This window comes from Epinephelus moara, chromosome 16, assembly GCF_006386435.1.
Source record: "Epinephelus moara isolate mb chromosome 16, YSFRI_EMoa_1.0, whole genome shotgun sequence".
Lineage (NCBI taxonomy): Eukaryota > Metazoa > Chordata > Actinopteri > Perciformes > Serranidae > Epinephelus > Epinephelus moara.
The window spans coordinates 41,162,413-41,234,501 of NC_065521.1; the positions used below are offsets into that span (position 1 = coordinate 41,162,413).

General features: G+C 40.6%; 1 protein-coding gene across 1 annotated transcript; it reads right to left on the bottom strand.

Annotated features, from left to right (window-relative positions):
• Positions 1–4,587: 4,587 nt before the first annotated feature.
• On the bottom strand, positions 4,588–56,179 carry LOC126403483 (teashirt homolog 2). Its single transcript, XM_050066175.1, has 2 exons — positions 55,569–56,179; positions 4,588–8,337 (listed from the first exon to the last, which is right to left on the bottom strand). Exons 1-2 carry the CDS (start codon positions 55,606–55,608, stop codon positions 5,297–5,299), a joined length of 3,081 nt encoding a protein of 1,026 aa, XP_049922132.1. The 5' UTR covers positions 55,609–56,179; the 3' UTR covers positions 4,588–5,296.
• Positions 56,180–72,089: the final 15,910 nt, after the last annotated feature.

The window sequence follows — 72,089 nt, forward strand, 5'->3', positions numbered from 1 at the left end:
GGAATCGGTGCGCCTCTACTGCAGTTCAGCATGTATCTTTTAAGTGACATTGCCGTAGCCCAGAAGAAGTTGTTACCTGACTGATGTGGGTACAATCATTATCAAACACTGTCCTGTCTATTTCATTACTCTCAAATGTGATAAGAAGTGGAAAAATAAAATGTAATATGAGTGTTACATAGGCTAAAGTTTGGATCCGTTAATGTTTACATCAGTTGTTGATAGGAAACATTCTATTGTAACGCTGTACCAATGATAACATTTTACTTCAGTCAGGACATGGACGAAAAGGTAACGTCAACACGTCATTTTACGCTGGAACTGTAGAATTATATTTTGCTAAAAAATGCGAGTAACTACGTGGAGTGGAAACAAATGTTTTTGACTAAAACGGGACGATGTTAGCTATAATAGCTAATTTACCTGAAGTTATTAAGCCACACATTCATCCAACGACTAATTCAACTAGCGCTAATATATTTATTATGTGAAGTCTTAGTAAAGTGTCACTAATGTATGATGCGCTGCATGTTTATGTAGATCAGTGGTTCCCAACTGGTGGGTCACAGTCCAAAAGGGGGTTGCGGGTCCATTCTGAATTGACCATATAATTCTGGAATGTTTGGAGTTTGTGATAAACACACTATATTTTGAATTACAGTTAATATCTGGCACAAAGCTTTTATTTTGAAGTGCCGTTTCCTGCTGTAGAGTGAGTGACTAACAGACAGCTACTTAACAGAGACAGCAAACTGGCTCAATGACATGTCCAAACACAAGCGTGTGGACCTTGAACTGATGACTGAGGAGAAATCTTGACCCCGTGGCTGGACCAGTTGGGAACCACTGATGTAGATAGTTGTAGCTTAGCGGCAGATTTGGCCCCCCTTAACGTTGACTACATGGCTACGGCCCTGGTGAGATGTTTCATAACTTTAAGACACTGCAAAACAGTTTCACAGCGAGCTAAATCAATGGTGCTGATAGTGAAAATAATAAATCGTACATGTGTGGGCTGCAGATTTTGTATGCCTTTAAATCATTTAGAGTGATGTCTTTGAGAGAAAATATCTGAGATGAGACTGCGTCTGTTTCACACTACATTTTATCCTATAATTTTGATCAATCTTTTATTGAGAGGAACGATACTGATAGGACATAACCAGTAAAGTTTAATCACCATGTATCTGCCCTGTGCTAATGTAGAATAATGCGACAATAATGCGTCTGTTTTTGTATAAACTGTGTCTGTGTATGAGCATGTGTCTGTGCTTAATATCTCTAATAATCAGTTAAAAACCCAGACTGTGTGTGTGTGTGTGTGTGTGTAATTGTAGTAAGCTGACTGTGTTCTGTAATTAGCCATGACATGTTAGATATACGCCGTGATTAACTGTGTTAATATGCAAACATCCAAAATGAATTAATATAAAGCATCAAAAGAATTACGGGTTTATTTCACTTAATTACCTGTGATGTGTTACCTGAAGTATATCAGTATTTAATAACTCAGGTATTCCTATTAGGAGAGCATTATGTACATTTGAAAAAACCCAGAGCAGCTGATGTGCATTTGGATTTTCCACCCACTGCAGTTTTATGCGCCTCAGAATGATCCCTGATTGCGTGATAAGACTCGCATTAACCTCGTAAAGTTTGCGTTAGATTACAGCCATATAGCATTTTTGTGTACTCACAATAAATCCCACATTGACTTTGACTTATTAGAGCAAATTATGGTCAGAGACAACTAATTTCCTTGTGTGATTGCACTGATGAGAGCATTTTTCTTTCGTTAGCCTTGTGTGAATCTCTCCTAGGGTGTGCTGAATCCTCAAAATGTACTTGTAGCATATATACTGTATACACGCACTGAGAAATGATTTGGATCTACATACAGGGGGTTGCTGTGGGGAATAAATGCTCAATAAAAAGCCCCTTTTTGTTACTTAATTCCACTTAACAAACACAAGCAGACAATAATATTATCTTTTGTTTCCCTGCAAAACATTCTGCTGCATCTCGAGGACAACGCCTGCTTCAGTTTAGAATAAGTTGCTCCTCTAAAACATAATGGCCCTACAGACAAATCAGAGATCCATCGGCGAAGAAAGGCACTAAATAATTTATAGCTTTAATCTGCTCAGTGAGGTGTGTGGTCTTTGACAGTAATTATAAATGCAGGGAGAAATTATAGCTGAATACTTTAACTGCATTAGGAGTCATCTGATGAACAACGTGATTGCCTGCTCATTTCCAACAATAGGGGGCAAGTTGGTGTCACAGCATTCAAATCACCACAGTGCCCATGTGCTTTTTCCCATTTGCCATCAAATGTCAGTTGGCTGTTATAAAATAGAGATTTGATGGGTGGAGGTAATTGAGGACTTGATTGCTTGAAAAGAGATGAATTGCATAAAATGTTTATGAATTTAGGAGGCAATTATTTTTAATAGCCTTGAAATAATAGAGCTGGAGGAAATATGTTTAATTGTTATGATACCATCTTGCAGCAACAGCGGCGGCGTTCGCAGGAAAGCAATAAAGTCTGACAAGAAGATGTATCTTTGAGGTGTATCTAAAAGTCATAAGGTAAAAAAGGGAATGCAGTGTGCTGTACTGTATGGGGATGCTGTCCTTTGTCGCAGTGAGGCTCACCGTGGATTTAAGAACTTGTAACAGATGAGGAAGATATTGTGAATTAAAACATGAAATACTCAGTTAACGTTTTATATTATGGGACTGTAATTTCTGAGTATTTTCCTAATAATTCCCTTTGAAATTTGTTGTAAAGAATGATGTATTTTGGGATTAATCAAAGGGAAAACGTGATTTCTTTCATGACATAAAGGTTCAGTTTAAACCAAAGTAAATATCAATTCATTATCAATTTATTATTGATAACTTAACGCTCCACACAAGGTGAATTATATGTTTGCCAGCTGCCAAAATTCACATCGTTGCATGTTCAGCCAATGACTACACTTTTAAGTTTTCACTGAAAATTATTTGTAATAGTTTTGATCTGTAGTTTTTCCATTTCCCCTGAGTAGTACCAAATTACCTAGTCTGGAAAACGTCATATAAATGATCAGGAAATTCCCATATAATAACTTGCACTGTGTTAGAATCATATAATAAATAGAGTTTATTGGTGTATGTGTATTAGCTGTCCATCATTAAATCAGTTGGTCAGTGTGTTCAACATTGAGCTCAGATAAGCAGGAAATTCTTAAAGGGATAGTTCGGATTTTTTGAAATGGGGTTGTATGAGGTACTTATCTATAGTCAGTGTGTTATATGTAGTAGATAATAGTCGGCACGCCCACAGTTAGGAGAAGCAGGCTGGAGTCTGACATGGCAGCTAAGCAATGTACTGCAGTGGAGGGGTCTGCAACAAAACTTGTTTTAGCCACCTAGAAAACCTATAACAGTTTAAGTGTACGCTATGTTGAGAGTATTTGCACTGCTTTACCTTTCCGTCAGACGGGGAAGCAACTAACAGCTTCAGTTTCCCATCTATGCTCTCGTCAAAGCCACCAGACTCCATTGGGAAAAGCAGTAATTTTAGCTTGCTGAACACAGGAGCTGCTGGTCTAATGCTGCCTCGATGAGTTAAGTTAGTTTGTGTTACTGTGTGATTTTGGTGAATCGGAACTCAGCCTTTTAAACGCCAAAGTCACATAATAACACACAAAAAACCAACTGATCAAGGCAGTGGTGGACCAGCAGCTCCTGTGTTCAGCACTGTTAAATCACTGTTTTTCTCAATGGAGTCTGGCATTGATGAGAGCGATAAAGTGGCATCATTACTTAATGAGTTCAAAATTCTCATTCTTATGAACAGAGCATTACACGGTCAGGCACCTTCTTATGAACTACTTCACCCGTATTCCTCAGCTCGCACTCTTCGGTCAAATACGCTACATTTGTTTTCTGTCTCTCGCACTCGCCTTAAGTTGCGTGGTGATCAAGCTTTTGTGGCTGCAGCACCTAAATTTGGGGATGCTCTGCCTGCTCCGTTACGATCTGCTGACTGGTTACTTTTACGAGCCAGCTAAAGACACACCTGTTTATACAGGTGTTTGAATGCACCAGTACATTTCCAAATTTTGTTTATTGCCGTTGTGTAGTGTGAATTCTTTTTTCTTGTGTGTGCGCACTACACTACGTGGCTTACGTAGTCACTTTGTCTTTATGATTTCTCTCTTGTTGTAGAAAGGCCTGGTGAAGCATTTTGTGACCTATGTCTGCGAAAAGCGATATATAAATACATTTTACTTTATTACTTGGTTAATTTTTCCATTTGACATCACAATGTGATTCTTTGCTTACCTCTTCACATCAGTACATTGCTTAGCTTCCATGTCTGACTCCAGTCTGCTTCTCAAAACTGGGGAAGTGCATTCTGACATCTACTGTATGTTACACACTGACGTTTAGTACTCTAAACAACCCCACTTCAAAAAATCTGAACTATCCCTTTAATTTCTCAATAATTTTCTGAGCAAACTCAAGCGGCTAACTTCATGAGCAAATAATCTAAGAGAGGGAAAAAAGGATATACAAGCTGTTATCAAATGTTAACTCTTTATTTGAATAAGTAAAAAAGGTGCATGTATCACAGGTATCATCTGTCTTGCTGTTATCCTTGTTGCATGAAACGCACTGTTTTTTTTTTCTTCTAAAATATATTTACATGTGAAATCTCCTTGTTTCCAAACCGTCTAATTATCTTTTTGAGTCATGTACAGAATCCGAGTCTAAACTGGTGATTAAACATTTATTAAAGTGCTTTTTTTTCTCTTCTATCATTGCAACACAAAACATCTTTACATAGCAATACACTGTACAGGTCTGCATGTGTGTGTTATCGTGTGTCGGGGCACCTGTTTCAACAGCTGCACATTTCTGCAGGTGTACTGTATCACACAAGTTGTAAAGTACAATTAGTTCATTATTTTGTCTTTGAAATACAATTGAAACTTGACATATCATACAAATAAATAGTAGTCATAGCCGGGGCTATTGCATGCAAACATCAGCAATTATGTTTCTTCAAGCAGTAATACATTTCATTACTGGTGATGCATTTGAGCAGGGTGCAAAAGTATCTCTTAGTGTTTCCTTATACAATTTCTAACCAGTGTGTCTTTGCTGTACTCCATGAAATGTTTTAAATGTCATAATGATGCACACTACACAACGCTAATTGAAAAATGGTTGAAATATTTGACCCGTGTATTAAAATAAAAAAAGGAAGAAAAGGGAAAAAAGGTGACAATAATATGAAAAACTACTCCTTGTCCATTTCCACGTATTGTGAATGGTTGTCGGGGGATTTGCTGTGAGTTTTACTCAAATGGAGTTTGACTGCGTGATTGCTCGCAAATGTCCGACAGCAGAGCTTACATTTGAACTTTGAGTCAATGTCTTCGTCTGTGACTAGAGCCTCTGTGGCTCTGACACTGAGGGCCTTCGACAGTTCTGGCTCCTCTACCTTCGTCTGGTGCTCTACCGGCATTTTGCACATGTCTTTGATTTGGAACCCGAGATGGGATTCCAGGTGGGAAATAAAAGCAGTCGGCGACCTGAACTGGGAAGCGCAGTCATTGCAGTAGAAGATCGGGTGGCCCGTGTCCATGTTCTTCAGAAATTTGGTCCCTCCGGTTTTCCGCAGTTGGTACTTTACGTTTGCTAACCAATGGCTTATGGTGGTCATGGACAATCCGGTGAACTTGGAGATGTGCATCCGTTCCTGAGGGCCGAGATCTGAGAGCAAGTATTTCCCCTCAGAGGTTTGGAAGAGGCTGGAGGCAAATTGAGCTTGCAGGATGAGGAGATGGCGAGGATTCCAGTTCGACTGTCTACCTTTACGCTTGTGGACGGAGTACACCTCGGCAGACACGTCCTCAAAGCGCCTGACGTCTGATTCCAGTTTCATCGTCGGGATCCTTGATGGTATGGAGGGTTTTGGCGTCGTGGCTTTTGGAAGAACTTTTACCATATCTGCGATGTCGGACAGAGCGTACTTCTGCGGCATCGGGGTGGAGGGCTGGATTAGCGAGGCGCTCGGCTTGCTGTTTTTAGATTTCGTCAGGTCTATTGGTTGGTCATCATTAACAAAGAGAAAGCGGTTATCGGGCCTTTTTCTCATAGCGTTTCCAAGCATTAAAGCTGGTTTCTCGTTGCTACGGTTAATCTCAGCAAAAATAGACTGGGTGTGAGCTGATAGTTTATCTACTCTGGAGTTATTGGGCTTATTTGCTTTGCCCAGATGATTGTTCAGAACTGACTGCAGTGCACTAAGAGGGTTTATGCCAAGTAGAGTTGGAGTGTCACTGAGAGGCTCTGAAGTAGTGCTGCGTCCATTGCTGGCAGAGGGGCTCGGTGTCTTGCCTCTGTCAGAGAAATCTGGGCTCAACTTCCCTTTGATCACTTCACTCCCTTCATTCATACAGTCTGCATCAAGCTTTGAAGAGGAAGAGGAATCATCCTGACAATCGCTGTCATCATTCTCCACCAGATCAAACTTAATATTCTGACTTTCTTTACCATCGCTAATGCCAACCTTTTCTTTTTTGATGTCCTCATTTTGATGCTGTCCCTGGGGAGCCTCAACTCCCACAGCACCATGGTATAACTTCCCCTTTGGGGCAATCGGCCTCAGCTTGTGGTTAAATGTCTGCTTTAGCTGAGTAGGGGGAGATGCGGAGAGAGGGGCGCTTTTGATGATTCCGGAGAGCTGATAGGCAGCGTGAATGCTCGGATAGGCGCTCCAGCTCGGTGTTCCTGTTTGAGCTTTATTGATGGCAGAGGCCACTGTGTTGGCTAAAGATTTAAGAATGTCCCCTCCTCCTCCTGAGTCCTGTTCAAGATCCTCCTCACGGAGATAAGGGTACTTAAAAGCTCCATTGCCTGCCTTTTGATCCTCACTCTCCTGCTTGTCATCTTTAGCTTCAGTTTCTTCCATTTTGTCTGATGTACCTTCCCCCTGGCTATCCTTCTCACTGCTCCCAGGGGAAGGATTTTTTGGAGACACCTTCTCTCCTTCAGTGTCACTGGCAGCAGGCTCAGCTAAACCCTGGATCTTTTCTATGGCCAGAGGGTCAAGCGCTAACTGTTTACCCTTTTTAGAGGCAGAGTTTGTGACTTTGATGAAGTGTCCAGTAACCATCATATGTGTGGTGAGTTGCTGAAGGGTGTCATGGGAGCTTCCGCACTCCATGCATTTAAGAATCTGAGACTTGCACGTCTCAAACTGCCAAGTGTAACTGGCTCCGTTCTGATAGCCATAGCGATTGCTGTTAGCGTTTGAAATGGCGGCGGCTCGTTGTGCCTCAGTGTAGCCAGATAAACCGGTCGTGGAGTCGGGGGAGCAAGGTCTCACTGTCTCAAAGGCCCGTTTCTTTGCTGGTGGCAACAATTTGGGTGTGATTACTGGGATTGGCTCTTTTAAAGGCACCTTTTGGTAATGCTTAGTTTTAATCATATGGACGCTCAAATCCTGGAGTGAGTCAAACGAGTGGCCACAGAACATGCACTTCAAAACTTTCTGAGCATCCTCTTTTCCTTCCATGTCTTGCAAGTTTCTTTTCCTTGATTTCGAGGATGAGGCAGAGGAATGGCTCTGCTTGCTGTGGTTGTTGTCCTGGTAGTGTCCGCTCTTGTTCATGTGGACCGTCAGCTCCACAAGAGTGTCATAAGCGGCGCTACAATCCTTACAGCGAAATCGGCTGGCTCCTGTGAACACCGAGCCGCACGGTTTGGTGGTTTGTCTGTACAGGTGGACAGAGCTGAAGAGGTTCGGTTTGGATGCGGGCTTTGGGGAGAGCGTCTGCTGCAGGGTCTTAGAAAGAGCGTCCTGGTGCCAGTCAAACTCGCTCTTGGTGCTCCCATTGGTGCTGTCACAGTTGGCTTTGCTGGTGTTTTTGCCAATTTTCAAGTCCATCCCTATCCCCGTCCAGTAGGAATCGGAGAGAAAGTTTGCATAGGCTGCCCTCATCTTCTCCAAGCTGCCGCCCATCTCATCTTTATGCTTGGAGCTACGGCTTTCTTCATCCCTCTGGCTCTCAGGTGGCGAGGCGGTTTTGAAGTCTGAGAGTCTGTCACTGCTGTCGCTGAGGTGCGACTCCAACTCGGCCTCTTGATTGGAAAGGACACTAATGGGAGAGTTCTGGTTGCTATAAGTGTTGGTGCTCTTGTTGTCTAGCTCTCTGTCCTCAGACACTTTGGGGCTGGTCTTCTCTGAGCATTCCTCTTCAGTTTGAGTGTCGTTCTCGACGTCTTCCTCGGGGATGGAGTCCTGAAGAACACCGTCTTCATCAGGCATGTACACTGGAAAAAGAAAAGACATGGAGATTAATGACGTCAAAACACTGCATAACAGCACGTAATGAATTTAATTTCCAAGGTGCAATATTTAGAAAATCCACATGTGAGAAGTCACAGAAGCCGTTTAAGACGCCATAAAGGCGGCTGCTTTGTGCCTTGGGAGGTTGGAGAGTATAGCTGGACATAATGTCTTTACTAACAGACTGCTGCTGGTGTAACGGCACCATGTGATTCACGACAGGCCATTGACTTAGTGCTGTGTCCAAGGTTTTTCTGGCCTCAAGTTGAGATGTTTACAACAATCATTGGCCACTGAGTGACAAAAGAAAATTGATTCTTCTGGGCCCTGCTAAGTGTTATTGTAAATGACCTATTCCATAGTGATTACGGATGCCTCAAAACTGCAATGAAAATGTGAGCCTTCTGTTCTGGGTAACATCTCAGCTTCCCTGGAGCCACGTGTGAGAAATGGCTGAACACAAACTCAGATATTTTAATGTCCCGCATCAATAAATTAAAATGCTCAGCTGAAAAAAAGATGAGAAAACATAACTTCAGAGGACATGTGGCCATTTAGCAAAGTAAAAATATGTTGCAAATGCTGATGCTGATGAAGATGTTGATCAAGCTGGTGGAAAAGCTGATTCAATTATCAGTGTTAAAACCAGACAATTAAAAAAAGAATTCTAAAAATTACTGGCAATCTGTCACGTCATTATATTTTCCCTGACAGTCTCATAAACAGCAATTACTTCTTTCATTATTCACCTGTTCATTCTCCCAACTCATAGAGCACAAACATTATTGCTTCAATTAACAGATAATTAAACAACAGTATTTCTAATTGACATATTTCCCATCATCCAATTAGTGGAATCTCTGACTCAGCATAGAGGGTTTTTCACGTGGCTGCAGGGTCTGCTCGACATAATATGAACACAGCCACAGAGCGTCAAAGTGTCCTTTCTGACAATAACCATTTCAGATTATTTAGGATCTAACCATCCGGCAACCCACACAACAATATCACAACCAGTGTTTGCATATCTTCTGAAGGCATCCTGCAATAAATGCAGTTTGTCAGTGTTGTCACATATCTGAGATATTTTCCGCCTCATAGTCATGCTGGAAAATGTGCATTTTGGGAGAGACGTGGCAGATGTGCTCTGAGTTAAATATGAATAGGACATAACAGCCCTGTCCAGGCACTTATGCATTTCATGTGGTTAATATTTCTCTTCTGAATAGAGGGCACTCCATGAGGGGGATGGCTGAAGCTGAGCACTCAGGAGTCCCACACCGGGCGGCCCATAGAATGTCTTCCCTTTTTTGCCTTCTGAAAATAAGACTTTTTTTTTTATCAATATTTCACAAGTGCCTCAAGAGAAACCCTGGAGGTGAATTGCCTGCCAGCTAATGGATGGAGATGGGATTCGGACTTTCAAAACAAACATGGAGAATGGGGGCCTCGTGAACAAGAGCCTGCACACACACACACTCGCACCCGAGAGCCCCGATGTGCTGTGACCTTGATCCACCGCAAGAGAGATGTTTTGATTGGCCAACCGAGATCGGTGATGGCCTCCAAAACACCCTTGATGCTGAGGGAGAGAGTTGTCAAGAGCACAGAGGTATGTTTTATTTATAGTCTTATATATAGTATTCACAGTGAAGGAGAACACCAATGGCTATGACAAGCTCCAAGTTGATGTCCTCTCTCTTCAAAGTCGTCACTAAAGCTGAGGGACTGGGAGGAACGTACACCAAAGTGGGGAGATGAGCATTTATCCAGTCCAGTGAGGGTTTAATAGAAATGGTTCATTCCTAGTATACACCATCATGTAAGGGCTATTTCCTGCATATTTTATGTGGCTTAAAATTCACCAATACATGCAGTCCAGGGGCCTCATCACAGAACAATATCCTAACTGCTTGTCCTATCTTAAGTTTTAAAGATAGGAAAAATCCCATCTTCCTATCAAATGCCTAAACTCATGGCTGTGGCCTGTCCTATCTCAGACCTCCTATCTTATCTAAAAAATTCTAACTATAACTGAAAATTTGATTCTTCAATCAGTACTCATCCTCTCATGCCTGTATCTATGTTTAGAGGGTGGACGAGACAGCCTATATCTTTGATTAGATTTAGGGATGTACTTTCGGTTCTTCTAAGAATGTAAGAGGCCTTTCTTTCAAGTTGGGCGCTCCATTGACTCAGTGAGCTTTAGCACCACATTTTGAAGTGCTATCCATTTAGAGGTGGTAAAATTTTAATGTTTTGTGTTTTAAATATCTTGCGTTTTATTTTGTCTTCTGTTGGCTTTGCTGACAGACAGACAGCTAGCTGTATTAACAAGTGGAAACACAGTGCCTGCTGCCTTCCCTTCAGTCTCCACTGGTTAGCTAATGTTAGCCTTGGCTGATTTGCACTGCGAGCCACCTGGGTCAGGTTTGAGCTAGCTAGCGGTACCGCTCATTCGGAAATCTCGTTAATGCTGGCAACACTGTCCTGGTGGTGAAAGAGTGTTGCTGCAGAAACATGGTAGCCACTCTCTGATGAGTGGCTTAGGTTTAAGCCACAAAACCCTGTTAGCATTGTTAACTATGTTAGCACCACTAGTTATGCTGACACTGCTAACGGTGCTAACAAAGCTGTCACTAGCCATGTTTCCATCAGCCTGTTTAGATGCGCATCTAGAAGTATCGCATCGGAAAATTATGATGGAAACGCCAAAATTCGAATTAAAATCCCCTGATTCGCACAAACTAAAATACGCTCGCTTTAGCCGGGTTTTGGTTGATTTGAAAAAATGCTGATTCGCAAAACGGGGGATGGAAACAGTTATGTTCAAATTAAGTCTGACGTAGCGCACCTCTCTCCATGGTGATATCCACACTCCGGGTCGGGAAGGCGGTAATGCATTTACAAGCTGGTTGCCAACCGCCAGAAAACGTAGAAGAAGAAGAATGCGAGACTTGTTTTGTTTCCGGGTCTGCGTGGAAACACACAGGATTCGTATTTCTTTTAATGCGCATTTCCCAATGATTCGAATCACTTTTGGATGGAAACATTAGCTACTAATGCTAAGGTGGTTTGTGCCTCAAAACTGAGCCACTTACTCACTGGAGCAACCTGTGGGAAGACGGAAGGCGAGCACAATGTTGGGTTCGGTCAGTGTTACTATCGTTAACTGTGGAATGAGTAAACTGAAGAGTAGCAAAATTACCTGTGACCGACATGCGTAACTGGTCAAAAATATTCTCAGCTGTTAACCAAAATCAGTTAACTGTTGATATCCCTAACTAGAATATACCAGTAGCCATCTTGAAAACGATAAGCATTAATCAATGGCTCTCACTTGTCACTTGCTAGCTAGCTTGCGATAATGGACAAAAAAATGTAGCTACAAAGAGTCAGAGGTCTTTTCGAGAAGTTTAGTCCCCCCCCCCCCTTTTTTTAAGCATCATTATGTGGTTTGAGCAGACTTTCAATCATCATTTTTCTTTGTTCATGTTGTTCCCATCTTCATTATTATTGCCATGCATACCTAACAACAGAGCTGCTGCCATTTTTGGCAGTTATTTTGAGAGTCTAGCCATCCGAACTAAGTATTCCAAACTTGGGAAATCCCTAAGTGAGGACAGTTCTGTAATGGCTAAATTCTTATCTTGGTATAAGATAGGTTTTCCCCCCAAAATGCAGTGAGGAAACATGTTTGTGTAAAACCAAAAAACCCAAAATGTCACTCTAAACTGAGATGAGATAGAATTTCAGAAGTTTCAGTCATGAGGCTCCAGTTTCACCCACACTATGTGTAAGATAAATGTGTGTTTCACAATGACTGAGTACTGTTTTCCTGGAAATAACCACTCACATGTAGTAATATCAATTTTAATGTGAACGTTTGTGTGTTATCATGGTATTTGAGGATGGAATTGACAGAGATTAACAGCTGCCCTTCCTGCTGTTCTACGCCTTTCTATCAGATGCCCCAAGTAGCAGACATCCAGAGGCACCAATTAACCTTCTGGCAGGGATCACTCCAAGATACCCGCATGTCTAACTCTGCCTCTCACACCATTTGTAACCGTGCTTTGCCAGCTCTTGGTCTACCACGGTACTGCTGCCATGCCAAGCTGCATTAGTCTTTCATACAAGATCAGATTCAAGGACAATGTCACAACAACAGACAACACCTTCAAATAAAAAAGGTCACTATATTATGAGAAACAAGTTTGTCAAGAATACAGAATAAACTGCCGATCCGCCCCATGAAACCTCACTGTTAAAAAGACCTGATGCGTCATCGTGTAAACCAAATAGAAGAGCAGCAATTGTTTATTCTCAGGAACATTTTTTTTTTCACAACTTAGAAAAAAAAGGGTTTTGCCTTGAGAATGTTGTCTGGGAGTCCAAGCAAGGCAACTCCCAGCCTAACTAGCCTTACAAAACAAGAGGCTGGCATGCCTCGCCTGAGATTTAGCATGTCATAAACTGCTGTAAAGCCTCCAATCTGTGTCACTACAAATTTATATCTTCAGACAGAGATATGCAAAGGTCAAAAAACCTGAGGTGTCCATCATAAATCAGGCAGTTGAAGTGTTTATAACCTTTATCCGTTAGAGCAGACTCTTGGCATAGCCAGGCCTGGATTTACAGAAGCCTGTTTCTGAGCCAAAATGCTCCCCCCCCCCACCTAACATCTAGAGAAACCAGCTAACTGCATAGGAAATAGTAGATTACATTTACTGCAACATTCATGGCAGCCTGCTGTCTGACTGGATTGGTGCTAAAGGCTTACATGACAATATATTTACAACTTTAAGCATTAGTAGCTTCATAGAGCACAATCCCCTCTCCCTTGTGTAAGTGAGTCTATTCAAAATGTGTCAATCATTTTAGAAATGTGCGTGCCAGCTGTAAAAGGGCATTCCGTTTCCAATGTTAACATGCCAGTAGAAACTTTTGTAAATTTGAGAACATCAACATTTATCCCTCGGAAGGTCAACATTTCCTTCATTAATCTGACAAGCCAGAGAGAGTTAGCAGCCTGAGGAGCTTAGCTAATGGACAGCTGCAATACCCAGCGCAGGACTTTGTGAGTATCCGAGGTAACACTATCTTCAGAGAAGATTGGGTAATTCATAGGTGCCAGTGACAGGTCTGCACGTCTGTGCCACTTTCCCCAGCGCTCTCCGGTTGTCTCAAGCTACAGTTTTTGCTGCTCGCAAATCAATATCTCTTTTTACTTCTCATTGATTGCCTTGTGGTGGGACCAACCTAAGCAGGACTGTTATGACATTTCTAGATTTCCCCCTGTCCTTGGAACAATCAATTACACGCGCATGGCAATCAAAACCTCTTTGCAAAATGAACCTGCTCCATGACATTTTCATCTCCCGGATTTATGCCATGTAAAGAAAAAAAAAAGAGGAGGAAAAAAAAGGAGGCCTGCTGGAGAAGCAGAGAACACGCTAACAACGCAGGTCAGGATCACCTAACAATCTCCAGGCTGCCTCAGTAACTATCATCTGTTTCTCCTTTCTGTTTTCACTCATGTAAGCAATGTGCCCAATTAATTGTGTCTGTACATTTAAAAACACTTAGTCACTGCGCTCATCTGTTGTTATAAATAGGTGTGAAATGTCAGTCAAAAAGTACTCGGCGTACAAAACATAATTCCAAAGTTGTGAAGCTCTTTTGCAACGTTGGAAACAGGACGGCGCGTTTCTAAAAGCCACCGCGATGCGATTGTGATTTCCTTTCAGCGAGCTATCATTAGAATGAGACACACATGTCACAGGGTTTAATATTTGACAGTGATATCTGACTAACTCAGTGAGCAGTGCACGTCAAGATCAAACAGATACATTGTCAGACATCCTGATGATAGTCTTGATGACACATCTGAAGTTAAGTCTGAACTGAATCACATGAGAAATGGTGAAGAGCTAATTCTGAGCCCCGGAGCCATCTGTAAAGATCTGTAAACACCTCTCTCTTCATTGTTCCCTGTCAGGAAACAGTCTCCCCGAGCCCAAGGACACTGCAGAGTAAAGAGAGAACAATCACACTCAGACTGCTCCCTTTGACAAAATTTGTCTGGAGGTTAATTGATATCACAGAATTAAATAGTTTTTGACTTACTTTTAAATAGGAATGTGTCATTAGTTCCCACCTGGCCCATTATTTCATTTCAGCACTTTTAAATGACGCCCGTAACAGACTTCAGAACTCTGCAGATGCACTGTCACTGAGTCTATATCATCGGATGGTGATTAACAGTATTGTGGTGCACGTTCTGGTAAAAACAGGAAGGTAAATCTATAAGTTAGCGAATGAAACATGGGTTTAAAAGCAGCCATGAACCCCCACAAAGTGGTTTTGTTGGATCTTTCTGAGGCTTTCACTACAAAGCCATGAGACGGAAACACTCATGTTAATTTTTGTATGCATGAAGGAAATGTTACTTAAAGCGCATTACTTACTTCACTAAACACAAGCTATTCATGCAGATAAATGCCTTGCTTTCATACACCCTCAACTTTAATATTTTATAGTCTAATATAATCAAATAAAAACTCTCGGCTCAAAAAAAGACATGGACAACTTGAGGACAGATTGTGAACACAGCAAACGGCACAATGTGCTCAGATGGACCTAGAGCCAGATTAATGATAGGATCGCAAATATGACACCATATCCTGCCATCTGGCTGTTCATTTGGGCAAAAATGATCACAATAATTATGGCAATTAATCAAAAATGTTTTCACAACCAACATTCTGTTAACTAAAAACACAGAGAACTTTGGAATGCACGATCAACACACCAATAAACACAAAAAAATATCCGAAGGCAGTCCGTCTGAGCTGCACAGCCTTTCAGCGTGTTTGGTTTGAGTTATGGGGGGAATTTTTTTATGTAACGATACAAATGTGGGAATCTCTAAAAGTCTGTGCATGGACGCTAATCATGATATTTACTGAGCCACATCAGATTGCCCTGCCTGAAGCTCCAGGAGCCCCTTCCTCTCCGTGATGTCACCGAGCGATGCTGCTCCTTTTGATGCCTACTAGAAGCTTCTGCTCCGAGACGCATCAGTCGGCCCGCTGCCTAATTGGAAGTGAGCGGTGGGAGAGCATTGCAATCTGCACTCCAGCACCTAAGTCATCACTTTGAACGTGCCACAGCCGCCGCATCACATGCAGTTGCCTGGTGTTGCGTCTCACCAAAGGGTCCCCTATCAGCACCGGCAGAGACAATTATGCACACAACATTCCCATCCTGTCTCGCAGACCTTCACCAGACCAGCCACACAAAGCCAGGTGCATTTTTACTGTCAGTGTACAAGATATTATTACATACATGGGTAGATCCAGCCTTATAGGACAGCTTTTAAAGGGTTGGTTTACCCAAATTATACAGTGGCCACTTTATTAGGTACACCTAATGCAATCCAACACAACATCCCAGTCATAATTTTCACCATTACAAAGATAAATATGTTCAGTTTTGATTGACACAGCCAGAGAAGTATTAATTTTACTGCATGTTTATTTTTGAGCTTGTAGTCTGAACCGCACTATATTAAGAGGTGTTTCTTGTAATATCAGTTTACAAACATGAGGGGGAATAATATTCTTAACACATTTCAGTATAATGCAGTCCAACACACCACCACCTCAATAATAAACACAGAGTTAGATTGACACTTCTCGTAAAGTTTTAACAATAACTGAATGTTATCATGTTCATACACGTAGAATTAGCAGCAGATCTGTTGTGTTGGATTGTATTACATTGTGTGGGTGTACCTAATAAAGTGCACAGGGTGAGTCTGTAGACAAGCAGATATTTGTAGTTTATTTGTTCAGGTTTTGAGCTGCACAGCTTTTTCAAATATGCAGTAGTGGAAAGTAACTTCATTACATTACTCATGTGCTGTACTGTATAGTTTTGAGTTACACTGATTGAAGTATTTCCTTTTTAAGTTACTTTACACTTTAACACTTTAATTTTCAGAGGGAAATATTGTACTTTTGACAGCCATAGTTGGTCACTTTTTTACATTAGAATTGCTTATAAAACATGTGATGGGTTGATAAAATATGATGCAATGTTATAGATTAAACCAGTGGTTCTCAACCAGGGGTCCAGGGACCTTAAGGGATCCTTGAGGGAGTTCCAGACGGTCCCAAAGGGAAGAGTTTCACTATTGAAATCACTGTAGAAGTGAGCCCAGTGTGAGTAAGAGTCATAAGAGTGACTATCCTGATCGTAGGTGTCAACTTTCAATTATAGAATGCAGGTCTTAATCATGTCTAATAGAGATGGGAATCACCACAGGCTTCACGATACGATATTATTGCGAACATGTTGCGATATGCTGAGTATTGCAATAAAATATGCTGCGATATATTGCAATTTGTTACCTTGTTTTCAACTGCAAATAATGTCCCCAAAGAAAACATTGTCAGCATCTTGTTCATCTAGTAAGATAAAGTTTTCAGTATGTTTGCAGCAAAATGTATGTAGTGGACTGAAAAAGCAACTAATTATATATATTATTCAGGTAGGCTAACTTAAGTTGAATTTGTATTTGTAATATTAATAGTTTATATAATTAAAAAATCGATACTTGGCAATGTGTGACGATACAATATGGCCACACAAAAATATCACAATACTATGCTGTGTCGATTTTTTCCCGCACCCCTAATATCTAACAACCAAAATCTTTTTCAGATGAAGGCCTGTGAAGTGAAATCTTATCGAATGGGGGTCCACAACCTAATGTGTATCAATTTAGGAGTTCTTGGCACAAAAAAGGCTGAGAACTACTGGATTAAACTATCCAGTACTGTATGAAGCAGTTAGCGATTAGCCCCCTTCGACAAACTATAACATGAAAGTACCGCTTGCGTGTTAATGCAGCATTAATAATGACGACATAATATAATAGGACAGGAGCCACTCTTCAAAATAAGCACATTTACTTTTGATGGTTTAGGATTTTGTTGCTGATACGTCTTTTAATGAAGTACAATTTCAATTTCAGAAATTTTACGTATATTGTAGTATTGCTACTTTTACTTAAGTACATAGTCTGAATATTTTTAATAGTACTGCAAATCTGTGTGCTCCAAATAAAGTTGCACTCCACTGAGGACGCATATATCGACAAACCTGGGCAAACAAAAAATCTGCATGGCTGGACACAGGGCTGGGCGATGTGTAGAAAATTAAAACTCACAATATTTTTGATCATGTACCTTGATGTTGTGACGATATTGTAGGGTTGATTGTTGGTGCTTTCACACAATATTTACACACTGAGACTTCTGATAAATAATCATAAGTAATGTGGATATAATTACTACATAGGTAAAAGCAAATAATACAACAGCCATACCAGTGTGGTAGGTTTAGAAAATTACATCACTTTACTGTAATGCAGCTTTTAAATCCAGGAAAAGACAATATATGACATATTACCATGTCCAAAATCTCTAGTCTCATAATGATATCAATATCATACTGATATATGATCCCACCCTAGCTGGACGTCACTAAAGATAAGTGAGGAAACGCAGGTTTTTATCTTATATTTCTGTTAATTTGGGGGAACAAACCCTTTAAATGTCAGCCTGCTGAATCAGCTGCATTGTGCTATTATGTATAAGCAGTTAAAAATATACTGCACACAGCACGACTGTCTCCTATTTGTGCCCGTCTGCTAACAAGGAAAGGTAAATACAAACAATTTTTAGCGAGCGTGTAGGATAACGTTACAACTGAAGAGGCTTAAAAGCCTCAGTGTATATTTGTCAGATTATAGATGATCTTTTCTGCCCTGACTGATACAAAGTTCCAGTTGGCGGAGCAGAAGCAGGGCGGCTTCAGCTCCAGTGTATTTTCCACTAGCAGGAGGGGAGCAGCCTCGCGCCGCTCTGTCACTTGGTTTCTGAAGAGCCCGTGACACGGCTCTCCAGGAGCGACATGATGAGGTCTGATGGTTCCTTTCTGCAGAATAGCAGTTTACCCCTCATTCACCCTTATCAGAGAGTGAACCCATCATCTTACAGTACGCCACTCAAACCGCTTCGCATATTGGAGCTGACCAGTCGAGCAAACAGGGCGGTACTAATAAAAGACCATCTTGCTTTGGTTCAAATTTCCCTGATTGAATGTCAGTCAGGAATGTTTGCGTGGCAGCAGGGAGGAAAGTGGGCCATCGTTTAAAGGACCACTGCCTCGCACACATAAGGCCTTTGTTCTAGTTTTATGAGATACTGAGTGAAAGGTATGATGGCCTACACTCGCCTAACGTGCTGTTTGTTTTTCATGCCCACTAGCCCGACTAAATAAAGAGCTTTTCAATTCCAATTCAATCATTGTCGGACGTTTTGTAAACATTTGCCTCATCACATGATGCCGTTTTATTTTGCATCTGAGGAGCAATATCCAGGACTTAATTGTTTTTAATATTAAATTGGTCATTTATTTCCTTGTGAGCTCGTGGGTTATTCCATGATACAATATTAAAGTATGACAAAAAGCAGCCAGTGGCAAGTCTCCTTCACTCCTCGCTCTGTGGACTGTGTATCATTTAGTCTTCCCCTGAGATCAGCAGGCGTATATACAGTACATACAGTCCCTGCATCATAAACTTTGCATGAACCCTAAACACCGGCCCTCCCAAACAACAACAACCCTCCATCAAGGTCAGGCCTTGATGAATCTGATAGTGCAGCTGGAAGAGTCTGTGTGTATTCTATTAAAACAATCTGCATTTCACTAACTCTTCCCGCCCGCTCTGTCCCTGTATGGATCTTTCATTAGATTCTGGATGGGCTCCAGCCAAAGCTTTCCTTGTACAAGCAGTTTTATGCAGTTTTCAGCAAAGGGAGGCATTTTTTTACATTCCAAGTTCATTAATAGTAGATTGCCACTTTTTCCCTTCATTAAATACAATGAGGCTACAGAGTGAATTTGCAGCTGAAGCGTGGTACTGTCAGTTTCTAGCGGGACCAAAGGCTGCTTCATGGCAAGCATAAAGGGAGAGAAGCAAGCCCGCCAAACCTGGAGCTCTGTGGGACAAGACGAGCAACAGTAAGAGAGGCAGAAATGCTTCAAAAACAGCCCTGCTCCCTCCTATTCAGATTCATTTTAATGGCAAATTTGTTGTCAAGTGTCCTCCGCGAAATGATTAGGGCCCGCTGTTTTCTGAAAAGTGCAAACTTCTGGATTTGCCTGGTGCGCATTGTCACTTTGACAGCCCATTCTGAGAACAATGGCTGCCCAAATAGTGAAATGTGTTGGCACCCAATAGTTGAAAGTTTCCCCTCAAAACAGGCTTTCTGCTGTTTGTGGGTATTCTGCTGTGTTGATATCTAGATGTTGATTAGAATGAAAAAAGGAGCCAGTGAATTGGGCTCCCCAGAGCAGCCACATCAACCATTGTAAGAGATTGACAGTCACTCCATTGAGCCAATTATTTCTGTTCATAAGACCTGTTTCTATAAAAACTGGTTAAAGACTACAGTCATTGTTGGAGTGTCTGAATTAAACTACTGGTAGGATTTACAGAAAACCAACAGCGTTTAATGGCAGCACTGCCCACTTAGTGTTGCTTTTACTACATGGAATAATTACAGGCATAATATTGTTTCCATTAACTGTTAAAGGTGAACACTTTTCACAATGAATGCATTAAAGAAACTATGTGAGCATATTCTCGCCCGTGGTGATCAGATTTTTGGGTAAATTATCCACAAGTCGCCTACACTAAAGCGAGCTATATGTGTGGGATATATGTTCATTAATACAACACTGCAAACATATCAGAGCTGTTCAAATACTGCCACTGGAAAAGTCAGTGCAACAAAAATATTTTCTCTGAGCTATATCCTCATTTAGCCTACGAGTCAGCGGCGTGACATTTGTAAGGTGTTCAGCTGTAATGGAGGAGGAGTAGGTGCCGACTGCAAGACGAGTGCAGAGCCTTTTTATTCATTGCATGGGAGAAAGTGGTTAATTTATTGAAAAGAAGGTAGGCGGACGAAGCAGCGGAACGGAACTGATACCCTGCGTGGCTGTAGGTTGTGCACCGAGGGGGAGGAGAGAGGGGTGGAAGGGGGGGGGGGGGAGAAAAAAAGGAGGTTGAGGGAGGCGGAGACCAGAGCGACAGAGGAACGGTTAATGGAAATGAGTGACAGGCTTTCAGAATGATTTACAACGGGTGGCGCTGCGGCAGAGCCAGCGCTTGATGGATGATCCTGAAAGACGGAGACGAACCATAAATCATGTCTTTGAATCATTGACAGAGATAAAGGAGGGGGAGAAAAAGCAATGGCATTGACGTTCATTCTTCCAATAATGTACATTGACGAGTTACACTACGGAGCCTTAATTAAAAAGTGAACACGGGTCTTCTCCCTCTCTCAACTCCCCCCTCTCCCCCCCTGTCCTCCTCCTCCTCTTTCTCCTCCTCCTCCCCCCCGCCGGCTACGCTCCTCCATCCCTCTCTTCTCTATTGCGATATCAATGGTAATTAAAGATGCAGCATCCCCGGCCCCTGTCCCATAGCCACTTCCTCCAGCTTCCCACAGCAGCCAGATTAGATAAGTGCTCTGCTAAAAGATAATGTCACCCCTCAACAATATCAATGTGGGTCTGGCCCATTTGTTTCTACATCTGTAAACACACACACATAAACCGAGATGAGCGGGAGACGGCGAGCAGGAGGCTAGCTTTATTTCTCTAAAGGAGAAAAACAAATTGTGAGGTTATGCACACACGAAACACTGACAGTCTTCAGTTACAGGAGGTTACTGTCAGGGATGCACTGATTGTGAAATTCCGGGCTGATAGCAATGTTTAAAATAACAATATGGACGATGGCTGATACCAATTTTTTAATTGTTTGTTGCTGTTTTTATCATTTATTCCTCCTTTCTGTGCCAGATTAAATAAAATAATAAATAAATAACGGTACTGAATTCACGCATACTCATTCATGAAACAACCTTTAATATAACCTTTTTTTTTCTCAATGAAAAACAGTTTTATTTTACAGAATTGCTTCAAAAGCCTTTTTAATACATATATCAAAATTCTTTCTCTAATATCTGTTTTATATTGTGGTTAAAACATTAACAAATTTCTCGTTCATACAGTTGAATTAATTTCGGTTTCTCTCCAAATACTACATTTTACAAGATTACACTGAACACATCATGAGAACGTTACACTTAACCTTCAACCAACACTCATTTTTATTGAGTAATTTCAAATTCAGTTTTATTTATAAAGCCTAAAATCCCAAAAAACGATTTGCCTCGGAGGTCTTTACGTAGTCTGTCCTTGGACCCTTACAGCGGATAAGCAAAAACTCCCCCAAAAAAACCTTTAACGGAAAAAATGCAGCTTGAACGCATCATAGCGTAACTCAATTCAACCTCTGTCTGCAGTTAGATCCAACTACTAGCTACAAACAGCTAACGTTAACTAGCTTTCCTCCTGACGATGCCTACACAGTTAGTTGTGTCCTTTAGTTGCAATGGCGTCCCGGGAAAGATATCTCTTTGTCCTAAAGATTTTTTCTATTGTCCCGTGGACGGCTGGACGCCTTTATTTTTGAGCCCTGCTTTTTAGCCTGCGTAACATTGATGTGACACAACGGAAAAACATCAGCCACTGCTATCATCTTGCCGACGGCTGTCCAAAGAACAAATATTGGCCGATACCGATAAGTGGCTGATGAATTGGTGCATCCCTATTTACCATGTTGGTTTTAACATATAAAACACCATTAAAAATTTAGCAAAAGACGAACATTAGATTTTTTTCTTGCTTTAAAAATCATGGCATTGAATCATTTCCCCCCCCGCTCTTAAAAATGGTGTTGTTCTGTCTTGAGTGCAGATGGCACTTTGATAAACAGGAGGAGCCCTGTAGGAGCACGGAGCCTGAATGAGTGGCATTCCACATCAGCTGAGCTCCCTTAAAGTGCACACAATAGAGCAATGAGGTGAAAGTAATCCTAAACATCTGTCTTATGTGTCCTACACGCACAGGCTGTTTGTTCAAGTTCTAGGAAAGACATTAGCAAGAGGAGAGAGGGAGAGACGGAGAGGGAGAGGAGGATATATCAATTCATGCACTAGTTCTCCAAAGGGATTAAGCAGGGCCTCTGTTGTCTGTCCTCTCACTGCTCTGGCAAACAAAATGGAGAAGACTGCCCTACTAATGCAAATACCCTCCTTCGTGACATACTGTAGCGAGCATGTGTTTAAAAGGATACTTACAGTACATCACCATGATTGTTTTTAATTATTCAAACTTTATTTTTATAACCCGCTTTATGAGGCTTGTGTAGAAATCGCAGCACAATGTAAAAATCCTTCGTGTTTGGGAGGTAGGATACAGTGTTTCAGGCTGCTCTGCTCATGTGAGAAAGGGCAAGTGATGAAAATACAGCCAGCTCAGTGCACCGTCCTGTTTGACGGCTATGCAGGGAGACCGGGGGCAGTCGGTCAGCCCACTGCGTATGGGGATATTCACCGACAAAAAACTGAAAGACACACAAAGCTGTCGCTCCCTCTCTCTCTCCATCCCTCTCCTGCTGCGAGAAGACATTTTGGCAAGCTAAAATGGAAAGGAATACACAATGGTCATCTAGCATTGAAAAGCTGTGGCAATAATATTGGTCAGGCAAAAGGCTGCCCTGCCCAGTGTCAGTGTGTGTGTGTGTGTGTGTGTGTGTGTGTGTGTGTGTGTGTGTGTGTGTGTGTGTGTGTGTGTGTGTGTGTCAGTGTGTGTGTGTGTGTGTGTGCGTGATTATGAATGATTCATGCTGCAGCGCAACACAAAAGCTCACACTCGGGCTTCACACGATTTGGAGAATCATTTTCATTTGAAGGCTTGAAGTTGTTAATATCATGTTTGATCGCATCCTTGCATCAAAACACAGTTTGATGGACAAGGGAAATAATTACTTGTCATTCATGTGTCTGAGGTTTCTCTTCTCTCCTCTTTTGTTGCTGTTAAACATGTTCCTCTGTTAAACACTTTTTCCCTCGCCAAACTCCAGAAACGCTTTGACTCAACTTTCAAGTCAGACTTTTTCAAATAAAAATGAATCTGATTCAAAAAAGGAAAAAAAAAAAAGTAAGGGTGAAACTGACTGTACGGCTGAATGAATCAAAGGGTTTGAGTGTAATGAACTTCTTGGAGTCTCTGTCATTAGTGGACAATAGCTCTAGTTGATCTTAAATGGTCTTAAAAGATGATCCATACAGTAATGAAGCCAGCTCTGCTGCTGGCCCGCTGCCCAAAACAGGACATAATCAAAGTCACCGGGGATACGCTGGAGCTACTGTTACCAAACAACATCCCTCCACTTCCCAGTTGCATGCTCTTTTAAAATCAAAAACAAAAAAAGATCTGTTTGTCGTTACACTGTAAATTCTGGATGCTAAATATTCAAATTCATAGCATGTGTTTCGGGGCCGTCAGCTGGGGCCACAGAGCAGCAGGACGGCTTACATCCCACTGGGTCTTTTGGAGGAGCAGCGTGTAGTGTCCAAGGCCCACCCTCCTCCTGACTCTTCTGCCTGGACCACCCTGCTCGCTGTACATGACAGGACGATGCTGCTCAGTCCTTGGACCCATCGCATTGTTTTTCTTGGACCATGGTGAAAGCAAATAGCAGCTAAAGGGCCCCGGCGCTCGCAGTAAAAACCAAAAACCCGTGCAGTCATTCATCAAAGCCCAGACAACTCGCTACTCCCCCACCAACTACCAACCCCCCCAAGGCACGGCCATCTCCCCCACCACCCCCCCACTCTGGGTTTTAACTAGGACTCCAAATAATTCCAGAAATGACAAATGATACTTATATCTCTGGCCTGTGCCGAATCAATAAGCATGCAGAACAACTATCCATCTTGAGAGGTATCGACAGACGCGGCTCGACATCGGCGGAGAAGCACTTGGTGGCTTTATTCAGGATTGGGATGGGAGGGACGGGGGAAAGCAGGAGAAACAGTACGCTCACTTTCAAATTACAATAAACCACCCAACACTGTTAACAATCAAAAACCTATTACAGGAACTGCTGCATCCGGAGATCCAGAGGACACGTCCTCACAGTGAGAAGGCCCACTGACCATTTGTGAAAATATGCACGACCTCGTGAACTGGGACGGGGGATATTTTGACAGGAGCACCTGCACATGTTTACATGGCAGTTGTGTGCTGGGTATGAGCTGATGGGTGGCGATATGGCCCCTCTCTGGTCCCCCGGCTGGATCGGAGCAGCTGACAGATAGCACTTCAGAGCAGCTTTAGCTGCAGCTCCCCTTGAGGGGCTGTGATTGATGACTCGCACTGCCACCTAGATCCATTTTCTCCTCCAATCTGACTCCTCACAGGTAGAGTGGAGTCCTGCTCCCCCCCCTCCCCTCGCTCCCCACCTCCTCTCTCATCTCCCTTCAAATTCAAGCAGGCTCATTTTCGCAAAGGAGTTTACCAACAGAGCGACTTCAAAACATCTACTTTGAACAAATTAAAAACAGAATCGTACAGAGGGAATAATTTGAACTAAATGCCTCGCAAACCCATTTTGATCCTGAACATTAGAGATCAGAAAAGCAAAGCAAAAAAAACCTATGAGATGTTTGCAGGCATAATGTCATTAGCAGGGAAAATGTTGAGACCCAGGACCCCTGCAGGTCTGAAGGCATTTAAGAACAGTTAGCTTAGCCATCTGGTAGACAATTACACAGGAACAAACACACCGCCTCAGCAAATAAAGCTTGGCTCATCAATCACGAGAATGGCCAGAAGTTGGCCTGTTATTCCCTCTGATTTAATAACCCGATGAACCGCAGTGTTATCCACCACAAGTCTTCAAGTCAAGTGGAGAACATCCAAACATATACCAGCAGCACTATGTGGCAGAGAATCTCAAAGTGTGAATAACACATAGTGGGAAATTATTGTTTCAATTTAACATTTGTGTTATATTTAATCAAATGATGTCATAAAATATTTCAGTGCTTAACCAAAGAATGAGAAATAAAAAAACCTTGATAGCGTCTCTAAAATTGGACTGTAATTCGCACTAGGCTGCGATATATAAATGGAAGTGAAAAAGAAGTGCAAGGTTAAAAGTAAAAACATTTAAAACATTCACTGTTTCCAATTTCAAGTAGTTTACTTAATTAACATTTGCCCTGCGCTTTTAATTGCAATCATACTTCCCCATGGGACTTGAATGTGGATTGTCTGGTAATTGCAGATGTTGATATGAGACGGTGACACAATGTCAAGTCTATTTATGAAAATTGCCGAACAAAAAGGAGGATGATGAGGAAAGCACAGCCACTGAATGAACCCCTATATTCACTAACAAGGGGGTTTTATAGACATTACAGTGGAGAACTCGTCGCACTATGCTATCACAGGTAGTGAATGAAACTAATCCCACAGCATTAAAAGGCTAAGATACAGCCTGAATTTCACCTGGATGCAGGTCAGTCTTTGTCAGTTTAACCGCGGCGTTTCGTGAGCCAAGAACATATTCATCTGTGTTTCTGGGTTGTGGCCTGCGTGGCCTGTGTGGAAGAAAAGAAGTAGGCCACCGCTGCGGTCTCCGATTCTCCTCTGTACACGCGTCACCTGCCAGCTCATGTGGCCCAGCTGAGATGTGAACAGGTCTGGCAAGAACCAAATGTTTTCATTTACCTCAGGGGCATCTACACTCTTCTTTAGCAGGCGGTGGCAGGCTAACATGTCAAGATACCGGCCCGGGACTCTGGGCCTCTGGGAGAGGTCACGCACTAAGAGCTCAGGTTCAGAAAACATCAAGATATAACTCTCTGCACGGAGGAAGGCAGCCCAGACCTCTGCATTGCACACTGATGCAGCCTCACAGCTGAATATTACCAAACAACATCAACATCAGACGTGTTATTAATGCAGTCTTGCAGATAAAGACACACCAAAGGTAGCTATGGATCATTTTGTTTCGTGGCAGATTCCGACACCTTGAAACCTGAAAATGTGCTTCATTACACCTTTATGCTCGGATTTGATATGTGTTCACATTGTTTGATGGATCCACATTCTACTGGGCAGCAGGGGGTGGCGGTGCTTCTCAGGCTAACCTCAACACGTCTATTTCTAGCTGAGGACTTGCTGACAGCACATTTAACTTTGTGATCTGCACATGAGAGACAGCTAACAGTTGCTGACAGCTGAAACACACCGAGCCCCATTTCCCTATACAATACCTTATTGACACTTTTCATTTGATGAGGACTTCAACTAACTTTCAGATATAAAAAAAAGAGACAAAAAGTCCGGATGGGATGGTGGGTACGAAAATATCATAAAGAAAAGGTTGATTTCCAGCCAGCTTATGGAAACCAGTAGTTCCTTTGGGGAGGCTCTGGCAGGGGTGGGGTGGCAGCGGCTGTCTATAGAAGCCTGATTTATGATCTACTCAGTTTTGCATGTGTGTTCACAGGTTTCTGGGAGTTACACTCAATTAGAGCAGCAGGGGTTAGGAGTATGTTTTTGTGAGGATAAGTTAAAGCTTGACACGTTTATTTCTGCCAGTGCAGCTGAAGAGCCGGTGACAGACTATCAAAAGTCGTTTTCTTTGATCACCCGACTCAAAGTGTGGGAAATAGTAACCGTCCCTGACAAGTGAAAAGAAAAAATCCAAAGGAACACAAAATGTTTATAAAGCACAATCTTAAATACCAGTCAACATAAGCGAGAAGCAGAAAATAACTGTATAGTGAAGATGAAAATGTCATCACTTAGCAGGACAACAAGAAGCTGACAAATGCAGTGTTAATCAAATTTATAAATTCAAATTAGCTTAAATATAATTCGTGCAAAGCATGACCACGGAGCGTGCATGAAACCAAAAACTCTGGAGCGACTTAATGGATTCAGCAGGGCAAAATCCCCAATTACAAGTTAAATGCCATGTCCCTTCACAATTTATATAAAACTAGTAAATCTTATTTTTTGAGACATTTAATGATTGAGCCAGCCAGTGAGACGGGGGGACAAAGTACCAGCGCGAGGAGTTACTCATATCCCTGTTGAAAAACTCCTCCGTTTAATGATTCACCACTAAGGAGAGTCCACACACTTCCAGAAGAATTCAAATCCCTTTTCCCACAGCCTCTTTCAGTCCGTATGATAAATGACACCCGTCATTCCGCCGTTGCCAAACAGCACAGAGGGGAATTGTACTGATATATGATTCACAAGAACAGGAAATAAACTCTGCCTTTCTCTGTAGCTCTCCCTCTTGCCAAGTAGGACGGACCTGGACAGTGTCAAGGCTCTCATGGTGGAGGCAGTGGGAAGGCTGACGGCGCTGAAACCCAAAAAGGGAATAGACAGTGGGTTTCCAAAATGAACTCTCCCCTCTCTCAAAAACGCTGGAGCTTCTGATGAGTGATGAAAGGCACAAGAGCCACTGCATTAAAATAACATCGGCATCTATGGGAAACGAGCTTAGGAGGATCAAAAAAATTAAACAGAGGGCACGTTAAAGTCTGCAATTATCAAACAGGGGGAAAAAAAATATAGAATGAGCAACCTCCCTCTGCCCCCAATTACAATGCAGCAAGTGAGGCTAATTACTGCGCCTTGATTATTTCAGATTTCTGAGTGAGTGAGACTGACAAAGACTTGGAGAGATGGGGTGCAAGTTCAGATAAGGCTAGTTCACACAGATTTAACATATATAAATGAGCGCGTAAAATACTGTTTGAATTGAAATACACCAGAATAAAAATATTCGGCTGATTTAATACTTTCTATTCTGTTAACAGTAATTGAAGCAGTTGCACTAAGTTGGTGTTCTAGAGAGACAGAAGGAGAGGCAACATCCTGCTGCTGTGCGGCTGCTCGCCTTCAGGCTAGTCCCTTCAGGACAGCGGCTCAGCGGTAGGCCTCCCACTTGGGCTCAGAGCGAAGGGATGTGCCCAGGGCCAGGACCAGCAGCACTCAATCACCCAGACAGCGACATCCTTTCGCCATCACCATCAGAGAGGCCCCTTTGGGGTGGTGCGAGGAGGGGAGGGGCAGAGGGGGGTTTTGGGGGGAGATATTTATGAGTAGAGCGTTCACACACACACGCCCAAGCGGCTGCGATTCCGCTGATATACTGTCGGCTGGACTGTGGGATGGAGCCATATAGTTCATCTCCTCCTCATTTTTAGCCCCTAACCAGACCCCTGTAAGTGCTCCTCTGAGCTTTACAGGTTGGGTCTGATGCAGGAAGCAGACAGCGAACACTGCACCGCGTGTAAATCTCAGCACTCCGAATGTGAGTGTGGAACTCGAGTTACAAGGTACTTATTGGATCTCATTATCAATGATTGCTTTGTTTGAAAATGTGAACCAAATGACCAAAATAAGTTGCAGCGGGGAGAAAAAATAACCGCACACGAGCTGCAGTATTTTGCAACTATTTGTTACAAAAGACACTTTGAGTCAAGCCCTCCGTGATGAGCAGCATATGTTTACCTAAGAGGTGTATTTTAATGCCTCTTTACCTTTGATTTCAGAGCAGAATAATTACAGAGGAAGCCATGTAAAACCCTGTGGCAGATTAGGGAAGTGAGTTGGAAATGGGTTCAAATTGTTGCTGTGAAGTAAAGAGGCTACTCTGCACCACAAGGGGTTTCTTTCCTCAGGCAGGCCAGGGGATTAAAAGAAGCCATAAAAGGTCTCTGTAATGGCATCAGTAATGTCTTGCTGCCATTAAAAACGGTGAGAAAAACATCTGCTTTGCATTTTTCACTCCCCTGCTACTCATTTGTCTTTCAAACTGTCTTCGAGAGTGCCTTGGTTTCAATGTGCTCATATTTTTGCAGGATAAGGTTATTTTACAGACTTCACCTGGTGAACGTTGGCTCGAAATCAGGATTGCGTTTGCAAATGCCAAAACAAGGGGTTACTAACAGTGGTCAAATACTGTCAGGCAGTGCAGTTTGTGTACTTGTGGGTAGGCATGTCATGATAACTCCTTTTATTGATGATAAAATAATAACAGATGATATTATTGTCATTTTGAGACCATTTTATGCCACTAATGTAGTGGCAGTATAATAATGCAAGTACAACCTTTTAAGAGCAATCAACTATTTGTTCTAAGAATATTCAGACACTGGAATTGGATTATGAAAAAAACATTTAACATATTTTAAGAAAGTAATTAACACCTGTTAACATATACAAGAAAGTATATATACAGCATAGTATGTTTTTAAAGGACTAGGCCAAAAATATTTAGTTTGAGACCTAATGCAAATTCGGCCAACAAAATCTAAACCAAGTGTTTGCTGGTGAATTTACGAAGTGGATGATAAAATTGTTGGAAGGTAAAATAGCTGACACACCGAGCCGACAGTCAGCCGTCAGTCAATGTTGGGCCATCGGTGAGCGCCCATTACTGTAATTGGTGCGGTGTGTCCTGCCCTATTGGCCCGCATTCATGCTAGTTGGCTTTTTCTGCCAATTTATTATGTTGAATCGTTGTCGGCAATGGCGGAGCCTGACAGTGAACGAAATCAGTCTGATTGGCAGTTCAGCTCAGCACACAAAAAAAGAAACGGAAGTGAGGAACGTAAACAAAGAGCTAAAGTCAAAAGAGTAGATTAAAACAAATTTGTTACATAAGGTGAGATTATTTTTCTTTGAGGCATTGAGCACTTTAGCGAAACGTTTCCTGATGGTTTGTGTTGTTGCTCACTGGCGCACAGTAGATATGCTCTGTTCTTTCATCGCTGGATTGTGTTGTTAATGTGCTAACTGGCTAACTAGCATCAAGACAGTCTTCCGGTTTCTGTTTTTGAATGGCAATTACAGACAACCGCCATCTTCTGGTATGGAGGGGAATTTCCTTACACACAGGTGCAGAACATATGTGCTAGTTGGCTGTCAGTTGTAGTCTTTGCGGTGTGTTCATGTGCGACTTTTTGCCAAGATTAAGGCAGCACGAGGCCACACAGCTAGCACTTTTCATCGCCGCTAGTTCTCTGAAATCGGTTTGGTGATGGGGCTGTTAATCTACAAGCAACTGACTTTTTGGCTTGTTGGCAGGAGTTGGCAAGTTAATGACGATCAGCACTATGCTTCTCTCACTCCAAAAGTGCAGCTGCAGGCTACAGATAAGCTACACTGTGTTTTCTTTGAAATGTTGTTTTATTAATTTTTTTTCAAACTCGGAGTGAAAAAAAAAAAGGGGCAGAATCACTGAGCCCAAACCTTGTAATGGTCTGAAAAATCCAGGGCCCAGTTGTTCAGAAATGTCGTCCATATCAAACAAAAATGATTCAACGTTTTGATCCCAAAGATCTGTGTTTTGATCTCTTTGGCGCCATCTATGGCAATAAGTGGTAACTGCAGTGTGTTTGTTTGCAGACTGTCTACATTGTGATATGTTGTCCAGTTTACGACACTGGTTATCCAGATGTCATAATCTTGAAAAGTTTGTCTCTGGATCACAATCATCCAACGTTACCTTGAAAACCAGCACGAAAGTAAGATGGATTAACTGATCCTGATAGTAAAACACGGGATAACCGAGCGCTGCTGTTTATTCTTGCATCATGTTGCATCATGTTGTCTAAAATTGTGGTGACAGTGTTATGTGCACAAACACTCACACAAACACAAAAGGCAATATCGTGGTCAGCAAAATGATCATGGTCATGTCCATATATCGTACCATAAGTCAATAATGTACGTATCATGACAGGCCTACTGGTTGCAACAGTATCACGGTGTTACAGAATTTATGTTATCATCAGTCAGAATGACTCTTCTAGGAATGAAACCAGGAGGGTTATTGTTGGTTGAACACACATTTTATTACTATAATTGAGACCTGAAACCATTTTGTTAAAGGAAATATGTGTAAAAGTCTCCCCTTTGAAAATAACTAAAATAAAGGGGAGAATCTCCATCTAGTTGCTTTTTTTTGGTTGTATGATAACTATCAAATTTTGCCTTGAACCTGGTATACTGCTGCAACCCTTCCATCAAATTAAATCTGCATTGAAACCTGCAGCATTCTTCAGAGGAGCTGTGTTTATTTTCTCCTTCACTTCCACCAAAAAGAGACAGATTTTAAAACTATCTGTATCCACACCCAGATCGCATTATAGCTGCCAGCTTAGAGCAAACACCTTGATTGCTTTATGGCTAGCCCCTAACCATTAGAGGTGCACTGTATCCTCCTTCCCAGGGCTTCTGGGAAGCTGAGGCCCCGCAGTAATCTTTTCTCTGCTAACCCTTTAATAAACCATAGCCTGCTTCATTAGCCTCCCCTCACAGAGTGATTGATCGGTGCCAGTCACAGAAACCCCATCCTCTCTCTGCCCACCTCTCCTCAACCAACTAAATGAACCACTTTTTTTTTTTTTTGTCAGCCAGCTACCACCCATCACACTATTAAAGGAGAGTATTCAGCGTGAGCCAAAGAGGGAGTGGCATCAGCCGTGGATGGCAATGCAACAGTGTTCCTTTTGTTCAAAGGCTGGGTCAAAATCAATTTATAGGATGCACTATACTGGGCTCAGTATATTAGATTCTTACGGGTTCAGATTCTGTCTCGACACATGAAAGGAAGAGGAAGAAAAAAAAAGGATTCAGTGAGATTTCAACAATGAGCTGTTCATATTACACTGACGAAAATACATTACGAATGCAGCCTGACTGAGAAAAATGTGTTGGGATTAAAGGTGCAGTTTATAGACAGGGTGACTCATTATTTTGCCTATTGCTTAACAGGTCTCCCATTACGACTAAATTACATTCACTGTGATTCTATATTACTCATTTTAAGTAGTAATTGTTAAGATAAATGTAGATGGATAATTCCATACACCAGACTGAAAAAGTTTTGATAATGTCCTTAAATTACACATTAGACCAAAGATTATATTATTTGAGAAGGAAAACAGTTAAGTGAGACACTTTCACAGCAACATAAGAAACTGCACTTGAATACTAATTCAGAGAAAATTACCCATCTGATGAAAAAACACCATAAATGTTTATCCAGATACCCAGTTTACAAGATCCATTTGCAAGAAGACAAACAATGAGGCAAACACTGAGTTAAGATACTAAACTTAATGTAAAATCCAACCGGGGGGGAGGAAGAAACACGTACGATAAGAGTGGATAATACAGCATTACTGTAATAATGACATATCATTTCCCCTTCCCCCATTAGGAGCTGGACTCTTTTCTCTTTAGTAATACCTACAATGTATGTGCTGTGCGATCCTTCACTGCTGTACAGCGGAGGAATAGAGAGATACAGAGGGGAGAGGTGCTAGATGCTGCTCAGCTGCAGTGATAAAGTCAGTAATATCACTATCTCGCCCTCCTCTCCCAAGAATTGCTATAAACCTATTTCGAAAATTGCACCCATATATTCAGCGAAGACAGTTAGCTCGTCCCGGTGACAGTGCAAACTTTTAGGCTGAATTATGCCACTGTCATTCAGAGGGGTTTATCAAAGAGGGTCAATAACTCACAGACCCAAATCTGAGATAGGCCGGCCCCGCACCTCTCCCTCTCCACTACAGGCAGCTGGTGTGCTGCCACCGAACAGCCTGCTGCTATTGCTCAGGACACAAGATGGTGCCCAGTCACACTACTACACGGGCAACACTGAGAGCTGCACAACTCCAGTACAAGAACACACAGAAACTGTGAGACAGTGTTGTCAAAAATACATATTGATTGTGAATATTTGAACTGGTTTCACTGCTCATTTTACTGGTACCAGCTGCACTTTGTCGCTTCTGCAAACTACAGTCATTCTGCTGTTCTCTGCTACTAACCAAGGAATAAGAGGTAATGTCATGTTTTATTATTGTTATATTTATCTTTTAATAAACATTTTAAATTGTATGCCCTCAATGTAAATTTTCCCCTTGGTATCAAAAACTGAATATCTATATATTGTTATTTCAAGGGATTGTATTGTAGTCAGAAACTAGAAGTATTGTGACAAAACTACTGTGAAATACTAAAGTAATCGCCAAAAATACCAACCAAGGCCTCAAAAACACTGAGTTTGACAGGCTACAACTAACGATTCTTCATTAATCTGCTTATCATTTTCTCAATCGATCAGTCTTTCTCTTGTTTTTTATTAAAGTTTGGTCAAGTCTGAAAAAAAGTTATAGAGATAACATACTAAAATATGCATATGCAACGAAGAGTCGCACAAAATAAAAAAATATTTTGTTATTTATCACACATGACAAACAAAAGCGTCACATGGTCACATTTGAAAACTGGTATGTGAAATTTTGTCACTTTTGCCTGAAACGATTAGTCAGTTATCAAAAGTGCTGCCAAATAATTTTCAGTTGACTAATCAATAAATTGTTTTAGCTCTGTTTGACACTAGAGCTGCAGCAATTATAGATTATCGTTGTCAGCTATTAAATTAAATTGGCAACTAATTTGATAACCGACTAATTAGAGTAATTTTGTAAGGAATAAAAAGTAAGAATTCTCTGATTCAAGCTTCTTAAATGTGAATATTTTCTGGTTTCTTTGCTCCTCTATGACAATAAACTAATTTTTTTGGATTGTGGATAGGACCACAATTATTTTCTTTGTCTATTAATCTATCGATCATTATTCTATCGAATAATCAATGGATTGTTTGGTATATAAAATGTCAGAAAATGGCTAAAAATGTCAATCAGTGTGACCGAAAGCCCAAACTGACGTCCACAAATATCTGGTTTTATCCACAACCCAAAGATATTCAGTGTACAATCATAGAGGAGTAAAGACACCAGAAATATTCACATTTAAGAAGCTGGAATCAGAGTTTTTTTTTTCTTCAAAAATAACTCAAACCGATTAATCTGTTATCAAATAAATCTAAATGATTAATCAATGCAGTTCTACTTGTGGACAAAATAAGACGTTTGAGGAAGTTGTCTTGGACTTTGGAGAACACTGATCGACTTTCTTTTTATTTTCTTTACGATTTGTTGACATTTTATAAACCAACAACTAATCAATTAATAGAGAAAATAACTGACAGATTAATTGACCATTAAAATAATAATCGCTAGATGCAGCCCTACTTGACACACAGTATTCTTTAGTGTTAAATTCATAATAGACTGAATGCATAAAAGAAAAAGAAAAAAAAAAATCTAGTATTTTGTTGTGTGACATGCGTCTTTTTGTTTTTACATGTAATAAAAATGTCTGTCTTTCCTAACCGACCCTATCGACCGCTGTGATTCAGCGCTGACAAACACTGAGGATGCACATAAACATCTCTCAGTTTCTAACAAAGATCTTGTGTTTTCTCCCAGAAACCTCGGCTTTACCACGACTGTTCTAAAACAAATATACATGACGCCATTTTGCACCATCTTAGGCTTGGAACAACATTTCACCCTGACACTTATCTGCAATTAGCCATGTTAGATGTTTGTCATGTGCAAACACTTAGCAGAATTTGACATTCATTTGATTCTAATGGGCTTTTCAGTGGGGGTTTTGCCTGTAGGACGTTGTAGTGCGAATGCATGACTGTTCACCAACAGACATTTGTCACTTGGGGACAGACTAAATTGGTATCATTTATTGTTAAAACAGACACTTTATATTTTCCCCAGTAGGTCAAAGTCGATGCAAGTGTTGCTTTAAATCCTGAGCTCTTCAGTGGGACTTTTGGCCCCTGCTTTGTCTGTAGTCTGAGGGGTGATATCACCTGCAGCTGTTTACAATTAGCCGAATTGTTTCCCGCAGTAGTGCTTAAGTTTTACTCACCCTCTTTAAAATCTGTATTTTCCAGATGGCCTAACATTGAAGCTCCTTTATATATAAGCCCAGTGCAACTCAACCTGCGCAGCCCGTAATAAGAATTTTATTAATTTAAAAACATCATGGAAAAAGTTACTGGACTTTAGATAGTCTGTATGGTTTAACTAAGGGACAGGACTGTTAGAAATTCTGACTAAAGCTCCACAGTTACATGAGCTGTATTAATTTTCAGGTGGTGTTGAGAAAAATTGCATTATATAAACGCACAGGTGACACCGTGTCTACCAAAATATAACCTGCCCTCGTGGTGAGAGTCGCGCTGGCTGCTGTACACAAACTACTTTGCTGCGTCGGTCAGCAGGAAAAGTGTGTTTGGGTCAGAGTGATGCATGCCCACACACTCTCTGTGTAGAGTTAAAGCCGCACTATAAAAGAAACCGAGGTCTATCAGACACCCACAGCCACAAGCTATTTTGCATCTTGCAGGCCTCAGATGACAGACAGTTGCATGAGTATCCACACGCTTACTGTACAGAAGGATAATTCTGTTATCATATGTGGCCCAGATTTGGAGCTCAACAATACGGACTAAGTTCTGAGCTCCGTAAATCCACTGGTGAAAACTATCAAGTGCCACTTTTGAGAGTGAGCCTTCACACTGACGACAAGAGACAAAACAGAGAAGCAAATATCTGATACAAAGATGTCCAGATCATCACTTCAGAGTAGGGCTGGGCCATATGGAGGAAATCAAATATCACATTATTTTTTGATCAAATACCTCGATACTGATATTGGGATGACTCTGTAGGGTTGATTTGTAGGTGCTTTCACAATATATGCAAACAGAGATTTTTGATAAACAAACTTTACTGTAATATAGCCTTTATAAACAGGAAAAGACAACATGATTTTACGATACAACTTAGATCTAGTTTAGAGATGTTAACAATTGACCACAAGAATATTTTTCAACGGTTACACGTGTCGGTCTATGGATTAATTTTGCTACTCTTCAGTTTACTGCACTGGGCACCACCCACGCTGCGTGGGAGCTAATTAGCAGTGCTGGTCATTTGGCGATTATCGCTAACAACAGTGTCCTGTCCCAACAGTGTTGCTGTGGAAACATTGTGCCCATCCTCCGGTCTTCCCCTGGTCACCGCGGTGAGTAAGCAGATCAACTTTGAGCCACAAACCCCTTTAGCATTATTGTCACATCTTACATCATCTCAACACTGATAGCTCTGTTAGCAGCATTAGCAGTGTCAGCACAGCTAGTGGTGCTAACATATTTAAATAATGCTAAAGGGGTTGTGCGACTCAAAATGAAGTCACTTACTCACCAGGGCTATATGAAGGGAGACCGGAGAGTGGCTATCGTGTTTCTGCAGTAATGCCATCCCGCCACCAGAATGGTGTTTACAGCGGTAACTGCAGAATGAGCGGCACCACTAGCTAGCTACCAGCTAGCACAGTGCAGAGCAGCCAAGGCTAGTATTAGCTAACCAGTTGAGTGGGCAGTGGGCAGTGGGCATTTCGTTTCTGCATTTTGACATGACTAGCTGACTGTTTCTCAGCAAAGCCGACAGAAAATCAAATAAAAGGCAAAACATTTACATCACAAAATATTAATATTTTACCAACTCTAAATGGATAGCGCTTTGAAATGTAGCACTAACTCACTGCGTTAGCGAAATGCTGGACTAAAAGGAAAGGCCTCTTGTGTTTCAAGTCATTTTACCTTTTTTTTTTTTTTTTGAAAATTAACAGGTTAGTTATTGGTTAATTAAAATGAACCAAAACTAACATCCTTATTTCCATCCTTACGCTAAGCTAAGTCAGCCATCTCCTGACTGTAGCTACATGTTTATCAGACAACAGGAGAGTAGTATCAATCTTCTTATCTAACTCTCAGCTCGATGGTAAACAAATGTATGTTGAGCTATGTCAATTATTTTAAATATGAAGCTACAGCTGATTATCTTAGCTTAGCACAAGGCTGGAAACAGGAAGAAACAGTTATGCTGTGTACACTATGTACTATATCACAATATTGATATATTATCGATCTGTTGCTCAGCCCTACTTCAGGGTGTTTTCAGATTTCAACCTTTAATTTAGGATTGAATAACAGACTGATAATTATCCAGACAGATTGAGAATACTCATAATCAGAATAATTTTCATGTCTGGTTAAAACAACTCAGCTTTACTGATATAATCTTTGCATTCAAAAAATAATGTCACTTTTTTTAAAGCACAGTTTTGTAATAAGTGCTCATGCGCTTCATTTCTAAACACACAGACACAGCTACATGAGCAGTAGTTTATGGTACTGTAAGTACAAACCTCCATGAATGGTGTGTCATGAATAATGATCAGTGTGGGATGCTTGCAAACCATATACACACTCTGCTGTATACGCCTTTAGGGCAGGAGTGCATTCCAGTGAGTGGAGCGACACCGCTCTTTATCCAGCCAGAGGTGGAGATGATCCTTTCTCACAGTGGGGCCTTCCCTTTGTGTACACGTGTGTTTAGGGTTGTCTCGGCAACGGCAAGCCCGCTCCTTCTTTGGGCCGGGCCGCCCCGCCCTGAGCGCTGTTGTGCATGGCGGAGGGCAGGATCCTGCTAGCGGAGCTAATCGTCTACCTGAGGTTTAGTTAAGTAGGTGCATGTGTGTGTTGAGTATATATGGCATCATCAAAGCATGCAAATAATTACAGAGTTGGGTTATTACTGTATGTGACTGTTATTTTCATTAACATTCATTTCCCGTCTCCGGTAAGAGTAAATACCCACCCACCAGCTTAATCACAGGTTTATTTCAAACCAGTGCAGTTATCTCCATGATATCATCAAGCCCTCATAACTTGACGATGGATGAGATATTTATTTTATGAGAAGCAGACCTTTATGTAGAGACAGAGGAGGCATTCTGCGTGAAGTAAATACAGGCAATAGTCAGTAATTTAACAATGAGCCCGCTTTAAGACTAAAAGATAAATACACTGTACTGTGCAACGATCCACACAAAGATTCTGACACTAACGTACTGTATTATTACAATAATACCCCGGGCCTCTCTTTTTCCTTTTGACACACCATGATACTAATAACATGGAACTGGTCATGTCCAAATGGGAACGTGTTTGCAGGTCTTTGCAGATTTACGTTGCATTGAAATGCAGGCAACCTTGGCAGGAAATAAGAGATGGGAAAAAAGCCAGCCTTTCATCATTTTCCCCAAATCAGTGGAGGAAATGAATATGGATGCCCTCAGGCGTGAGGGGAAGGAAATTCAGGGGCTGATGAGGTCCCTAAAGGATGCGTCTGGACAGTACCGGAACTTTTCAGCTGGGTCGCTGCCAGGGTGTGAGGGCTGCCATGGAGCATGTAGGAAACACATGCAAACATGAAGGCACTCACACATACAAAAACAACCACAAAACCACAAACAACTAACAATTGCAAGGGCACATAAACACACAAGCATGTGCACACACACTTATGGGCTACAGGGATTGCAACCCCTCTCTTTTTTCACTGTATGGGAGGAAACAGGTGAAAAGAATGTAAGAAGGCTTAGATTGGAAATCTGTGTCTTTAAAAGACAAGTGAATTAAAATGTTCTTAAACAAAGTGGATACAGTCTGATTAAAGGAGGAATGTGTCCATGTGGCACCTGGCTTTAACTCTCATGTTTCAACAGGACAGTCAAAACTACCCTCATGAACCGTCACAGACATACCAGTGAAGAAACCTAATCAACCCCTACTAAGCCACCCTCAGTCAGAGGTCCCAGAACGAAGGAATAAATTGTTATCACACTCTGCAAGAAGTCGTATGGCACCACTCGGCGCTGCTTGCCTCACAGTGGCATGTGAGGATGTGGCAGACCAGGCACTAGAAAAAGAAAACTGGTCACAACTGATGCACTCAGCCGGCAGCCAAAGATGAACAGCAAGGCCGGAGACTCAGAGTGCCCCTGTGGAAGTGGAAGTTGGGTGCAACGGATCCACCACATCAACAACTAATTCACTGAGGGGGTGAGGCATTCCTGGTTAGGGATTATAGCAGGCTTCAAAGGAAGCTATTCAAGGCTGCAAAAGAGCTGCGGCTCTGAATGGAAGGCAACAAACCCCATTCCAATAAAACCAGAAGTGCGAATCATGACATATGAAGTGGGTTGTGATAACCGATATGACTGTTTTACATTGTTAAGGTGACTGTTTGCAGTTTTAATGAGGTTTTGGCCTACAAGGTCAGCTGCCCCATTATCCTGTTGTTATAGACCAACAGTGAGATTAGAAATAATTTGGTGCAATGTTCAGGGTTTGAGCCGCAGCCAGGCATTGCGACAATGACCCGTCACTACAACCTCCCTGCACCCAACTGTCCCCCATTAAATCAAGCTGTTCGCAGGCTTCTCTTTTTATAACATTTGTTGCATGAGTTAGTCAAACTACAAACTGAAACTGTCGGCTGTTGATCTGGTAAACATGCATGAAAACCGGTGTCTGTGCACTCAGCCACAACCCGCCACTACAACTTCCCTGCACCCAACTGTCCCACATTAAATCAAGCTGTGAGCAGGCTCCTCATTTTTAGGTTTTAGAACATTTGTTGCATGAGTTAGCCAAACAACAAACTGAAACTGTCGGCTGTTGATCTGGTAAACATGCATGAAAACTGGTGTCTGTGCGCTTAGCTACAACTCGCCACTATAACTTCCCTGCACCCAACTGCCTCCCGTTAAATTGAGCTGTTAGCAGGCTTCTCTTTTTCAGATTTTTTAACAGCATCTATTTCATGAGATAGCCAAACTACAAAATGAAACAGTCGACTCTTGATCGAGTGAACATGGATTAAATCCGGTGCCTTTACGCTCGGCTAACAAAAGATAGTTTAGATACTTTGCTAAAGAGAGAAACACCTTTTTCATAAATAAAAATAGCAATGATTGGGTTTTCTTGCCATTCACAAAGACCAACAGAGTCATGACAGTCTAGCGTGCCTATCTTTATACAGTACTTGAACACTGACTGCTAATATAATGGTTTATATAGGGTACAGGGTATAATATAGGGTATACTAAGGGTAAACTAATACTCTTTTCCAACCAAAAATAGCGCATATATGGGAGCTTTTTAAACGCAAGAAAACCCACTAATGATAGGAAATAGATGTCTTTCCTATTGCCAGTAGACCAGTCTGCCTTTCTGCTTTTTCTTCTGGTTTGTCTTGTACGTTATAACCGCTGCAGAAAACAGGTTAGTAAACTAGACTGCAGCATGTAGGCACTTGACAATGTTACGATGGTTACTTGTTTTTTATTTCTGTTACTTATTCAGTCTCCCCTTCAGACTAACTCGGAACGATGTTTCAGCATTGCTGGGGCTGAAGTGACAAAGAGTCGCAGAGGTTACCAGCGCATTGTGCTGGAAAAAGGGCAAAAATTCTCTGCCGATAGGAGCTGGAGCCGATTGATACCTATGAGTCATTTGTCCTGGGACTGGATGCCGAATGTAGCCTTTTCCATTACAGACAAAAGCCACATGTTAGTGGGTTTTTTCATCCAGTGGGAGAGGGGCTTCAGCTACAGTGTGGTTTTCTAGATCTAGATGAATATAAAAGTTCTTTAATGATGACTTAATTAGCAAAATGTTAATTAAAATATTCGTTAGTGGCTCAGTCCTAATAAAACAAAGGGATGTACTTTATTGATTACTCTATTTTTATCCATGTGATTTTATAATTCCCCAGAAATCCTCATGTGTATTGTGTCATCAGAATTAAACTAGTTGTATTCTGTGTCTAATATAATGTGTTTATTAGCACCTGTCGGCCTATCTGACCCTCCCTCAGACAGTCCTGGCTGAATCATTAAATGTTGCACAATTGGATTAACAGTAAATGTAAGAAGAGGAAGTGTTGAAAAGATGAGTGACTCTGATAAGAGTTGGGCTGGGTGATTCACCAAAAAAAAAAAAAATTCAATTTCGATTTTGGATATTGACTGTGGGATTAAGTTTATAGAGATAAAACAATGATTGTGCTTCATTCAGTTGCGCAATGATGCTCTCGTTCTGTCTTGTGTTATAAATCCAGCACACGCCTTTCCTTTACAGTGGTGCGCTTTCACACCACTCTAAAAGCCCAAACTGTCTCCCAGCAAGACTGTTTAGTTCACTTCAAGCCCATTTATTAGCTGAATTATATTCAAAGATCAAGAAAATCCACAATTAAAAGGAAATGCATGATGTTTGATGATGATGTTTTATGATTTTTGCCATAATCAAGAGCTAGAAGCAGGTGTGATCTGAGATGTCTCTGTGATTCATTTAAATTAGATGTGATCCAACCAGTTTTAACCCCCAATCCCACCTTTCCCCTTCGTCCAAACCAGGTCTCTACACACAACCAGACGCTCTGTAATAGTGATGATGGAGCAGATTACACTCGTGTTATTTCCAGACTCATCACTGACCGGCCGCTGCACCGCTGTCCTGCGCGGGTCACTCTGTGTTAAAGTCAGGGCCTTTGGCGAAAGCAATGATCTGTGTGTGACCTCTGTTACATTTTAGGGATGAGTGGGCCCCGGGTGACAGTTACCAGGGATACACTATACAGCACAGAGAGGACATGTCAGTCACTAACAGAGTGAGTGAGACAGACAGCTAGAGGGACAGGTAGATATTCAGACAGAATAAGAGCTGAATGTAACAAGAACTAGTGTTGACAGAGGGACAAATGGCCACACAGAAAGAAGCAGCTATGCAAATCTTCACTAACGTCTCCTATATGTCAATTTCATGGGTGAGTTTTAAGCTGTAGTCAGGTGACAGCTGAGTAGGTGTGTGAGGTCTGAATAAAAGTTTGGAGATCTGGAAATAATCTGACAAATGTTCAAGCTTTTCTAGACTTTCTACGAGCGCCGTGAGTACAATGAGACAGGCATGAAGACTGACAGCGAGAGGCGACTACGCCGGACAAAATGTCTTTAGGGTTCCCAATAGACTCTGTTTCACCAGACTGAATAGCTTTGCTGACTGCCACAACACTGACCTCCTACTGACACAGAGAAAATGACCACTTTCTACAACTTTAAAATGGCCTGGGGGGGAGCACGAGATACCAGTACTGAAAATACAACAGACAATTGCTGACTCAATGTTTGTCAGGATATGGGAAGGAGGAAAATGTGTCCTTGACAACTTAAACGGTTTTGGATTGAACACGACTTATTTTGACAGTTAGTTCTATATCAATGGCTTTTTTTTATTCTTTCTCGCAGGCAGACACAGAAGCACACATGCACGCACACTTCAAGACAAAAACATATTCTTCAAAGGAATACGCGACGTATTGAAAACAAGCTTTAAAAAATAAATAAAAGGACGGGAGGAATAACCTTGTCACATCTGATGCGCACTCCTGAGGATGACCAGGTCCGACCAGGTGAGGCGCACACCTGTATTATATTATCATCAGCCTAATGAAAAACAGCGGTAACACAACACCATTATTTTGGATGCTCCCTGAGGTGCAATGCAGGCCTATTAGATCCCCCAGCTGATCCATCTACACACATACTTGGCCTCACACACTAAAGGCCATAAAATATGACTGTAACATATTGTACTATTATAGTTTGCTTTTAGAGGCCTCCCTGTCACTCAGTTAATCTTAAGAATGCTGTTCTGGTTTACAAGTAACAGCTGAAAACCAAGCCGGTCTCGTCTTGATAGGCAGGATGACTTATTGCTGGCCCGGCTAGCAACCTCTTGAATGTCTGGGCTGAGATATATGATGAACAGGCAAACGTGGGAGGACATGGAGTCCCTGAAATTCTTGTAAAAGGGGGGGAGGGTGATGAATCTGCATCTGCTCTTAACAGTACAGCAAATGTGGACATACTGTAGTTATCATCAGTGAGGTCATGGGTATCATAGACAACCTTGAAAACATGAAAAAGGAGCAACTATAGTTCCCTGTTTGGGTTTTACTGAAGCAGAATCCAACAGTGTTTCTGAAAGGTTGCTGCCAGCTGGACGCACTACACTGAACTTTTCGCCGTTGCTCAATCAGTTGCGGTCTTAGCATCATGAAATCTGGGCGACGATGACATCACCCTGCACCCACGTGAACTGTTTTGTGTGACGTGTCGGCGCAGCTCCTACTGGCAGCCTTTGGCATCATGTTTGCTCTCAGTCAGACACAGTTGGACCATAATTAGACATGCTGCTTCCTGTACAAAGACCTCCCTGTGTAATATTAATCATGTGAGGATAAAGTTGTAAATCCATCCTCTGTGGAAACCCCCCCTCCCTCTCTTTCATGTATTCTTAAAATGGAGAAAAGGGCTCTTTCTGTTACGCCACACAGCGTCGGTTTAATCAGATGTCAGCAAAGCGAGCAGCTACACGGGCCTTGAAATCTGCAAGTGATAAGGATTTTAATGTAGCGTTTTCTCTGAGGCCATTGTAGAAAACAAAACAAAATCAGATCATTATGATAACTCGAGTGTCTGCCACATGCCCCGATGACCCGATCTCTGCTGTGTGGGACTAGGTTACTATGACAATGTAGAGAAACATTGTGAGTAGATTTTGCGGGGTATTTAGTGAAATTAGTTCATCTTCATGGAGTATCATGGCATATAAAACGCTGCAGAATAATATTTTTGGTTTCCCAGCATTCATTTTCTCCTCTAAATTATACCATTCGTCATGCACTCGTTACAAAGACAGTCAATTTTGAACCAATTCCAATTGCCTCTAATTTTTAACTGAAATAATACAAGATGCACATTTTTCATCTGCCTGACATCCATTGACTTTATTATTGTATGGAAATGCCAGACTGCGGCTGAATAAACACAAAGAAAAGTCAACATAATTTTTTCGATGAAGTCTATTCTTAGGTGTTGCGCTCTCCAAGTTATCCGAATCAAAGTCAAACAAACTATAAGCTCTTATTCTTTTTAATACTTTTTCATTTAGAGTTTGAAAAGTTGTTTATTTTTCGACAATTGCAGCAGGATTAACTTAAGGGCGGCTCGCAGGTAGCACCACCAATAAGGCTGATCATTTTAAGTAGCTGGTAAAGTGCACACAGACCGAGCCATAGGCTACAACACCGGCATGTTGTGTGCTTCTCCTTAATCAAGTTGTAAGTACAACAGAATTATTCTACATTCATCACGGACACCTAAGCTGTCACTGCTGTTTAATGAGTATCAATTAAGCTGTTTCAACAGACTAGCTCAGCACATACTGTAGACACAAACAGGCAGGCGCAGCCCTGAGGAGCAGCCTCTCAACACAATGCGGTGCAGAGTCTCTGAGGTAGTTTAGGTGCAGGATTAAGGGCTGAAAACAAAGCAAATGTTGGGTGTTTTTATTCAGAACACAACTAAAGAAAAGCCCACTGTCTTTTTAGTGACTCACACGTGAATATGCACCTGAATTTTTAACACTTAAATCTTTTTTCATGCTTAGAAATTAACCTGCTCTTTTTCTTTTTAAAAAATAATTAATTTAATATCAGTTCTTTAAAAAAAATTTCTGAAACAGATTAGGTGTGCTGCCATATACTGCACCAGCATTGACGATAATCGTGATATTAAAAAACGTCATACTGATATCATGTTAATAATGCACATAGGTCTATAACTATAACTGTAAATCACACTTCATGGATAATTAAAAGGTAACCAGATGACGTTGAAGGAGGGAGAAAGAGCAAGAATGGAAAGAAACAGAAATGATTTAAATTGCACTGGATTATCTAAACAATTTTATCCTCTCCACCTCACTGTAGTTGTATTTAAGTGTAATTAAGTGTAATTAATTTGCAAAAAAAACCCCAAACAAACAAAATGCACAATAAACAAAGTTAAAAATGGATTTGACTGATAAACTTTTTTCAAAATTAAAGAAATTAAAAATGTTGCCATAATATTGTCACTGAGAACTTTTTTGGAGTGTAAATCTGATATCATGCCAGCCCTAAAATAAACTTATATAGGCCTCAATTCTTTAAGCATATACTGAGAAAATCTATGTTATAATTTAAATAAAGTACTTTATTATTTGACCTTTCTTTGCCCACATTTGTTTGTACTGTAATCTGCACATTTTAAGGACACTCTTAATCTCTTAATCACGAGCATATCAATTAAAGCATTCTCAGTAAATAAAAAGAATATAAACATATTGTCATTCTTTATTCATGTCCATATTTTGGCTTGAGCAACAACCTCCAAATTGCAGCCTGTGTCAGGGGGCCGAATGTTAATGTGTCTAATAGGTTGCGTGAGCCGCCGGACCCCCCGCCATGAAGAAAAAACAAACTCTTTACTCTTGTCACTTTACAATTCGGTTTGACATTAAAACTTGTTTGCTGCTCACCAAAATTATCAAATGAGCCATTCAGTATTTGAAAGCTTCGCTAATTAGAAAGCTGGAGTTTCTATCCCCCCCGAATCAGTGTTTCTATTGAGAGGAGAGTTTGTTAGATAACAGCACTGAAAGCATTAACAATACATGGAACAATTAGCCGGCTAACATGCTGCTGCTTGGTCTCCAATGCAATTGTGCTAATTCAGATTATTACTTAAGTATTTTGTGGCTTTCATCTGGAAATAAAGCTTTCTGTGGATGTTTAAAACAACATGTAGGATTACAAATAAACAAATAAATTGTTGTTTAATGAAGTTAAATCAGCAGATAGTCCAACTGAAAGTTAACTACCATTACATTTAGGCTCTTTTTAAACACTTTATTAGCAGATATATCATTAGCTTTGAGTGGTTAGTAAATATAAAATCAAATATCTCCATGTGATGTTAATGTGACCTGCTCTTTATCACTCACATGCTGCCTGTAAGGCCCTGACACTCAAACACACCAGTTTAAACCAGCGAGTTAAAGGTGTTTATATGGAGTTAATAACGGGGCGATGGCTGTAAAAAACCTTCAACTGTGATTATTTCTGCCTGTTTATTTTCAGGCACCATGACTATATAACATGTATTATAAACATAAACAAAGATCAGAAACATAGGCATCATTCTGCACTGCAATATGGTGGAATTTAGAAATACATTATTTTGCTTTGACTGGCTGATTAGCTGATTCATTTGGACTGATGGTTTGCCAAAGCCATTTAAAAACAGACCCACAATAGCTCATTACAAATCAGTACATTCTTGATTGGCTGCAACAACAGGCGCATGTTCAAGATTTTTTTTTTCTACCAGAGTGTGAGTGAATTGTACAAAGTGTGGAAGCCTCTGTTTGACCCTGCGGAGAGAGACAGAAGATCACAGGCCAGGAAGGTCAACGGAGCCGGTGAAACATTGACTTGATTCATCAAATTAGGGCCGATGTAATTGCGCGGCATGACGACTCATAAAACATGTCGGCTATAAAGCTGTCGGGAAGCCATCAGCCTCGTGCTAAATGAAGTTACAAAAGGTGCAAGGTTCACAACTTCATACAGTGCGAGAGTTAAGTGTCTAGGAGCACTTCCTCCGGTCGTAACCTCGCGGTGTGCGGTAACCGTGGTGATCAAAAAACTGAGCCTGGCTGTACGTCTACATTTTGAGGTTTGCTTGTAATCAAACGAAGGCAGGTTTTACACCAGTTCAATGATAACATGAATCTTCCTGCCTTATCTACCTTTGTTTAAGTCATGTGTGCAAAGGCATCACTTTGTATTGTAGTGGTGAGGACACAAGGGCTCAGAGGAAATAACATATATTAAGTGTTCTCCCACATATACGATTTTAGGCAATGTAATGGGGGATCAGTATGAGGCAGGTTGGCTACCACCAAGGACGTAGGTTTTGTTTCAACATGGCGGGGTGAGGGGGGTCTAGGAGTCCTCCCCCAGGAAAATTTAAGTGTCATTTCCTTTCCTACATTCTTAAAAAAATAAATCATACTGTGAAAATTTGGACAGATACTGCAGTTGCCATATAAGTGAGTCACAATATTAGCAGGAATGGCAATTTTTGCATTTCATTTTCACAAAAGACGATATAAACAGGATGATAATGTCATTTTCTCTGGGGTCTGTTCCCTACAAGAATGTTCCCTTACATCTGGAATACGATTTGTATGCTGGGGTATCTCTAGAGCACAACAACGCTTTATTGTACGACACAATGCGTGATGTTGCGACACATTTTACCCTTATCAAAAAGCTGCAGCTTCTGGAATTTGGATATTGCACTTGGCCATACTGCAATGTAGATAATACTTAGATTAATTGTGCAGCTCCAGGTTTTAGGCACTAATTTATGGTGGAAAAGTTTTTATTCATGTAAAGGAAAACACTGAATTCAGGCGCCAAGTAACAATTCAAGATATAAAAATATATTGGAATATAATGCAGTCAAGTTCTCAACGTTTCTCATTTCATGTTATCTCTGCTGAGTCAACACACGTGTACGAATGATTTACTCTTCGGTTCTCTTTTGTTTGGAACGTTCTTGTTGCACCTATTCATGTCAGCGACACATGAATTCATTTTAATTAATATATTAACCTCTGGACTTTAATAGCTCATATGTGTCATCATGTTCACAGAGAGAGAATGGAAAACTTGGACGAGAAGAAACTGTGAGAATTTACTGATCGGTGTACATTTTTCAGTCGTCTTAAGTTCAGTATGCATTTTTTGTTTTGTTTTTTTTGCTCCCATTACAATGCATATTTGCTTCTGCTATATTTACAAGGCATTATATGCTGTCTTATTGTAAAAATAAACCTTTCCCAAAGCGTTCTTTGAGATTTATAACAAATATAAATGATGCACGACACTGGATTTTTTGCTGATATCTGATTTGTTGATATTTTCAAACTAATTTTGGCCGATTTTCAATGCCAATTCTGTTATATGCACATATTTTCCTACCTAACTGCAGAGAGCATCAAGATTATCCTGTACTGGAATGGACCTACTTTTATTGTGATGGCCTCATACAATGCTTTTTAAAATGTACACCTTCACTGGACAAAATAACAAAACTTCTTGGGCTGAGGGAACATGTAAAATGCATGCTATGTTCATTTTTATGTGATATTTTCCTACTTTAATGAGTTTGGACGGTGCTTTTCCTGAGACAATCCTAAAAATAGTCACAAGCACTGAGAGTTTTACCTTTTTCGACTAAATTAAGTCACATAATGGAAGCATCATCTAATCGGGTTGTCATATCGGCAAAAATGTTAATTCTGGGCCAATGGCGATATTTAATTTTAATGCCTTTATCTGCAGAAACCAATAACGTTCCGATATTATCATGCATTCCTACAAAAAATGCTCTTAAAAAGTGATCTTGACAAAATTGGCCATTTCAAAAAGGAGTGTCCTCAGTGTAAATGACACCTATGACTATGTGTCACTCATATTCAAGTGTTTAATGACTGAATGAATGCAGAGATAATTATTAGTATATAAAGACTGCAGCTACAAACAGCAGCAATGCCTCTGACTGCGTTTCCTATCAGTGACACTACCACTGTTGTATACGCTGTTGTCTAAAACTCACCTAAACAGAGACTTAATAAACAAATTTCCAAATCTCCACAACACCTGAATGCATATTTAACGGGCTGACCTCTCGGAGACTTGCGGAGCATGCAGTGTGAAGGCAGTTTACCTTTGTAATTGTTACAGATCACACCATTAGCACAATATTGTCATAGCTCCTGCTCCTGCAGTCAGTAGCAGCTGAGGGTTAATTTGCATAATAAATCTTAATTGAAGCTCATTAAGGATTAGATAAGAAGCAAATCAGGTACACCGCGGATAACTTAAGATTAATGCTTTCTCTGTTTTTTGGCGCTCACATATCGAAGGGGAATGTCATTCATTACCAGGTATTTTGCATCATTGTGCGGTGCATTATACAAGTTTTAAATTAAACATAAAAAGTCTAAATCGTGACCTTTATAGTTTGCATGAATTGTGCTTTGACTGATCATCAAAGGTGAATAAAAGCAGCACATGAACCTCAGCTACACCCTCAGAAATCAGAGCACGGTGATTTTTAAAACTCCAAAGGACTTAAAATACTTAAATATGATACGGCAACCTCATTCAAAAGCATCTCAGGTTCGTTTAACCTGATCCGGCTGTGATTGTTTTTCAGCCATATGGCCAACATGTATGCCCTCTGACTGACTGTACATGTAGGTCAACAACTACAAGATGGATGTCCTCACTTAAATCTTGTTGGCTGTATGGAGAAAAAGAGATGACGTGCTCTTGACAAAAGTGCAGATGATATAAATTACAAAGACATAAACTATGGTGGGAATGTCTATCATTACAATAATACAAAGCACATGAGCTGCGGTGCATTTTACCATAAACCATATAAAACGCACCAAACCTCCTCCGTGTAATCAATAGCAGGCCCACGGTGCTACTGTATTAACTGTAAGCTTGCCTTGCATTCTTATCCTCTAAATCCACATAAATGAACAACCCGAGCTATAAAGTCTCCTCCCTGTTTTTCCTCTGTAAATCATTACATCTGTGGGGACCTGGACAAAATACCATAACATAATTTCTTTTGTACTTGGGATGTCTAGCAGAAATAATGAGTTTTAGCCTGCTCGCAATAAACTCTCCCAATATTCTAGTTATTGTCAGACTTAATGAGTTAAAAAAAAAAAAAATCATAACAAGAAATAGTCTCTTTTCTGCAGTGATGATCACATGGAAACATTATCCACATGAATCACCCCAACGGCATATCAAATTGTGTCATTTGCCTGGAAACTAGTGCAGGTCTCAGAGGGAAGGCAAGGTGAATGAGCAGTTGCTGTAGAGAGGTGCAACACTGCACAGGCACTTGCTTTGAGACCAATCATAACAGGCTGTTTTTTCCACACAGGAGAGAGCAGAGCGGAGGAGAGAGATCACTGTGCTGGAGGGCACAGGAGTCTTGGTTCTTATCACCTAGACAGTGCACCACCCTGTCTGCCTCTCACGCAAACAAAAGCCTTCGCAAACTATTAGCTATCTACACCTGTCACCTAACTGGCATGCAAGAGAAAATGCGATGAGATCACACTAAAACCACCTGACTTTATATTACTCCTTTTTCTCTCTCTCTCACTGTAGTAAGAATATACAGCATGAAAACTAGCTGATGAGGGGAAAGTTATTAAAGGGTATCTCTATGGGGAGCGCCTGCAAGTTAGAAAATTGCAAGCATTGCAACAAAGTGCAAGTGTATGGTTTGGTGTGCTCATAAGCCGACCAAAAATTTCAAGGCTGGATTTGATCAAAACTAAACATTTGCCTTGTTGACATCAATCCAGAGAGATGCGGTGCACTGAAGAACACAACGATTTAATGCCCACTAATGATAATATCACTTGGTAACTTTATCCGAGCAGATTTTTGCACTTCGTAGGAGCTTAAAAAAGCTGACAAAGTCACTGAACACCATTACAAACCACAGTATCTGGTATTAAACGGCGTTTCACATCTCATTGTATGGATTCTGATTTATTGAATACGCACAAATTCTCATTTCAGCCTTGGAAGGTACATGAAGAAGAGCTTCACAAAAGCCAGTGTTTCTACAGTATCACAATCCAGGTATCAAAATGACAAAAATGCCACACTGAAACTATTCATATACGTACAATCACCATTTCCAAGGCCAAGACGGAGCTTTGCGTCATTGTTTTCATGTGAGATTTTGTTCTCCACTCTCTCACAACTGTACATTTCAAAAGCTGAGAAAAGGTGAAGCAGTCATCTGTAATCTGTCCTTTTAATATTGTTTGTCATTTCTAAAATTCAAAGCAGTAACACTACAGCCAATGGGAACTCTCGTTTGCTGCACTTAATCAAATCGTGGTGTATACGGAGAGGTAGGGCTGGAGACAAGGGCGTAGGTTCAGTTTCAACACTGTGGGGGACACATATGAAGGAAGGGTTTACTGGCGGAGGACACTTAAAATAGTTTTCTTTAAAATGCTTAATCTGGGGCTGCAGCTAACATTTAGTTTCATCGTCATTGATTAATTAAAATATTAGAAAATAGTGAAAAATGCCCACAGTTTTCTTAAGCCTGACATGACGTCATCGACTTACTTATTCTCCCTCACCAACGCTCCAAAACACTTAAAGTATTCACTTTACTATTGAACAAAACATAATAAAAATATTCCCTACAGTGAATCCCAAATGGCTCCAATGCCACCAAAGCGCTGCCACTCTGGGACACATGTTTAGCAGGGCCGTAGGTTTCATTCTAAAACTAAAGGGGACACATATAAATCACATATGGTCCTCCGCCAGAAAATTTTGAGCATCAAACACTTAATTTTCCAACATTCTGGTGAATTTTTATGCATCAATTTGTGCCTTTTCTGCATTGATATATGGTGTTAATGTCTTTAATTTAATTTTAATAAATGTCCTCTGCTACCTTCATGTTTTTATCAGGAGGGACAGACGCACATGTTCTAAATACTGAGGGGGACGTGTCCCCTGCATCCCCCCTGAAATCTACACCAGTGCTGGGCGATATGGAGAAACAGAAACCACGATATTCTGGATCAAATACCTAAATAAAAATATTGCAACAAGATCGTAGGGTTGACTGTTGCTGCATCATGTAATTCATGACATGAGATTTTTTATAAATAGTCACCATTAATGTGGATTTAATGACTTCCTGTGTAAAGGCAAATAACTGAAGAGCTAAAACAGTCTGATAAGTTAAGAAAATGACTTCATTTTACTGTACTGCAGATTTTAAAATCAGAACAAGACAGCATGTACGATATCACTATATATATATATATATATATATATATATATATATATATATCTAGTCTCATATCTATCGATGTAATACCAACATATGTCCCAGCCCTACGGAGAATCTTGGTGCACCAAATATGTGAACTGCCATGCAAATGACTGCAACAATGATAAAAGTAATCATCACCATCTTTATAATCACAGATCAAATGTAGCCTTGGAAGACAAAAAGCACCCATACAATCAAACATGGACTTTAAAATTAAAAAACCTTTGAATTCAGGTCCAGTCAGAGCATCATCCTCTTTTGTCACAATGGTAAATAAATTTCAGCAAATCACAGGAAAAAAGAGAAATGTTGTTATAATGGCTGCAGACAAAAGAACAGTGTTGTGATACAAGAAAAAAAAATCCAAGAGGGTGGTAATCTGGTATTAAAAAAAATAAAATAAGACACCCTTGTATTTGCTGCCATTTTCCTCTCAGCTTTTGTCATTCAAAATGGACTTCCTTTTTCCACCTAAACTGGATAAACAACATCTGCCTTGATCGTAGGATGTTTTCTGAACAAACCACTTAGGAGGAATTTCTGCTAGCCAATTCCCACAAGCTGCTGTCAGTCACTAGCTGGCACTGCAACACTTAATGCCTTTGTCTGTTCTCCAATTTATCTTGTTAACAGCAAATTGGGCTAACGGTTTGAGGCACAGAGCTATTGTAAAAAAAAAAAAAAAAAAAAAAAAAAAAAGAAGCAGTAAGAGGAATACTCCCACGGCCGCAAAATAACATATGGCTCCCTTCACTCAAAAATGCATCCCATGCACTTATAGGGCTTTAGGTTTACACCATATATAAACCTGATACACAAATTTCAACCTGGAATCTGCAGCCCTGATGGGCCTCTGTCTTAGTGATGCTTTCTCAGTGATAAAGCAAAGGTTTAGTGCATCCCATGCTGGACCGGTGAGTAATTGGCATTTTAAATTACCATACAAACCATGTTTGCAAAGGAAGTAAATCAGATACAACTGGCCTTTACTAGTGCGTCTGTGGTCTCACGTTTACAAATATGCCTATTAATAATACAATTCCCAGAGGAGATTACAAGCACCCTGGATGCTGAATGTCCTCTGAATTAATGCTGGAGCTGGGAATGGTGGCGTGTATTTTTTTTTTAACATCACCTTGCAAAATACTATTTCCAGCCAAGAAGGATACTGCATCTTTAAGAGCCCTTCAAAAAAAAAAGAAGAAACCTATTCCTTTGCATCTTCCATGCTCTTATTTCAATACTCCTCTCTCCTTGTTCCCCCTCCACACATCATTAAACATATTATTATAACATGACTGTCAGCCTGCGTCTCTCTTCGCTCCATTCTTGCTCTGCCAGGTAATCAATTTGTCGTCACTCTCTGTAACCCCAGTAAAGTCATCAAGTGAAATGAGTTACAGCTGCAAAGAGCCTTCAAGAATACAGGAGGAGGGGGAGAAAAAAAAAAAATGAACGCGAGAAAAATGACAACACAGCCCAGGAATATTCCACCGCTTGATAGCACATCCCAGGTCTTGAAGATGAAATATTAATGCACAATTTGTTTATCTGCAGGCCCACATCTCTCCAGTGCCGAGCTGTTAATTTTCTATCGGCACAGACAACGGATCAGTCAGTCATGAACTCTTCACAGCCATTACCGGGAGACATTTTGATTAAGTATTCCTAATGTAGTGGATAGGAAAGAATGAAAACACTCTGCCTGCCAACTTTTGATTGACCATTAAGCCACTGATGAATGTGCCTGTCAAAGAGGAGACAATTACCTCAACAATGAAGAAACTCTTCTGGAAGGCTTATTTCTCTATAGGGCTGACACATTTACCAGAGTACAGGCGAGGCAGCTGAGAGCGTGTAAAGGGATCACTTAGGCATCTTCTCAAAAGTTCTCTGAATAAAAACTGGGGGCATTGTTTTTAAGAAAAGGGGGCTTTTGGAAGGCTGAAATGTGGGAAAAATATTTAGTGTGTGACTGTATGGCAGCGAGTGTCTTTGTGTGTGTGTGTGTGTGTGCGTACATGTGTATGTGTAAACTGAGAGTGTGCCGGGCAGATAAGGGTCTCAGTATCTTAAGCGGGTATAAAGAGACGCTATTATTGGCAGAGAACAATCGCCATCTGGTTGCTACATCCGCAACCATAATAAAGACTGATAACTTCTCAACACACCACAACCAAGTAATTGCATCCTCACAACGCTGAAATACCATTGATCAATCTAGTTTTAATCCACCAGCTCCATCATAATGAGGCAGTTTTTTGGGAACACAATTCGCATGAAGTAAGACGCAAACGCTGCAGGAAATAAGGCCAAGTTTAACGCTGATTTTTGTGACCTTGTGGATGTGAGAATTACGGAGAAGTTGTGTATTTGGGGGGGGGCAGAATATTAAAAAAAAGACGTGGTTTGTGAGATGTTTCGGTGAGAGGAAACGCTGAGATTCAGCGTCCCCAAAAGAGCAAAATCTTACAGGATTACACAAACGTTCACACGCACATACAAAACCAGTTTACTGTTGACACACTGGCCTAAACTGTACGAGGGCCTCCTTGAAGACGAGATTATTAATTCAACAAACAAACTGCACATATGGTGGATTTCTCTACATCACCCCACTGACTGGAAAGTGAAATCTGTGTGTTGTGGAGGTGTATGTGCGTGTGAGCGTCCTCCTCTCCCTGCCAGCAGCATGGATGGAGTACATTTGTGTGTCTATGTGTGTGTGTGTGTGAGTGAGTGTAACCCATTCTCCATTTGTCCATAAGATTATGAAGAGTTCATACAGAGTTCATCTGCTACGGATACAGCGGCTCCACATCTCTCAGCCCCTCTCTACACTTCAAGAGGGTCAAATAAAACACACTGAGGGTGTTTCTTTTTCTTTCTTCTTTTTAAACTCTAAGTGAAAAGCTAAAGTTTCTGATCAATGAATGAATAAACGCTTGGTGACGGGATTACTGAGGAAAAAACACAGGTTTTCTTTTTAGTCTTTTTAAACCCTAATAAACTGTTTTCTGTAGAGTTATTATTAGTCGTATTAATTTACCCCCCAACTGCAGGAGCAGCTTGTGATGCTGCAACTTCCCCCCCTATTGTTTCAACATTTGACTTTCTTACAGCAGCATGGTGCCCAAACTGGGGGCCGGGGCCCCTGTTGGAGCACTTGAGGGGATGATTTTAGAATAAGCTGATTTTTTAGTGTTATAAAATTCACAATAAGCACAAAAGATAGCTGTGTCTATGTTCCCTAACACAATACACATACAGTTATATAACTGTAGCCTACTAATTCCTAAGCAAGTAGAAAAACCTGCTGTGATGGGGCTCCTCGGGACGATATCTCTAAATACAGGGGTCTGATGCGTATCTATTCGGGGGTCCCACATGATAAAAGTTTGAGGGGGGAACCCTGTGCTATAGGCGAGCTGTACACACAACCATAACAAAGATAATACTCAAATATCACACTCCTAAGAAAGAGGTTCTTTGGGTAATAATAAAAGAAATCGCTTACCCGCAGCCCGTTTGGGCGCCTGCTGTTTCCTCCGTGGCATTTTTTGGAGTCGCAGTTCACTACTGTGCCCAGGTGAAATCTGAATGCGGTCTACGATAGTCCATGCATAGAGAGACAGAGTGTGTGTGTGCGAGTCTTTATTTTGGCTCTCGGAGTAGTTCAGTCTCTCTCACTATGAACAAAAATCCAGTTCGGGATCGTTTTCAGGAGGGAAACAGATGTTCAATCGGGCTTCTTCTTTCACCTTCTTCTTCTTCCTCCTCCTACGGGGGGCGAATCGTCTCCTTTCACCATCCGTTTTTGTCCATCAGTGCCACATATGTTGATCGACGTGTGTCAGTCAGTCCCGCGGGCAGCTTTTCGGCGGATAATATGTGGCAGGGAATGCGCGTAAAAAGCGTTTGGTAATGGTACAGTATATTACGCACGGTGCAGGCGAGGGGAGAGGCGATGCCAGCAGACATCGATCCATAGAACAAACTGAACATTAAAAACTCCTCCCTCCTCGCCTGGACTTGATGATGGCAGCGAGACATTTGTTACACTAGATAACCATGAGTTTATTAAAGGAACAGAGGCCAGGGAAAAGAGGCAGGAGCACAGGCTGTGTTGCTGCTGGGCTGCTGCTTTCTATCACACTCTGCTCGCTGCTGCCTTTTCATGCAGCTCGTTTTAATGTGTGTGTGTTTTTAGATCCCCTTTTGCTACAGCTTCCGCTTTGCTCGCTAAATGAAAGGCATAAAGTTTGTAAGATTTCCAGCACAAAGAGCCGCTGCAGTCACGAACATCAGTTACAGGCTCGCTGTGACAGACTAAACATGCTTTATGGAGGAATAAACCTGCTTATCTGAACATGTTGCTGTTAAAAACAGATTACATGTGTTCATCGGGCTGCTGCTCAGCTGTTTGCAGCAGAGTCTCCTCACGGGATACACACAGCACACTGAATGAGACCTGGGAGCTCTGATAAAAACCATTATGTGTGATAAAGTTACTTTAAAAATGTAATTAGTCCATTTCAAACTGACCGGAAACATGATTTCAGTGGTGTAATCTGATTACAGTTTCAATTATCTTCCATTCAAAATAGGCTGCTGCAATTTAAACAGTGAGATTTGAATATATAATTATAATACAAACAATTAGGTCACCTGATAATTCAGATTATTCTGCATACATAAACTTTTGTTCATCATATCACATTCAGTTTATATTTCCTTCATTTTCCCTTTCTTGGTTTCACATAAATCTCCAAACTGATTACAGATTAAAGGCATCAATCCAACTCAAAGCATCATTAACTATTTAATCTGGGGCTCCAACTAAAGGTTAGTTGCATTATTGATTAATTAAATGTATAAAATATTCGAAAATAGTGAAAAATGCGAACATGATATCATTGAATTACTTATTTTTCCTGATTAACACTCCGAAAATTGAAAAATATTCACTCTACTGCTGAACAAAATACTCCCTACTGTGAATCCCAAATGTCCCAGATGCCATCAAAGCGCTGACATTTTGGGCCACATGTTTTGGCGCGGGCGTATGTTACGTTTCAAAAGTAGGGGTGCACATATGAAACAGAGGATTGGGGGATTCTCCACCCGGTAATTTTTCTAGTGGAGAATTTTATTTTTTTAAAGACGCTTAAAACACTCTGTTTTCTTTAATCTGGGGCTGCAGCTAACATTTGGTTTCATCATCACTGATTAACACTGATCCACAATTTTCTTAAGCCTAACATGACTTCATCAAATTGCTTAATTTTCCTGATTAACGCTCCAAAAACTTAAAGATATCCACCCTACTACTGAACAAAATACTCCCTACTGTGAATCCCAAATGTCCCAGATGCCACCAAAGCTCTGACACTTTGGGCCACATGTTTTGGCGAGGGTGTTGGTTACGTTTCAAAACTGGTGGGGACACATATGAAACAGAGGATTTGGGAAAAAACCTTCTTTTAAACGCTTACAACACTGTTTTCTTTAATCTGGGGCTGCAACTAACATTTAGTTTCATCATCATTGATTAATTAAATCTACGATTATCTATGATATGATAAATCTCATATTAGAAAATAGTGAGAAAATGCCCACTACACTTTTCCTTGAGCTAATATGACATCATTGAATTACTTATTTTTCCTGATAAACGTTCCAAAAACTTTAACATATTAACTCTACTACTGAACAAAATATTGCCTGCAATGTCCCAGATGCCACCAAAGCGCTGACACTTTGGGCCACATGTTTTGGCGAAGGCGTAGGTTACGTTTCAAAACTGGGGACACACACATGAAACAGAGGATTTGGGGATTCTCCACCAGATTTTTTACTTCAAAATGCTTAAAATGCTTTGTTTTCTCTGATGTGAGGCTGCAACTAACATTTAGTTTTTTAATCACTGATTAATTAAATCTATAAGATACTAGAAAATAGTGAAAAATGCCCACCACAGATTTGAATCATTGAATTATTCATTTTTCCAGGTGAACGATCCAAAAACTTAAAAATATTGACTCCACTACTAAACAAAATATTCCCTACAGTGAATCCCAAATGTCCTGTGATGCCACCAAAGCGCTGATACTTTGGGCCACATGTTTTGGCAATGGTGTAGGTTACATTTCAAAACTGGGGGGATACATACCACCAGAAAAACTTTCTTTAAAACGCTTAACAGGGCTTTTCACATCTCATTGTATGGATTCTGATTTGTAGAAAACGCACACACTCTCATTGCAGCCTTGAAAAGTACATGAAGAAGAGCTTCACAAAAGCCAGTGTTTCTACAATATCACAATCCAGGTAACAAAATTAAACTATTCATATACGTACAATCACCATTTCCAAGGCCAAGACGGAGCTTTGCGTCATTGTTTTCATGTGAGATTTTGTTCTCCACTCATCCACAACTGTACATTTCAAAAGCTGAGAAAAGGTGAAGCAGTCATCGTAATCTTTCTTTTTAATATTGTTTCATTGGTCATTTTTAAAATTCAAAGGCGCCTTGATTAGCAACACTACTTGTACAAACCACACACAGAGAACTGCAGTATACCGTAATTTCAGAGCCAATAATAATAATAATGGCAATTTCACAATTACAATTAGTACATATTTATGATTATGATTACATTTGCTAATGATTACATCAGATGGTAGTGTGTATTTGTCTTTCATAGCGTAACAAATCTTGTTTCTTTATATTTTTTAATGTATTCTTATGAATGTATTATATTTGCTGCCTCATATGTGTGAGAATCACCAGAGGCCCCATGATACGATATATCACAATACTTAAGTCACGATACAATATTATTGTGATTTTAAATGTTTTGCAGTATGTTAAGTATTGTGATAACATATATAGTGTGATGTATTGCAATTAATTACCTTTTTCAAGTGCAAATTATGTCCCCAAAATAACATTCGTCATCTGTTTTAACTACTAAGACAGGAGAGTTTTCAGACTCCTCATCCCCCTTCACTTATTTTTATGGCAGCAAAATGTTTCTAGTGAACTGTAAAAGCAATTGATTTATTCTAGAAGGTTATTACAAATCTCATCTGGCCTGGGAACGCCTTGGTGGGGAGGGGGACGTCTTGTATGCTTTGCTTGGCCTGCTGCCCCAGCGACCCGGCCGCCAATAAGTAGATGAATATGGGTAGTAGGTTACCAAAAGTTGAATTTGCATTTGCAATATTAATCTTTTCATTAATAAACCAAGACTTGACACCTGTGTATTAATACAATATTGCCACCAAAATATAATGATACTATGCTGTATCGATGTTTTGCCCCACCCCTACGGCCAGCCTTTAGCGATCAGAATTAAAGCCCTAAAGAAGAGAACTTTTATAAACTCATTTTGTTGGTTGGTTTGTTTACAGTCTATTTAAATATCATTGTATTTGTCTACTATTTGCTAATTATATGTAATTATATGTATGTATGTTGACCTTGGAACAGATGGTAAGAAGGAACTGGGAGGGGGTTCAGAGCGAGATATCAGCTGTAACTCTGCACCTTTTCCTTTGAACAGAAACATCTAAATACATTTAATAAAAAACCACCTACCGAACAAAACAATGGCAGCAAATCCTTAAAATAACAAAGCTGAAACTAGGAAATATTTGGCTCTTCTGCTAAAAAAAGAATTTACAATCAATCGATTATCAAAATCGACGAATCATTTTAGGTATAATTTGATTTTATTCCTAAAATTAACAAAAATCAAGTATTTTCCTTCTATATTAGCAGATACTGGGGTATTTTTATTTTTCAGAGAGAAATACATTTGTTTTTACTGCACTGAAGTTTACAGAATTACAGACCTGACAAATTGTTAGAGCTAAAATTAGTGCATTAAAATGCTTCTATAAGGTTTATACTTAAATAATATTTTGTTTTTGGTCCTGAAGTATATTTTGGCACTTCACGATTTTACTTTTTAATAAATATTTTTATAATATTCAGAGCACTTTAAACATAATGCTCTCTAACTTAAGTTATTACACTGTGCAGGCTCAACACTAAAGCCTCTCTTTCTCTTTAAAAGCTACTCATGACCTAATCAAACATGAAGTTGAGTTGATGGATGACTTCATTTCAGAGAGACAACACCCCTTAGAGATCCAGGCTCGCCCCGCATTACAAATGGCTTCCTGATAATATTCCATCACCCTATTTTGTGTCTGTCACTCATTTTGCCAATGATACCAGAGACCTCCCGTGAACTCCACCTGAACCTGGGCGATCAATCACAGCTCAGATCAAGCTTGAGCCATACCTGTCTGACAGCTCTTAACACCCCGTGTGTACACAAAGCATGCGTGTGCGGTGACAGGCGCTAGACCGGCAGCGCCCACCACAACCTCGCCTTATCTCTCCCAGAATGGCCTCGCTCTGCTGCCGCTCGCTGCATCCCAACGCCGTCTGCATCTCCACACTGACTCGCCCACACCTTTATTTTGTAAAACTTTGTGATCAGCACTTGTATTTCAAACTTTTGTACTCACCACTCATGCGTCAGTGTCAGCGGCAGATCCACGTGCAGATGGTGGAATTTTTCATCCCTTAAGTCTTGATGAGCTTTTCCTCCCTCACATGGCTGCAATTCTCATACCTGGCTGCTTGAGGATTTTCCGGGATACAACTTCAACAGATTTCACTTAAGTGTGATCCTCCGCTGTAACAAAATGTGACAAACATATGCCTTGTTAGTGCTTTTTTTTTTCTGAGCCACCTGTGGCTCTCTTTGCATTGAAAACATGCAGCTCACATGCAGAGAAAGTCGACAGAAACTTAAAGTCTGTGAACTCTGACCTCTGTTTAATTACAGGCATAAAAAACAAAAGTGGGGCTGAAATAGTATATTTTAAAAAATGAAATTATTTTGATTCTTCGCAGTTACACGAGTAGATGTTTGCCGAAACCTGAAATCAGATAAGCAACTCTTTTATCTCAGACCTCATCGAGAACTGGAGCCGCGTCTCCAACAAATAACAGGAAGGAGGAGTTTGTACATTCTTGGAGTGTTTGTTTGAGCTTTAACACCTATGTACGCTTGATTCCCAGGCAACTCTGAAACAGAAAATGTGCCCACATTCTTTGGAAGTCACCCATGGCACTTCTGGAGTGTCGACATAATCAGCCTTCAATTTATTGTCAATGAAGCAGCTTCAGAAAGTGTCTTTTGATGGCAGCCAGGGTTTTAACCTCTCATCATTTTAGCTTTGAGAGTTCGATTCATCTTCACAGTCTATTCTGGACTGTTAACGGGAGGTGAGTGGAGACTCAGGTTAACCTTGAATGTTACCTCGCACATACAGTCAAGGTAGTAACCTGGGATATAAAAGTACAAGACAGACACAACAGGCAGTTGTCAGGAGTTTCAGATTGTGTAATGTCTGTATCTGGAACTCAAATGTTTAAAATGATTTTATGCATTTTTGTCTTGTAAGCTCAAGTAATATTTCATAGGTTTAAGGCAAATTACCAGCTATATATAAACAAAACTTAAAAACGTGCATCCTGACTTGTTATTCATTTATATTGCAGAAACACCCTCTGTTGATGCTAACTTTAAGTATTTTTAGAGTCTCATATTGACTGACCGAACTTCTGATCCAACAAATGTCATTTTGATAGCTGAAAGTAAGTTTACAGGTCAGACAGCACACTATTTAGAATGATAATATTTTGTCCAAAGTCCACAAACCTGTGTATCTGAATTCCATGTCCAGCATAACTGACCAGCGATATTAAACAGATCACTCTTTTATCACAAATGTGTATTTCTCTCTTCCCTGCAATATAACAGGGGGAGGACCAGTTCATTGTTTTGGAAGTCAGTACATCTTTGCACTAAAGTCCAAAACTTTGAGTTTTGAGTCCTGAACAAGTCATAACACACTCTTCACCAAATATAATTCCACAACAGAGTAATAACATATTGAATTTATAACAATCATGACTGCTTTTCAACTTTGCAAATTTTTGTTAAGGCTTAGAAGCTGCTGTGAAGCTGCGCCTACTCAGGGCAACAAAAAAACTTAACCTTGGGGGCGTCAGTACAATGGGCAATCAAGAAAGGATGGCAGAGGAGACGCCAGCACATCAATGCAACTGTGCTGGACAGCCACAACAAAGGTTCACAGGCTGAGATCAATGCAAAGTGATGCAAATCAATTTATTTAGGACATCCATGCACCAAAAGAAAGGTGCTCAAAGTGTAAAAAAAAAATAAGTGAACGTTTCAGTCCTTGAGCACTGATGATAGTCAAGTCCTCTGCCATCCTTTCTTAAAAAATTGTTAAAACAAGTTTCTTAAAATGTTAGCTTAGCTGTTCAGCTAATATTAGCTAAGCATTAGCTCGCTAACGATATTAATATCTGCCTTAACTTACAGTTCTTTGTGCAACTTCAAATGTCAAACGAAGATGTATGTTGTTGCGTCTACGTCTGTAATTTTCAACCCCTACGTCTTGCATACTGCTATTCATTATTTGTTGACGACTGCATAGTTTTTGTATGTGAATGAAATTATCTTTAGTGTCATGTTTTCCAACTGACGCTCAGTAACATAACGTTAGTTCTTGGTTCAAACTAAGTGGATCTAGGTAATAAAGTGTCGACTTGCTGGGAATGGATAGCATTTATATTATTTGATTCAGGAAATGAAGGGGGAACAAACTGATGAGTGGCACAGAACTGAAGAAGACTCTTGGATGAGAGGTGAAACATCTTCAAGAAACTAAAGCAAGTTCAGTTGCCTGTGATAAAGCACTTAAGATTACCATGACCTGGATGACTGGGAATCTTCACAACACGATTTGTGGCACACTTTTTAAATAACAGACTTTTTAAACTTTGGGGAAGGCATCACTTATTTTCAAGTCAAAAGGCTCAGGTCTAAGTTAAGTCATGAGTCACTGATGTTTAAGTCCAAGTTGAATTGCAAGTCTTGTTTGATTTTGTCATATGGAGTCTAAAGTAATCAAATTTGTGACTCCAGTCTGACTTAAATCCACACCTGATAATGTATAACATGAAACGAGTCACTCAAAATGACGAAACCAGAAGATTATCACCCAACTCTGCAGTTCCCTTCAGCCCAATAAAGTGTTTCAGCTTCTTTCAGCTCATTGTTTTGGTTTTATGGCCCTTTTTATGGCTTTGCTGTTTTAGCTCAAGCCAAAAAAGCTCTAAAAACCAACTTTCTTCTACCTGCCCAACACCAAATTGTGACAAGCTGGTGGACGTTGTGGAACATTCAGTGGCTAAACAGCCACATCCATCCCTCAGTAGATGGTGAAGGACATACAGAGCTAAAATGATAGTGAATTTTGGACTTACATTTGTAAAACAAAAAAACAAAAAAATCAGTTTATCCTCTTTATTTGGCTGTGTTCTCTATGACAAAATGTGTACTCAGAAACAGAAGAAAACAGATGGAGTTCCTCGAGATTTCTGCATTACAGATTTATTTCCTTATGAAACTAATGGCCTTCAGACAAAATTAACTTGGACTTTGGTTTCAGTCAGTGCAATGAGAGGGAGGACAATACTGCAATTAAGTGGTTTTATTTCCTTTTTCCCCATCTCTGACATTTCTGTCTGTCTTCTCCTTCTCTAACATTTCAAACGCATCTAATTGGTTGGATCTGAGCTCACACAGTTCAAGTATTTAAAACTGGATTCAAGGAAATCCAAGTGAAATGTCCTTTTCTTAATCTATCTTTGCAGGAATTCTACAACGGCTGTACATTATGGCCCCCTAATGTGGTAAACATTAACTCTCAAACTAGATTTAAAGGCAGTTTCTCCAGGTCAGAATTGTAAAGCTGGAAACAATGTCCAAACAATGACTTCATACATGTAGCTTTGCCACAGAAACATTAGCCAGGGGAAAATGATAAATCTATCAAATGCATTAAAAGTCTTCTGACAAGGCAACAAACTCCAGCAAATATCTGAAAAACAGTGATGTGCAGGAGCGGCCCAGTCAAGAAGTTGGCATTGTCCATATCTGCAAACCACGAATGTTACATTTTTAGGTTTCATACGTATCATATCAACGTTTCTACAGTGACGTAGTATATGACCTGACCTTGTCATTGGGAGGTGGAGGGGAAGGTGGATGGCGTGTTACCTAGATGAGACACCTGCCAAGCTGCGGACCACTTTTCAAGACCAACAAACAACAAAACCAACTGTTTTAGCCCCAGAAGTGGTTGTTTTTTAGCGACCCATGGCTGTTTTTCCAGCAGCGTTTTAGCCCCCAAATGTGGGTGTTTTTTTCACAGACCAATGGCTGTTTTTCCTTTAGCATTTACGCCCCCATATGTGGGTGATTTTTAGGGACCTGTGGCTCTTTGTCCAGCTGTGTTTTGGCCCCCCAAATGTGGGTGTTTTTTTTAGGGACTTTTTTACTGGCAAATTTTTAGCCCTCAAATGTCTGTGTTTTTCAGGGACCCTTAACTGTTTTTCCAGCAGTGTTTTAGCCCCTAAATGTAAATGTTTGTTAGTGAGCCATGGCTGTTTTTCCAGAGGTGTTTTCACCCCCAAATGCGGGTGTTTTTCAGGGACCTGTGACTGTTTTTCCAGTGAATTTTTATCCTCCAGATGTGGGTGTTTTTATAGCGACTCCTGACAGCTTTTCCAGTGGCTTTTTCACCTCCAAACATGGGTGTATTTAGATACCCCTTTCTGTTTTTCCATCGGAGATAGTGCCACAAAAGCAGCTGTGTTGTATAAACGTAAAGTCTCAATATATACACTACATAATAACAAATGTAACGTACTCGGGGTTTGCAGAAACGTTCATTCAATACCCACATTTTTTTTCTGGCAATTAGGTTGGCAGGAACAGAGTGAGTTCAAGCTGAACACAAACAGGAACAGTCTCACTTACTTCACAGACCTCCTCACATTATGTGATTTTCTATGTGAATCTACAACATTTAAAAACACAAAAGCTTTTTTGATCCACACAATTATCCATTTTAACCACAACTGGACTCAACCTGAGACTGTTTCCAATATCATCACACTGGTCTCATTCATATTATGTGGTCGAACTATTTAGTTACACAGTCTTCCAACAATAGGGAGCCTAATTATAATGCTCATGATAAAAGGAGAACGGTCTAGGAAATCCAAACCTGTCTTTAATCCAAAGATGAAATTTCATGTACAATGGGCAGCCTGTGATTGAAGTCTGGTTTCGTAATTTTCAAAGCGGAACAACAACATATGCATACAGTCAAAAGCAGCTGCTTGATTTTAAGATGTAATTCATGTAATGCTTTTGAAAACTTACCAAAGCTAAAAACAAAGAGATATTACTTATTCAGAGGCTGTCTAAAAAAAACAAAACAGAAATGAAGTTTCCAGTTGCGTGATTGACAAGCGGTTAAAAATCAAATTTCCCAGAGCAGGACTATAGTGCAGCGAAATAATGATGCAAGCCTAATATGAACTTGTTTCAAGGATGGAGAACAACAAATCACACGATACAGGATGGTAGTAATCTGTGATCATATAAACAGATGTAGACATCATTTAACACTTCTTGAAATGATGCCTTGGTTGTAGAGTTCTGATGACAGCTTTAGGATGTTTCCAGAAACAGAGTAAATTACATTAAATTCACGTGATAACAGAAACATTTGCGATGTAACAATTTGTTCAACAACTCAAAGCAGTTAAAGGGTGTTCATGGTTATACACACAAAAGCATGTGGTCCTATCCTGCGTAAGAAGAACACCGTTTAGTTGAAAGTAGGTGAGGTTGAACAAGCTGATGTGAGTGTTGTTGTTGTTGTTGTTGTTGAAAGCACAGTTAAAGGAGCTTTGTGGGACTCAGCGTGTTTGTCCTCAGGGCTGAATGTAACAGATGACAGAGATCATCGGAGCTTTTTTTCCACATCAGTCAGAACTTACTCCTTTTCTCAATTTTATAGTGTACCATGGAGACACAGACACCATTGTGATATTGTTGCACTGTTTGTACCTAATGCTGGTGGTTGACAAGTGGGTACTTGTCGTTCTCTTTGTGACAGGTGTTAATACCTCAAACTTCTTCTAATGTTCTATTGTTCTGGTGACTACTTTTGATTCGATAGTGGATTTTCTGTTGTTGTTGTTGTGCATGCTGACAAATACAATCGATGGTTGGTATGTACAGTATGGGTACACTACGCAGCCTGGTCTCACAGATACACCTGAAATGACCACGACCTCTTAACACCACGTTACAAGGTGGTGGCATGTAATGCGTTAAAAGGATCCTTTCTTATGGTGGACACACAAATCACCTGGTTCAGCATGTTATGTAATGTTACGACCCCATAGCTAATATTAGGGGTGTGTCTGCTTACAGAGCAGGTCAAGTCAAACATACACAGGACTTTCACTCAGGAGACCGCTGTGTGTGCAGCCCAGTCAAAGATGTTGACATTGTAAGTTCCTGTAAACCACGGATACGTTTAATTTGTAGGTTTCATACGAATCCTATCATCATCTCTGAAGTGACGGAGCATATGAGTTGACTTGAGAATGTTGGATGGCATGTCACCGAGGCTAGATGCCTGCCAAGCAGCAGACCACAGCTGAAGACCAACAGTCACAGCATGTTGAACATAATGAAACAGATCTGCTTCATAATAATGTACAAATGTAACATGTGCATGGTTTGTAGAAATAAACAAATTGGCGATTGGGTTAGTTTGTGTGACGTAAAATCAAAAGTCAACACTGACACCATGCAATAACAGTGATATTGCAGCCTAACTGCGCGTCGAAATAATGTGTCAGTTCTTATAAAATGCCAGTCGCAATCTGTGTCAGAATATCACCATGAATGTCTGGTGAATTGTAGTCCTATAACGTAAGAAGAAGGTTGCAGGTCAAAGGTCATAGCAGCAGTCACACTGTAAGAATTTTGGTCCTCTTTCTATGGCCACCAAGGCCTTAAATCGGCTGCCAGTGGCTACGTTTCAACATATTTCTCTCATGATTTTCAACTTTCATCTGAGACAGCCCAAAACAAGAAAAGATTGTTTAACACAGTTTTTTTTTTTTTTTTAGCTTGTTTTGGTTTTATGACACGCAGCTTTACTGTTTTAGTTCACTCTGCGCCATTTCCCGACGCAACAGGCAACTTGTTTCAAAGAAAAAATATGGAAAAACTAGCAGCACACCACCTGCTCAGCATCAAATGATACAGTTAGCAACTAGCTGGTGTATATAGCGGAGCACTTAGCAGTTGAGGAGCTAGATACTTCCTGCAGGAGAAGGTTGAGAGTAAAAAGACCTAAAAGGAGACTGAAAATTGGACTTGCATTTATCAGGTGGACAAAAAACACTCCTCCAAATGTTGATGCTCCACATCTCCTGGTTGTTTAAGCTTCTCTTTGCTAACCAGTTTACCATAACAACATTAGAAGGTGATAATATGTCAGTGTTGTGCTCACAGCTTGTTGTGTTGCCCCCAAGTGGCCAAGAAATCCATTTAACCAGCTTTAAGTATTTATCTGTTCTGCCTCTGTGGAGACCACTTTGAAAACACATTTGTTGTGAGTCCTGGGGGTAAAACGTTGTTTTGTTCATCAAAGTAAGAAAAGATTTTTATTATAGATTTATGAATATCAAAGCAGTGGATATTATAAGAGAGGTGATGGACCTACAGAGTAACATAAGCTTTACATGTGTCTCAGGCCACAACTTTACTAGAATACACTCATATTTTCTCATGTACAGAAATCAATGAGATGTAGCTGTGTCGGCGCAATAAATTATAGATGCTATAAAAATGACAATAAAGAAAGGAGTCCAAAAAGTTAGAAGTTTCTCTGTGGAATATGATAAGTGGAGTTCGTAAGCGTAATAATTTCTTCTGATGTTAGCAGAGGCGCTCTTTATTTCAGGTGAGGTGGGATGCCTTTACTTTAATATGCTGCAGGTAACTCTGAAAGTGATGTTTAAATACCTTTCATATTCTTTATATAAACTATATATTTACAGGAGCTTAAACTGATCAATAAAAGAAAAGAAAAAATCAACTTCATATTTGTATAATGTTGGTGTTTCTGAGGGTTTGATGTCATTATCAATTCCCTTTTTAGTATATCCAGTACGTTTCTTTCAGATAATTATAATGCTGCATTATTTGCTGCTTTTTTATGTGCATTTATTTCGTAATATATTTACTTATTCTCTGTCAAAAATATGGCATAACATTTTGAAAAAGTAGACAAACTAAATACACATCGCAATACTTTAACTGTCTGATTTGGCTGTCGAAGCCCTTTGTGTGCTGGTGAACGTCACCTGCAGTGGCGGGGTTAACGTTTGACGTATTATCTCTGGTGGAAGGACACCATGACCCAGATGTAACCCTACCTCATATCTGTAGGAAAATGAGTCTGAGGCCGGAGCTGTCAGTCATCCTGCAGAGTAAGTACAGTATATGGGGCACGAAGGGAGGGGAGAATTGTTCACTGTCTTTTTTAACCCAATACCACCCATGCAAACAATCTTTCTAACACTGCTGCTTGACCTATTTCCTCTCATGTAATATATTGTTAAAGCAGCCTTGTGAAATGGTTTAATTATTCATGCTTGATTTCAAAATGAAGAGCTTTGAGAACATGGCTCCACAGGAGGATTGACACACGCAACGGTGCTCTTACAAGCACACATACTGAGGCACACTGGGGCCCGGCTTAGTAAAAAAAAAAGAACACACACACACACACACACACACACACACACACACACACACACACACACACACCCTTGACTGACTTCATCCACTGTGTTGTGCACAGAGCATTAAAGCAAGAGTGAAGATAAATGCCCTGTCAGCGCCTTTAATGATTTATTTCAAACATTTCACTCGATCCAATAAGGTTACAATCTATGGCAGGTAATTGTTTATACAGAAATAGATGGCATTTTGTTTGTTTTATTGAGCATTGAGCAGAGTGAACACACTAACCTCAGAAATGGATGCACTGTCAGAAATATCAATTTGCTGTTTTAGACTACATTCTGCACTCGGATTCTCATCACAGATATTAACGCACGCTGCCGTCTTCAGCATTTTGACTTTTTCGTATTCGCCTGTGAAGTTTTCCTTGTCTCCTTTTTAACAGTGTGAGGCCTGTCAGTCCATATGGACGAGCGTGCACGTGGGTGTCCGATCCGCCACGCACTATTTTTGCCTTCCCCGCATGCGTGTGCTGCAGTTAAGTAAGGCATCAGAGCAGCCTGTCACTTGTCCCTTGGTATTGCTTTAGTCTGCGTCGACAGTGTGTCCACCCTGGGTTTGTCAGTGTCTATTCAGACCTGACCTGTCTTGTTCAGCACATGGCAGAGGATGCTGATGGACATTTCCAGTTCTCCTTCTCAGTGTCCATCACTCGGCGCAGGATGCATCCCTGACGCATCTTAGTTTGAGCTCCTGAAATTTGTTGACAGTTGCAGAGGGTGGTCTGCAGTTCTGCCACCCTCAATTATGGGAGATGTGATCTGATTCTGACTTGAGGGATGTAGGTTGCCTGCTGTGCATAAATGCTCAATTGTGGTCGATCGATATCTTGCTAATAGGTTTTGAAAATTGAAAACAATGCAAATAGAAAAGATGCGTAAACCCTGCTGAGGGATTTTGAAATACAAACCCAAAGGGCTAAGTGAAGGTGGGGTAAGTGGCATCATTTTTTTATTTATTTCCAGTCCTGGTGGATTAGATTCATTCATCCTCTTTCATGTTTGTTGCTTTGCTGCCAGTCAATCTTGTGTTTGTTCTCTTAATTTCCTGCGAGTCGCTGATGAAAAAGAAGGAGTATTTAATTAGCACTCCCTCTGTTCTGTTGAAACAGTTAGTGTATTTTTACAGGACCAGGAACGGAGCTCAAGTCTGTTTCTAATGGAGACGGAGGCAATCAGATAACCAACATTGCCACCCATGCTCTCTTTTACTCTTCTTGAAGAGGACAACTTCAGCTTTTAATAAACATGTAATAAGAAGGAAAACAGCTGGTAGCTGCATCACAGATGGTGCCGTTCTTGGCATCTCCAAGGAAGGGACCACACATACAGATGGCTCATTATTCCAGCATTTGGTTATGCATATTGCACAAAATTTTATTCCAATGCTTAACAACCAGTATAAGCAATACAGGTGTTACTATTTTTCACGAGGCTCCCCCTGCAAAGTAAGCAGCCGGGATCTCGTTTTCGGTCATATCTTTTGATGCGGATCACTCACACAAGCCTCAGAATCTACTTCTCCTTATCAATATTTCAGTGCTGTGTCTGTTTGTGAGGAGTGCCACGTTAATCTGCACCCAGGTGTGATTCATGGCTAAACAGCTGTCAGTCTGGGCCCCGGCTGCAAGCTCTGTTTTTCAAAGTGCACCTTTGTGTCATTAAGGTAACGGCCCGCAAATACCTCAGCGGGTCGTTGATTAAGACAGAGGGAGAGGTATTGATCACAAAGCAACTGCGAAACAAGTCAGCACAGCCAGCGAGGGAGAGCAAGGCCAGCAGCCGCAACCTTGACCTCCATGAAATCCCTCTTTCATCTCAACTTACAAGCTCCTACTGTAGGCTGCCTATCTGCATATTTCTAACTTGAGTGTCCTCTGTGGATTATTCATATTCGCTCAAATAGAAAATGTCACTGGTTAAAAAAAAAAATGAAATAATTTGAATGAAAACAAGGCAAAGGATTCGGTCCCATGAGAGAAATATGTTCTTCGTTGAGTCTTTTTTTAGGTTGACTGTTTTAAATTACAGATGCTCTCTAATTGGCTACGGTCAAATAAAGCCCGCCTAATGAGGCATTGCATTCATTTGCTTATTTCCTTTCAAGTCGCTTCCCTTTGTATCTCAGAGCAAAAGTCTGCTCTTGCGCTTACTGCCGTTCCAGGCAGGGTATTCTTAGTCAAAAGACTATTATGCCTCAAATGAACATGTAAATATATATTTGTTTCTGCAGCAGAGCAGTCGAGACTGTGAATTTACTCATTAACTGTAAAAACAGCCGCAATAATAAACCCTGAACTCCAACTTGCGTCCTACCTTTCTGCAGCACTTTGATGACCACTAGCAGGAAAAACCTACATCTCACTCACTGCGTCTCCATTATATGATGAACTTAGCGCGGACTTCCTCTTTAATGTGATGATTAAGTGTGCTAATCACAAGTGAGAGCGAGACGTAGACGCTTTTATCCGTCCGCCTGCGTGTGTGTGTGTCCCGAAACATCCGAGGGATTTTCTTTCAGACCTCCTCACACTTGACACTCCATGTATGCTGGAGCTGTCCTGTCCAATTTATAACAGGAGTCAATGTGACCTTTATCCTGGCAATGACTATAATGTACTTTAGCACATGTCATTCTCAGGTCAGGATCATCCCCTGTGTCATATGTTTTGTCTTGCATGTTTTACAGTCACCAGGGACGTACTGCTGCGCTTCTGTGCTGCAGCCCATTCAACTTTAAAGTGAACTTAGACAGGTGATAGCTTCAAGAAACGTGACGTATTATAACCACAGAGACAGCTTTTGGGTGCCTATTTAATACAACATGCAAATATGGAGGAAATACTCCTGAGTTATTATATTTTCAGAGATATTTATAGCTTGCATAATGTAATTAGACATAACAATAACACAGAAATGACTATTTTGAACCCCAGTTTAATAATAATAGCTTTCCTTTCTACTCTCTTCAAGCCGGCAACAAATGCAGGAAACAAAGGAAGCCAAATGATTTAAAAGCATAGGTAGGCTGCACAAAATAACTGTCACATGTTTTTGGCTCTAATTTCCCCCCTCATACTCATCTTATTGCTCATCAGCTAAGTTGTCAGGTCTGCTACATCCCTTTGATGGCATCACTGACAATTAGCAAGACGATGCCACACAAAACCATCTGGACAGGCACATCTCTCGTTGCTGAGGGAGACAGTTTCTGGTGTGACAAAAATAAATCTCAAG

What these genes read in the sequence shown, in the direction of transcription:
- LOC126403483 (XM_050066175.1), bottom strand. Translation starts at nt 55,608, where the DNA reads ATGCCACGGAGGAAACAGCAGGCGCCCAAACGGGCTGCGG. An exon ending in GGCGCCCAAACGGGCTGCGG is followed by an intron (nt 8,338 to 55,568) that starts GTAAGCGATTTC and finishes TTCTTTTTCCAG; the next exon opens with TGTACATGCCTGATGAAGAC.